The 60,131-nt window shown below is 32.8% G+C and overlaps 1 protein-coding gene across 5 annotated transcripts; it reads right to left on the reverse strand.

Annotated features, from left to right (window-relative positions):
• Window positions 1-22,031: 22,031 nt before the first annotated feature.
• Window positions 22,032-56,515, reverse strand: CycE (cyclin E). 5 transcript variants are annotated; one of them, XM_081972902.1, is made up of 10 exons: window positions 56,280-56,402; window positions 44,789-45,069; window positions 41,940-42,172; window positions 35,864-36,079; window positions 35,601-35,807; window positions 35,420-35,543; window positions 35,196-35,361; window positions 34,980-35,138; window positions 30,059-30,437; window positions 22,032-23,129 (listed from the first exon to the last, which is right to left on the reverse strand). In XM_081972902.1, the coding sequence occupies exons 1-9, from the start codon at window positions 56,378-56,380 to the stop codon at window positions 30,059-30,061; spliced, it is 1,866 nt and encodes a 621-aa protein (XP_081829028.1). In that variant the 5' UTR covers window positions 56,381-56,402; the 3' UTR covers window positions 22,032-23,129. The 5 variants fall into 5 exon arrangements, with proteins under 5 accessions (XP_081829028.1, XP_081829044.1, XP_081829052.1 ...); XM_081972918.1 differs by having other exon boundaries at window positions 22,032-30,437; window positions 56,367-56,515; XM_081972926.1 differs by lacking the exon at window positions 56,280-56,402 and adding an exon at window positions 55,812-56,082 and having other exon boundaries at window positions 22,032-30,437.
• Window positions 56,516-60,131: the final 3,616 nt, after the last annotated feature.

Raw genomic sequence — 60,131 nt, forward strand, 5'->3', positions numbered from 1 at the left:
AGAAGTGTAGTGAAAATCCGTGGAAACGATGAAATCAACAGCAAAATTTATCCGATTTTTTTATCCGCTAGCAAACTCTCTTCCTTCCTTATTAGCCGATAGCAAACCGTGTTTTGATGACGTATATATGGCATTTTTTGTACATGAGTGGAATTGTCGGGGGCAATACCACAAGAGCTCAGATTTAGCCGGATAATTTTTGTGCTTGTCTTAGAACACTTTCTTTTTGGTGTAACTGTACGAGACCTGTTGTAACTAAATCACGAGAGCGCAGCTCGAGTGATTTTGGCAAACAGGTCGAGTTTTGTACCATAAAGAAAGTATGAGAAGACAAGCGGAAAAATTATCCTGTTCAAAATCTGAGCTCGAATGGTATTTGATAAGACAATTCCATGAATATAATCAATAATATAATAAGACTGCGACTGTCTTGTACTGGCAGAAATAAATTTTTCTGGTTCTTTTGATTTTCTGCAGTAGAACTCTAGCCGAAGCGAGCCATAACCAAAACAATACGAACAAACATCAAAATTGACAGTGCCAGCAAAAATCTCAAGGTGAGACATTGCAACAATAGAAGTGTAGTGAAAATCCGTGGAAACGATGAAATCAACAGCAAAATTTATCCGATTTTTTTATCCGCTAGCAAACTCTCTTCCTTCCTTATTAGCCGATAGCAAACCGTGTTTTGATGACGTATATATGGCATTTTTTGTACATGAGTGGAATTGTCGGGGGCAATACCACAAGAGCTCAGATTTAGCCGGATAATTTTTGTGCTTGTCTTAGAACACTTTCTTTTTGGTGTAACTGCACGAGACCTGTTGTAACTAAATCACGAGAGCGCAGCTCGAGTGATTTTGCCAAACAGGTCGAGCTTTGTACCATAAAGAAAGTATGAGAAGACAAGCGGAAAAATTATCCTGTTAAAAATCTGAGCTCGAATGGTATTTGATAAGACAATTCCATGAATATAATCAATAACTACTGCCATGTACTGGCAGAAATACATTTTTCTGGTTCTTTTGATTTTCTGCAGTAAAACTCTATCCGAAGCGAGCCATAACCAAAACAATACGAACAAAAATCAAAATTGACAGTGCCAGCAAAAATCTCAAGGTGAGACATTGCAACAATAGAAGTGTAGTGAAAATCCGTGGAAACGATGAAATCAACAGCAAAATTTATCCGATTTTTTTATCCGCTAGCAAACTCTCTTCCTTCCTTATTAGCCGATAGCAAACCGTGTTTTGATGACGTATATATGGCATTTTTTGTACATGAGTGGAATTGTCGGGGGCAATACCACAAGAGCTCAGGTTTAGCCGGATAATTTTTGTGCTTGTCTTAGAACACTTTCTTTTTGGTGTAACTGCACGAGACCTGTTGTAACTAAATCACGAGAGCGTAGCTCGAGTGATTTTGCCAAACAGGTCGAGTTTTGTACCATAAAGAAAGTATGAGAAGACAAGCGGAAAAATTATCTTGTTCAAAATCTGAGCTCGAATGGTATTTGATAAGACAATTCCATGAATACAATCAATAATATAATAAGACTGCGATTTCCTTGTACTGGCAGAAATACATTCTTCTGGTTCTTTTGATTTTCTGCAGTAGAACTCTATCCGAAGCGAGCCATAACCAGAACAATAAAAACAAACATCAAAATTGACAGTGCCAGCAAAAATCTCAAGGTGAGACATTGCAACAATAGAAGTGTAGTGAAAATCCGTGGAAACGATGAAATCAACAGCAAAATTTATCCGATTTTTTTATCCGCTAGCAAACTCTCTTCCTTCCTTATTAGCCGATAGCAAACCGTGTTTTGATGCCGTATATATGGCATTTTTTGTACATGAGTGGAATTGTCGCTGTCATTTTGGTGAAAATGCACTGCTCATATGGGACATTTAACACATGAGGGAAATATTCTTGATAATTCCCTTCCCTCGTTTCAAGAATAGGCACCCTGGCTTAGAAACATACGGGACTGGTGTAATATTAGCGACGAATCGGCGCTCTGCACATTGTATGAAATTACAGACAATCGCCAACGTGCGGCGAAGCACAAGGCACAAGAAGAAGAAGTTGTGATTATTATTAATTGAGTTTACTTATTAATTATTCTAGTTATGAGAAGTGTAAAATATGATAAACAAAACGATTTTTGACGTAAAATTATTAAGTAATTGGTGTTCTTTATTTCAATTTTTCTTTTTTCAATACGATATAAATGTGATGCTAAAAATCAACTGCATTTAAATTACATAGACGTAACATGCGTCTCACAGAAATAAATAAAATAATATACCATGAAATGCTGCCAATAAAACGTAAAAGAGTAAACACCCAACAAGCAAGAGGCAGATACTTTATCATCCCTTTGAAATTACCAACAACGGATATAATAACACAGAAGCCTCATCAAAACAATACTTCATAATCTCGATCCAAGCTCGATCTACTTCGTTTTGACACGTTATTAAGGTGCAAAAACATTAATGACCACTGGTTTTGCTTTGCGTATAATTGAGATTAGAACCGACCGAGTACCTATTTTTTGTCGGAATGCAATTACGTTTAGTTCTTAATCCAAAATATAAACACTTCAAATAACCAGACGTCTCCTTGAGAACCCAATAATTACGATGTTTTTACTAGCCACATAGGAAATTACCGTAAAATTGGACATAGGTACACATATTTTTTTGTACCCTCATAAAGTAGCTAATAACTAATAACTAAAGTGTATTCCATAGAATAATGGTGGTTAAGTTGTCTCTTTTTCATTTTTCATTGTAATTCAAAAAGTTGTCTTGTCATTGTCAGATGAGTTTGATTTGTCATTCCTTCGGAATCCGTGGCTGTTAATTAAGCCCTTCAAAGGCAATCTGTTTAAAAAGCAGACGGGACGTAATTTTGTGACCATAAAATGGAAATAAGAAGCAAGAATGGTCAGCAATAGTAGATTATGATTAGGTGTCTGCCTTATAAAGTAGCTAATAACTAGTCCGGATTAAAAAGCACTAAAATCGTGAAAAAAACACTTGAAAAGCTAATTAATTTTTTTCAAAAAAGCATAAAAATCTCTAAAAAAGCACTATTTCAGAGATGCAATTTTTTTTACTTTTTTTGCTTTAGAAGCATACGGAAGATTTGAGACTGTTTTGAAAATTTCTGTTTTTAAAATTTGTTTTAACTACTAATAATAATAATAATAATAATAATATAATAATAATAAACTTTATTTGCCAACGAAATGATATACAAATCACGAAGCAACGTCAAATGGTGTCTGTAACACCTTTACAAATAATCTTAAGATCTAAACAATGGTTAAATACGTGTATAACGTTACAAAACATGCAGCAGATATACCAACCCGTATACAATAATAAAAGACACCGGCAGTAATAATAGTAAAATACACCTATAATATGAAAATAGATACATAAAATAATTAATAAAATGTTACCTAGTAAAATTAAAACAATAAAACTGCTTTTGTTTTAAAAAGTGGATGACTTTCTCTCTAAACACGGCGACGCTACCCGCGTCAGGAACAGCGGGTGGCAGCATTTGGTACGCTTTTATAGCCCTGTATGATGGACTTCTCTCAAAAAAGGTTGACCTGTGTTGCGGGATGCGGGGTTCACTTGCACCTCTAGTCTCAATTGACATTCCTAGGGCGTAATGATCACGGTTCTTAGGAAACAAATGAGGGTTCTTTCTCATAAACACTACCAGGGAGAAAAAGTACAAAGATGGGGCGGTAAGTACATCAAGCCTAGCAAAGTAAGGCCTGCAGCTTGTCCTGGGTTTAAGGTTAAAAATCACACGAATAATGCGTTTTTGTGCAACAAACACTGACGCGCTGCTACTAGAAGCACCACAGAACAAGACAGTGTAGGTGATCAATGACTGGATACAAGAAAGATAGTATGTCCGGATTGAATGGATAGTGAGAACATCTCGAAGTCTGCGTAAAAGAGCACAACCGCTGCACAATCGAGATACGAGTATCTGACAGTTGACCTCCCAACCAAGCTGTGAGTCCATCGTGGCCCCCAGAAACTTTATGCTCTCACTCACTGGGGTGGCCTTGCCATGAGAGGGGACATAAAGTGAATAATTTGGTTTACTTTTACTAAAGTTAATCAAACTAGTTTTTTGTAGGTTTAGTTTTAAGCAATTGTCTGAGCACCAGTTCTCCACATCTTGGATGGCCAACGAACACGCCGCAGACAAGGCACTCTCAGAGAGATCTGCCAAGACAACGGACGTATCGTCGGCATATTGGCAGACCATATTCCCATTTTCCCATTCAACCGCTCCGCAAGCTCGTTGACATAAACCAAAAACAGTAGCGGGCCCAAAATGGATCCCTGCGGTATTCCTTGAGAAATATCTCTTCGTTTTGAAAGAATACCAAAGGTATCAAAATATTTATATAGCCTATTATAAATTGCTCGTTCGAAGACTTTGGAAAGAGAGGGCAGAAGAGACACCGGTCTGTAATTTTTTATGTTTGAGGGATCACCCTTTTTATATACCAGGTGTCCAAGAGCACCCTGGACATAGGAGATTAACATGGGAAAACGGTTTTGATTTTTTTGCGCCTGTACGGTTGATTTGATTGAAAAATCGTATTAATGAAAGTTGTAGTACCTATCACGGACTAGTTTTCTGTATTTTTTTCGGATCTCTAACTTGAGCCCTTTCGTCGTAAAACACAAACCAAAATGAGAAAATTTAAACTTTTGGCCTGCACTGTATAGGCGGTTGTCGGGCAACGGGTAAACAGATCATTGTTGCGGGTACGGTTGCTCAGCAACCGCTTATACAGTGCAGGTTAAAAAGTTAAAAGTTTCACATTTTTGTTCGTGTTTTACGACGAAAGGGCTCAAGTTAGAGATCCGAAAAAAATACAGAAAACTAGTCCGTGATAGGTACTACAACTTTCATTAATACGATTTTTCAATCAAATCAGCCGTACAGGCGCAAAAAAATCATAACCGTTTTCTCATGTTAATCTCCTATGTCCAGGGTGCTCTTGGACACCTGGTATTGGGACTACTTTAGCATTCTTCAAGCAATCCGGAAAATGGCCCTCACAAAAAGACTCATTAATTATATCAGATAATGGTTGGGAAATGAACTGCGCTACGTACTTAAGAATCTTTACAGGAATTTCATCAAATCCGGCCGAAAACTTATTTGGCAAGTTCATCAATAGCCTGAAAATCTCTTCCTGATCTGTTGGTTCTAAAAATATTGTGGGGTATTGACGTGCATCACCCAGAGGTGAAACAAATTCTCGATCATCATCTACCTCAGTGAAGTGTATATTAAGTAGGTTGGATATCTCCTCAAGATCAGTGACCACATTATTATCAAGTTCAAGAGTTAAATTGCGTTGACACTTAATTTTATTTGTAATTTGATTAAAAATATTCCATGCTGATTTCGATTTGTTATTAGAGTTTGAGATCTGATTATCAAAAAGCGCTTTCTTTGTATTAGCTAGCAAGTTTCTGTACTGTTTCCGCTCCTGTTTATATCGATAGTATACATTTGTGTCATTAGTCTGCTTGTACCAAACATATAAGTCCTTCAGATGAACCGAGAAGTCTCTAATTTCTTTACTGATCCAGCTTTTTGGTTTGTATTTATGAATATCAACCACCAAAGGGAAGGCCGTTTCAAACCAGTAAAACAGCATTTCGAAAAAACATTCATACTTTGCCTCGACACCGACAGTCGCATAGACCTCCTGCCATGAGACAGTACTGAGACGCTCAATTGAACGAACAATATTTGCGTCTGTAAACGATCGCCTTTTCACCTTTGGAGGCTTGGGCACGATGCTTGATGGATCGCGAATCATCATTAGTTGCCCGTAATGATCCGATATATGCGATTGGAGTACAAAACAGTTCAGAACTTCAATGCCGAAACTAGAAAAAATATTATCTATCTGGGTGGATGAGGTAGCACTCACTCGAGTTGGTTCTGAAATATGGGGTGTCAAGCCGTAAGATAACATAAGTTGCAATAAGGCGTTAACCATTTCTGAATTGACAGCAAAGTCCACATTGAAATCGCCGCACACTATCACATGTCCGCCATCACTGACACATGACTCATGCAATAGTTCGTCAAGCTTAGAAAGAAAGACATCCACATCACCACTGGGGGGCCTATACACACATATTAACATACATTCTTGATTACCTAAAATAAATTTACAAGTACAAAATTCAAAAGATTTTTCAATTGTTCCAAGTTGAGTGCGAGTGGAGATTGTGTTAATGTTTCGAGCAAAAATCGCAGTACCGCCGCCTCGGTGCTCAGACCGAGAAGAGTAACTTTCGAGATTGTATCCATTTAAATAAACTTTTTCAATATCTTGGTTTTTAAGCCAGTGCTCGGAAATACATAACAGGTTGGGATTTTCTACAGATGTAAGGACTTCTAATTCTAGCATTTTATTAAATACTTTGCGCGTTTAAATGTAATATTTTTACTGATTTAATTAATTTCTTCGATTTTAATTTACCTGCCTTATCATCGGGTTCGGCGTTTGATGAGATTAATCTAAAAAATTTTTTTCTCTTGAAAAGTTGAATCGTTCGAAAGCCACTCCAGTAGGCCAAAATTGCACGTCGTAAATTGCATCCTTAAGGTCCGGTGACACCCCTATCATAAAGCATTTTTTCTTGGATTTGCCCTCCTTTGGAACGCACAGTTTGACTGAGATACAATCAGGTTTTGAATTTGTTTGCTTTGCGATATAGTCTTTTATCGTACCCTCTGCTACATCTCCGTTCACTTTCGAAATGAAAAGCCATATTTTTCTGTTGTTAGAAGTTGACATGTTGAACATTTTACAGTTGTCGGCATCATCATTGGTTCCCACCAAAAAATTCCGTTTACGCTTTGTTATCCCTTTTTCGTGTCTCCGGCGCCGAGCTCGCTGAAATTCAAATTCGGTTTGTTCCGTTGGATCGTCGAAAACATCGGATTCATCGGCATTTGATTTAACATCGGGTACCACGCTTTGGATCTCGAATGGTATTGAGATAGTCCTAGCGACGTTGGCACTGTTAACATTTTTGCTTGGGAGATTATCCTGGGCAATTGTTTGCTTCAGTCGGGGATAAGCGTTACTAGCAACAATGGTAGTTGGCAACGTTTGATTTGCCGTTTTAACTGCACTACAATCCTTATCATTATTGCAGCCTTGAATCTGGGAGTGGGTTTTTTTGTGATGATACTGATAAATCAGTCCTTTTGTTTGCTAAACTTGGTTGATTGGTTTTCTTTATTTGTTCCTCTAAGCATGTTGCTTTTTCTTTCCATAGTTTGCAGTTCTCTTCCAAGAGTGTATTTTTTCTCTTCCAAGAGTGTTATTTTTTTATTACTTGAGGAGCATTTGAAAGGTTTTGGACAGTTTAAAGAGCATATTGAAGGTCCTGGAATGATTTAGAGGCAATGGGAATTGGAAACTCTTAGACGGTTCTATAATTTTTTGAAAAATTTAGATAATTTTGAAATTTTTTGGAAGTTTCTAGACTATAGTTGAAAAGCATTTGGAATCTTTTAGAGTGTTCTAAAGGTATTTGGAAGCTTTTAGACAGTTTTGAAAAGCATCCGACGGCTTTAGAAGCATTTTGGAGTTTCTGTAGTGTTTTGAAATCTTTTTAGATTTCTTTAGGAGCATTAAAGGTTCTGGACTGCTTTTAAGGCATTTGAAACCTTGTAGAAGGTTCCAGAAACTTTTGGAACCTTCTAAACTGCTCTAAAAGCATACGGAAACATTTAGACTGTCTTAAAATGATTTGAGAGCTTCTAGACTAGATGAAGAGCATTTGGAGGCTTTTAGACTGCTCTAAAAGCTTTTGTAAAGCTTTCGACCGCTTTAGAAGCATTTTTTTTAGACTACTTTAGGAGCATTGATGGTTCTGGACTGCTTTTAAAACAAGTGAATTTGAAGTTTTGGAGGCTTTTAAACTGCTTTAGGAGCATACAAAAGCTTTTAGACTGCCTTGAAATTTTTTGAGAGCTTCTAGACTAGTTGAAGATCATTTGGAAGCCTTTAGAGCGTTCTAAAAACTTTTGGAAGGCTTTCGACTGCTTGAGAAACATTTTGGAGTTTCTGCAGTGTTTTTTTTTTAAATCTAATCGTTTTCGAGATATTTTCCAAAAACTACTTAGATGCACTTTTTACCGAAAATTAGTTCAAAAATTGAACACCCTGTACCTTGGTTATTTTTGGGAGTTCAGGGAGGTTTAACTACTCAAAGTAAACGTCTTGAATTTCTCTTTTCAGTGGGGTAGAGCAAAATTCTATCTAAAAAATTGTGTACAGGGTGAGCAAAAGTAATGACCCACTAACAATTTCGTGCACACCCTGTTTTGAGGTTCAAACTTTACGTAGTTTCGTTTAGTGGTCCATTAAGAACAATTTTCCATTCTTGTAGTTTTTTGTAAATCTAACCGTTTTCGAAATATTACGCTTTAATTAGGCGGCGGTCAGTATAGTAGGCCAGGAAAAACCTCCATTTGGACAAAATTTTAGTGCATTTTCCCAAAAAATCGCAAATAACTAATTATTTAAAACGTTCCGTATAACCACATTAAATGATCGTAAGTAGCTAATGATTGGAGCTATCACGTGACGTTGAGCGGGCACCGCTAACTTGCCCCGTCTGGCCTCTAGAGGACGTCATACTTGATTTGATGACCTTTTTTCGGAAATTTTTCTAAATATCTCGAAAACGGTTTAAGTTAGCAGTGTGAAATTTGATTTTTTATGTATGCCTCTCAAAGAGACGCAACTTTCATTAAATATAACATTTTACCGTACAACGTACCGGTCGACCTTGAAAAATAAAAAACTAGATTTTTGACATTTTAAAGGGGTCCTATAAATTTTTTTGGAAAATTTTTGAATTTTGGAAGTTGTCTTCAACTGCTTGAGTTAGTTAAGGTTAATGATAGAAATGTGGCGTAAAGTGTCATTTGTCAAAATATATTTTTTAATGGTGCCATGTCTTAAAAACTGTAAAAATATCCTAACTTCAAAGTCAGTGACAAAATGGCGACAGTTACAGCAAAACAGACACCAGATTTATGTGCTGTTGAGCATTTGAAAAGAGTTTACAGTTTAAAGAGCACTGAAGGTTCTGGACTGCTTTTAAGACATTTGAAACCTTGTAGACGGTTCTAGAAACTTTTGGAAGCTGCTAAACTGCTCTAGAAGCATACGGAAGCTTCTAGACTGACTTCAAATCGTTTGAGAGCTTCTATAGAAAAGTTGAAAAACATTTGAAAGATTTTGTAAGTTTTTGCAAGACTTTGGAGCTTGTATAGTGAATGTTATTACATTTTTTTATACTACTTTGAAGCATTTGTAAATTATTTGGTCAGTTTAAATATGTAAATTAATACTTACCCATTTTCCAACAGATAATTGGTATGTTTTTGTCTCTTAGAAGCCTTCAATATCTCAATATAGCTTGAAAAGCTTCAATTGTAAATTAACCTATACAAAATAAAACCATACAAAAAATAGCAGCAAATAAGCATAAAAAAACTAAATGAAGCACAAAAAGCAGAAAAAAGCAAAAAAAGCATGAAAAAAACCTGCCAAATGATGTGTTTTTGCGTAAATCGTTCACATTAGATGTCAAAAGTTGGCTGCTTTTAATATTTACGAAAAGCAACATTCCTAGAAATCCGGACTCTAGTAAAAAAGAAGAGTGGACAAATTTGATCGCAAACATCCATTAATGGACACACAGCAGAAGAAGAAGAAGATACCAGTGAAATTACTGATAAACAAGTTATACCAGTGGTCTAAAAAAACGGTTTGAGAAAAGATGGATGATAGTTTTTGAAAATCGAATTAGAAAGACGCTGCCGCCATTTTGTAAAGAAGAAAAGTTGCCTTCAGAATGTATTAATTGTTTTTGTTTATCTCCTTAGAGGCTCAAAATGCTATCATATTGCGGTATTTAAAAAAAAAATTAAAGTAGGTAGTCAGAATTTTCCAAATTATAAAAGGGCGTTTAGCAATTAGGGCTCGTAAAACGGACACCCTGAATAACACATACAGTTTCGTTGGAGTAAAGTATGTAAGTAATGTAAGTAATTATAACTCTGTTTGGGTTATTGATTCTGAACTGTTTCAAATATGGGTTTGGACCATTTGCACGATAATTTGAACAGTCTTATAAATCAGTACACAGCAATACTTATCCCGTCCATGCAGATGGCCCAAATCAGTTCGAAAACAGTTCCTGAACGGTTCAGAGTTATGAACCCGAAAAAAGCTAATATTTTTACAGGTTCTTCACAAAAAGAGGGTGTATTCTTTTTAACATACCCTCTTTTTGTGAACAACCTGTTCTTCAACGTGCACACAGCGTAGCAACCCCTTTGTTTGCTAATATTTTTACCGCTAGAAATGTTGTGACAACTCATATAAATAACACCCTGTACATTAAACTTTTTTTAGTAGGAATGGATACGAAAAAATACGACAAGCTTATTAAAGCCAGAAATAAGTATTGTTGGGCGCAGACGGACCAAAACAAGCGCAAGCAAAAAAGAGTGCCTTATTAGAAGAGTGACTTTTTTGCACGTTTTCTGGTTAATGCTTTGGTTTTTGTCACGAAATTAAGCTCCAAGTAGAGACATAAACTCAGGAGCTGTGACTGACTAATCAGGAAAGCGTTTTCTACTAGGAATTGCTTTTTGCTTTTACTAAAGACCAGCTGCTGTTTGCCGCCATGCATGTTAATTTCAACTGAATTCAGTACATTAATCTGAAGATTATTTTGCATGCTGTGGATTTATTCGTTTACACACTTAATAACGGGTATTGGGATATAATCAATTATACATGGAAGGTTAAAACGTAATTGTGTTTCTTTTTTGCAAATATAATGCAAATTAACTCTTATTTTTATTTTGAAAATTCGACAGGGGCAAATACGTATAAGTAACGGTTAAAAATTACAATTTGCAACCTTGAAAAACTGAATTATTGTGCGTACAATCCGTTAATTCAAAGAAATCCAAAATCTATTTTTAAAAAAACGTCAAATGACGAACTATTGTGCCTACACTACAACGACTGCGAAACATCAATTTTCCCTGGAACTCTTCGCTCGATTTCCTTCATATTTTTTATGTATTGCAGCTTGATTCTTCATGAATACATCTGCCTTATTACCATTTTTAAATGGTTTGTCTTTATGTCATATACAGGGACGTAAAGGAAGTACGGAATTTTCGGTGTTTTTTGAGACACCCTGTGGATTCAACAACTGACAATTGACCTCACTTTATAACATCAAATTCTCACTCGTTCATTTCTGAACATTTTCTTTTTTTCTTCGCTCTGAATTATTAGAAAAAATACAGGGTTTCGAAGAAAATGTGAATATTTATCTTAATTTCACCAACGTCGACACTCACTCACAATTGGATATGAAATTCATGTCGTTTCTCTCAGAACTTTTTACTTTAAGTTAAATATTGGTCACGTCACACTTTTACCTATCAGCTTTATTGTGTAAAGAATGCTTAAAAGTATACAGGGGTAATTAAAAAGTCTCATTTTTACATTGGGTTAAATGTAATTTTTAATGCTTCCTTCACACTTTATCCTGACTTAGGACTGGTCCAATTTGTGCTTTATAATAAACCGGAGGGTGTTTAAAGGTCAACTGGTCAAAAGAATTACAACAACAATAAATTAATGAACAATATGTACGAAGGTAAAAATTCGAAACACCAAGAATATAAGAACCTGTAGAGTAAAAACATTTTTCAAAATTGTTTTAGTAACGCGTGTACCCTCCACGCGCCCTTATCACGGCAGTCATCCGTCTCCTCATGCTTCTGAAGACATTATCGATCATGTCTTGAGGCAGATTGTCCCAAATCTCAACCAGAACAGCTGCTACTTGTTCGGGATTTTGAACTGCAGGAGTTATGGACCTTAATCGTCTACCTGTCCCAGACATGTTCAATCGGATTAATGTCTGGAGAACATGCTGGCCACGCAATTGTTCTTATTCCGACGACATTCAAAAAGTCGGAGACACAACGAGCCTTGTGAGAGCTGGCATTGTCGTGCATTAGCAAAACGTTTTCTCCGATATGGGGGGCGAATGGTACGGCCTGCTCTTGCAGAACATCACGAATGTATCCATCTGCATTTAAAGCTCCATTAACAACCACCAACTCTGTTCGTGCCCCTCCCCTGGGATGGAATATTCCCAGACCATCACTGAGCCTCCACCATAGGAGACAGTGGGAGTTATATTAAATCGACTCTTATCTGTGAACAAAACATTGGCCCACTGATCATTTTCCCAATTTTCGTGCTCTCTAGCAAAGCTCAGTCTGGCCACACAATGACGTCGCTGGAGTAATGGAGCTTTCTTGGTTCTATAGGTCTTCAAACCAACTTCCTTAAGCCATCTGCTAATGGTCCGAGCACTTGTTCTTCTTCCACGTACTTCTTCCAGTTCCTATTCAATGTTTCCAAGACTATGAATCTGTCATTTCTAGCCGTGGTTGACCGCTATCTTCCTTGAGCTCGCCTCCTCACATACTCTCCAGTTTGTCTTCAACGTCTTACATTACGATATATCATAGATTTTGATTTTCCTGACATGTCAGCAACATCGCTGTAACTTCTACCAATTTCAACCAACGCTACAGGCACAACAGTAGAAGTCATATCACCCATGTTGGATTTTTAAGAATCAAAATGATGAATGTTCATCAAGAACCAATGACGTATAGCAAATTTCATTAGGAAACAATGGCAATAGATTACCTCTAAAACAGGTGTGGAAAAATAAGATTAATATGCACATTTTCTTCGAAACCCTGTATTTTCTTTAATAATTGAGATATCAGAGGAAATAAAAAAGGGAAATGTTCAGAAAATAATGGGCTACAATTTGATGTTATATATAACATCATATATTATGTATAACTGTTTTCAATGTTCTCTCTACAGGGTGTCTCAAAGAGCACAGAAAATTCCTTACTTGTATCTATTAAGCTACATTGATTGAATTTAGACCTCCTCAATTAAAGCTTTATTTTTAGTTTTAGAAGAAGCTTTTTTCCATTCTTCCTCTACTCTATCTCTTCTGTAGCACAAGATATCTTTGAAAAGTGCTATGATTGTAAGAAGCGTTTTGTTCAGAATTTTTTTTATTTTTGATTATGCTGATACACAATTTGAAGATTGGAACGACACCTATATTTTGTTTTATTTTCGGTGTACCTAGTTGTTTTTGATGCAAGGAATAAAAATGTTACAAACGTGTAATAAAATATTGAAATAAAGAACATTTCTGCCATCCGTTTATTTTTAATGCGTGCGTGAATAAACTTTTTAAGTCAAGTTTGTTTCTCTTAATTATCCAATGAGTCAATTAGAGTTATTTGTTTTACAGTTAAGTATTTACAGGATTTCGCACGTAAAACCAACTAGTGCAACAAAACAAGAAAAACGGTTGACTGTGGTAGACAATTACTTTGCCATCAGTTTCTGTTATATTATAATCGTGTATACACGACAGTAAATGCGAACTTACTTAATGACCTAAGTACCGCTTGCTCCCATTGTGAAATACTTTTTTCAGTGTGGGTAATAGTTATATTTTCTAACAGTACATGTCAGTGCAAAATAAATACTGATTACCAATAGCAGTAACATTAATGCATGCCTGTTTGAGAGTAGTTCAGAAAGTTTAGTGCTCTTTTATTGTTATTTACCTACCGTCGACCGTCGGTGTACATGAGAATTCCGGAAAGACAATAATATGCAAGGTTTGACCTACTGAATGTTCCATATACAAAGCAAGTGTCTTGAACACCTTTAACAATACAGGGTGACCAAGATGATGATCCATGGGGATCTCCGAAATCGTAAGAGATACGTTTTCGGTTAAATTAGAAAAATGTTGCGCAATTAGGGAGCCATATAGATAGATAGATCTTTATTCATTACAAATGTGTACATACACACATAAAGCCCTGTCAGGCATGTAACTTGTCAAATAACCTAGGTAAAAAATCTAAAATCTATTGTTTAATGTATTATTAAAACAACAATCAAACAAGGAATTAGATTCACAATCATTTACAGTTTCCTGTAATTGTTTTCTTCACTTTTCTCAACTTTCTTGTAGATTGCTCTGACATGTGCAGTTTTTAGTGGATTAGGAAAAAAAGTGGATGCTTTAGAAAATCAAGTATTTAATTTCATTTTTGAAATATTTATTTAGGACAAGGATTTTTGATTTTATTGATTTTTGTTTGTAAGTTATTTCAAATTATATCAAAATACAAAAAATATTTTCTCATGGCACCTTTCCCAGTTTTATATAGTCTGTCCCAAATTCGATGCTCACCAATGGGATCTCAGTTATTATTGAAGTAACAAAAATGTTTAAATTAGAAAAGTTTTAAAGAATTATCTGGCTAATTCAAATCTTTTTTGAAAAATATTGTATTATTTTTTTGTTTTCAAGATATTTCGAAAAAACTGAACAGTAATGATTTCTTACATGGCCATTATTTTGCAAACTATTTATTGGACAGGCGGTAAACTTCGACATTGTTCTGAAGAATAATTTGGTTGTCCCAAAAATTTTCTATCTTAATTTATTTTTGAGGTTAGGACACTAACTTTTGTTTTACTTATGGAAGCCGTATCTAATTTTATTATCATCTAATGGGCCAAAAAATCACCATTTTATTGATGTATCGCATGGTATAAAAATATTTATTTTAGTTTAACAGTTGTCCACTAAACGATTTGCACAATAATGGCCAAAGAAAAAATATAGAATAATTTTTCAGTTTTGTTCAAATATCTCGAAAACAAAAAAATACATATCATGAACATATGGGATAATAAACATGCCATCTACTATAAGGAGCTACTAATTTAGCCCTACCCTTTTTAGCCCTGAAGATGACTTAATAAAAGTCGAAACGTTGGTCGTTTCTCGAAAAGAGAAGTTGTATTTTTTTCATTGTCCAAAATCCGCTACTCTGTTCAACTTACCCATTTTGATGTATATGGTTGTTTTTCCTAAGTCTATATCGTCCGCTAAAGCTGAAATAATTCTGGAGCCTTGATTCCCGAACCAGAAGTTCAATACCGTTACCGATCAATTTAGATCAAGAGATACCCCTACCTTTTACTTCTTTCAAAGTCATTCCTCCGATTTTAAGCATCTTGCTCGTAATTCCATTCTGTCCTGGAGTTTTTCCGGCTCTGAAACTGAGATTTTACCACAATTTCGAAGACCTTCTCGTATATTGTTCTCGTATCTGTTTCTGTATTAACGAGTCTAAAGTTGTTACATAATTTTGTACTACTGACTTTTGGAACGGACACTCCTATCATCCAGTTTTTTCACCATTCCTTCGGGAATACATCAGTTAACAATGAAGCATATCTAGGAGGCGATTACCAGTCAACAAACTTTCTTTGAGATGCCAGCCATACCAGCCCCGCAGATTTTTTAGGTTTCTTCTACACTATTTTTAATTATTTTTATCAAAAGGTGATAGAACGACGTCCTGTAAAGGATACGCCCAATATTATTCACAATTTCTTCTAAATAAGGTAATAAAATAAATTCTTCCAACGAACTTAACGGAATTTACTGTTTCGCATTTCAAGTTGCAATCAATTATGTCATGTGTAGTCAAAAAACCCGCAACAACGAGCCACAATGGTTTTACTGACAAATTTATATCAGCAACCGTGCCTACCCAATGCACCGGTTTTTTGCCATTACTTTTAAACTTGAGCACGATTAATCTTATTTTGAAAAACGTCACTTGAAAGCACCGTGCACTGTCTTACATTTTAAATCTCGATCACCGCTGTAATAACTCTAATCGAATGAAAAGCTACAATGTAGTATATGCGAGCAAAACAAATCCAATTTACGGCTCAAAGTGTAGGTTATCGATATGTAAATCAGCATCATCTACATAAGTAATAAGAGCAAGACGTTATTGCCGGCTATAACACAAGCTTAGAATGCGGAAACGGTTGCAAATAATACGTCTCTTTGGTATGGTATAAGGATACCAAAAAACAAAAAAAACAAATCGGTATGTGTAGTCGTTGCATGAAAATGTAGAAAGAAGTTTTTGGCTTTATTTTTTTCTTATTGTTTATTTATCTTACAATTTAGGCCTAAAACAAAAATGTGGTCCAATATAATTGAGATTTTACCACACTTTTGGCTGAACATGGTTTTTTGGCAGTGAATTATAGAAAATCTACTTCTTTTAAATAGATAACCGTTTGTAAGTTAAACTAAACAACTGTAACTCCCTTTTTTTACCTACAGGGTAGTTTCCACGAAAGACCCTCTGAACGGTCAGGTATGAACGGTCAGGAACGCCATCTACTGAATTATTAAGTAACAGTAGAATCACTATTGCCTTCCGCTAGCCTTTAAACAGTGGAGAAAATCATGAAAATGTTTTCCACTAAGTAAGGCAAATTATCGGTAGTAACCCACATTTTCTTTCTGTTTCAGATGGACGACCAACCAACGACCAGCCAACTAACTAAGATGAGGACAGCAACTTTCCCACAGACCTTCCCCCAGGGTGACGGGAATTTATTCTCAAAACCTGGGTAGAACCTCTCCGCACTTTAACCCAATGCTAATTGGGCTCTGACTGACTGCACTCCTGGCATTTTTCCCCGCTTTGCCGACGCAATAGGGGGAAAACCATCCCCCACTCACCAGACCCAAATTCCCCAATACTTTAGCATGTTAAAACAGACGGACGAAAGCCGACTGTTTAGACATCATATTGTTGGCCAGGAAAGATGACACTAAGAAAGAAGACAATAAGAGCGCCAGAAAAGCCCCTTCGTCATCCTTCTCTCAGGACATGGGAGGCCGCTGCAACTCTGGGAACTTCCCAAAAGGGAAAATTACTGGATTTGTAGCGACTTCCTTTTCCCTTTGGTCTACAGCGATCGGAGGGTAAGAAGCAGTAGTCTTGCTTGACCCATCTATGTGATGCCGCATTCCTGCCAAATAGTAATGGCGGTAGTAACCAATTCATATTCAGAGATTGCACAGTATGACTATCCATACGATGCCCTTGCTTACGGTTTGGAGTTTGAGGTACGTCAATTAAGAAACCGAACACTATACTACTCAAGCTCGCAATCAGACGTAAAACCATGGCTTCCGAAAGGAACTAATAAAAATGTGGAGTAAAATAAGGAGACAAAACAATCGTAATGCCCAAATGAAGCCGTTCTCTCGTTCTTTTGAAAGCTGGAACTATGAAGAGCAACCACATCCAACTTCAATGCCCTAAACCAAACAGAGTGGTGAACCAAGACTGAGAAAACCTAGCCAATGTTCATCACAAGCAAAAGCTGACTCGGAAAGCACTATCATGCTTCACCTACTGATAATAAAATAGCTCGAATCAGCAGGACAATACATACCAGTTTGACAGACAAGTTTGCGCAAGAAATTTTCAAATGTTGAATTAGTGATTCCGAAGCAAAATTTATATTGAAAACTGGGGGAGGTGAAGTATTGCCTGTTTTGGAAATCCGTGAATCAAAAGTCAAGCTTGGATAGCTTTTGCACTATGTTCCCTGCTTGTAATACTTTGATCTCCCCCAGTACCTACTGAACAATTATTGTAAAAAAGATCGGCAAACTGCGGTCACCAAATGGATATTTAAGCAGCATTGAAGCACTTACTAATCACTGATTCCCGAGTCAGTCAGCTGTGTCCTGCTCATCAAATGCTTTATTTGCTATATCTTCGGAGTACAGGTTAAAGAGGATTAGTGTACACCCTTGACGTACACCTTTTTGTATTGCCATTTCTTCTGGTGTTATGTCTTCTATTCGTATTGCTGCTTTTTGACCCTAGTACAGGTTTGAAATTATTCTCATGTCTCTGAGGTCTATCCTTCTCTTTAGTAATGTTTCGATGTGTTCTCGGAATCTATCAAACAATGATACGACCAGTAGCAACATACACCAGTGAAACATGGACACTGACAGTTCGCGACACAGAGCTCCTAAGAAGGTTTGAGAAAAAGATCCTGCGCATGATATATGGTCCCGTTCGAGACCCTGTAACCGGCCATTATAAGATGAGAAGCAATGCTGAGCTTGCCAAAATATATCAAAGCCCCGACATCATTGAGGAGATAAAGTCCGGCAGACTAAGATGGGCAGGGCACCTGCAAAGAAGCCAAAACGATCGCCTAAAAAAACGGGTATGGGAGGAGGCACCAACAGGAAAAAGACCACTGGGAAGACCCAGGCTCAGACGGAGAGATAACATCATTAAGGATCTGGTTATCATTGGTGTAGACCAGCAAGAATGGAGGGAGATGACCCACGATCGCTCCAGGTGGAGGCAGATAGTCAAGGCAGCCAAGACCCATCCTGGGTTGTAGTGCTACGGAGTAGTAGTAGTAGTAGTATTTATTTTTCAGATACTCACATGTTTGAATTCCAGATTCAGTTTTGATGAATCAGCTTAAACTATATCAAACTGAATTATCTACTCATTATGAAAATATATGATTTACAAATGCACTGCATGATTTTTTTACCAAATTATTTAGCAACAAAATGCGCAATATTGCCTCCATTTAAGTAAAGCTCTATCAATTATAGTTTCTGAGATAGCAATGCCAATGCATCGAATTTGTAACATCCTTTATGTGTAGATCTTAATTCACGCCCAAGCGCCTTTGAGAAAGAACACTGAGCGCAAACAGTGCTTTCCTTGTTTGTTAGCCTGTCCGGAATCCAAATTGTGTATCGTTGATATACCTATGATCGTATATCTAGGTTCCTAAATATTCTATTATGGGCCACTTTTAACAGGATCTTCAGTGTGTTTATGACATTAGGCTTATTGTGCGATAGTCAGAACAATGCTGGGGATTTTCCTTTTTTGAATAGTTATAAAAAGTTGATAGCAATCATTGATTCGGTATTATTCCTGTCCTGTACTTTATTAATTCTACCAAAATATGAATCTACAGCATTTACACATACAGGGTGTCCCACGACGAAAGACCTCGATTGATATTGGAAAAAGTATAAATAGGAGAGTTTTGAAAATTTGGTAGGATACTGATGTGGGCATGCCCAATCCAACTAAAATATTTTCAAGATGGTTGCACTTCCGCTTATACCGGAAGTCGATCACAACTTTCTTATTTTAAATAGAACACCCTATATATTATTACATATTTGGATTCCTCACAAAATTCTGACCAACTTTTGTATAGAATGCCCTATGCCTATCTCTAGCCGTTTTCGAAATATTTGATGTTTTTCCAAAAAAGTGACAGTTGCAACGCTCAACATATTTTTGTACTATGTTAAAACCGTATTTCATTTTGCAATGAAACTTTGGGTTATTGTAAATAAAGGATCCTTTTATTAAACTGAGGGTGCGTAACGACTCATTTGTATACAGGGTCGTCAAAAAAAATCATAAACTTGCCACTAAAAAAAATTAAAAATCTCAAGTTTTTTAAATGGAAACCCCCATTTTTTATGACGGAATCATTTTGAGCATTAAAAATTACTATAAGTTTCAATTTACTTGCCTATACCTAAATCCAACCCATTTCGTTTTATTTGAGAATAAACATTTTTTTATTAGGCTGCATGGTTGGGGTTAGCTGGTACTCTAGTTAGCCATGCTTTTGACACACGGTGATATTGGAGACCTGCAGGGCATGTTAATAACACTAGTTTTGAGTGTTTTGACAACTGCAAATATGCCGTCGCGGTTACGTTATTCAAACCAAGATTACTTAAATCTGTTTATTATTTACGGAGAATGTGATAAAGTTGTGAGTAGAACATGTGAGGTATTTGCCGCTCGTTATCCAGAAAAAACAAAGCCATCACGAAAAGCTGTCAAGCAAATAATTGAAAATTTTAAGAATACGGGATCTGTGAAGATAAAAGCTATTAAAACAAAACCAATTCTTAATAATACAAATGTAGAAATTGCAATTTCTAACCAACTTTTGTGTACAATGCCCTATTCCTATCTCTAGCCGTTTTCGAAATATTTGATGTTTTTCCAAAAAAGTGACAGTTGCAACGCTCAACATAACATGCTTTGCAGTTCTCCAATATCACCGTGTGTCAAAAGCATGGCTAACTAGAGTACCAGCTAATCCCAACCATGCAGCCTAATAAAAAAATGTTTATTCTCAAATAAAACGAAATGGGTTGGATTTAGGTATAGGCAAGTAAATTGAAACTTATAGTAATTTTTAATGCTCAAAATGATTCCGTCATAAAAAATGTGGGTTTCTATTTAAAAAACTTGAGATTTTTCATTTTTTTTTAGTGGCAAGTTTATGATTTTTTTTTGACGACCCTGTATACAAATGAGTCATTACGCACCCTCAGTTTAATAAAACGATCCTTTATTTACAATAACCCAAAGTTTCATTGCAAAATGAAATACGGTTTTAACATAGTACAAAAATATGTTGAGCGTTGCAACTGTCACTTTTTTGGAAAAACATCAAATATTTCGAAAACGGCTAGAGATAGGCATAGGGCATTCTATACAAAAGTTGGTCAGAATTTTGTGAGGAATCCAAATATGTAATAATATATAGGGTGTTCTATTTAAAATAAGAAAGTTGTGATCGACTTCCGGTATAAGCGGAAGTGCAACCATCTTGAAAATATTTTAGTTGGATTGGGCATGCCCACATCAGTATCCTACCAAATTTTCAAAACTCTCCTACTTATACTTTTTCCAATATCAATCGAGGTCTTTCGTCGTGGGACACCCTGTATAGTTTAGAAAATATCACTTGGATTTTAGAAAGTATAAGTTGGATCTCAAAATTTAAAACTTTTATATAAATTGTATTTCATAAAAGGTCTGTTAAATTTTAGAACAGTTTATTTTAATTTTAGAATTTGCCACGTGAGTTAAGTAATCATCTACCCGATAAGTCTTTTAAAAACACTTTATTACTCAACAGATTACAACAATAGGTATCACAATATGACTGCTTTTAACGAAGATCAATTGTAAAGTGAATTTAAAGCGTGATTTTTAGATAAATAATAAAAATAGGATTTCGCAAATTTTAATCTAATACCCAGCATTATCAATATTATAAGCTACATAACTCGTGTATTTTAGAAAAGGTTATTTGAAGATTTCTGAAATACAATTTGAACTTTCCAAATTACAAATAACCGTGTCAAAAATTCAACTGATCTTTTCTGAAATACAACTTGCAATTTCTAAAATCAGAGTTATTATTCTAAAATTGAAAGTGCCTTTTCTGAAATTCGTTTATGGTTACATGTGTAAATTGTGTGGCCTTAATGAGTTTAAACCAACCTACCTACCTATAGCATAATAATATCTGTATGAAAATATAGAATATTTAAAAAACAGTTTTAAAAATAAGCTACTACAGTTAGTTTCAATGAAATGACAGTCACAAAAAGGATGTTTGCCTTTAAGTTATAGAATAATTTTGATAATTATTGTCACTAAATACTTAGTCACAATAAAAATTGATAGTATGACATCCCAATAGTAACGCTCACAGTTGCTACGTCATACTACCTGCGAAATGATCACTTTTAACTTAAGGCTTTATGGAGCGTGCAGACCGATTTTATGACCTAACTTCAGAAAACCACATTATTTGGACCAACTGACAAATTACGTTATCGTGACGTCAAAATCGCTCTGCACGCTCCAAGGAGGGTCAAAACAAACGGGGCCTAAATCTAGTCAAAAAACTTAAGTTTCGTAGACACGTCAGAAAGTTTAATTTTTGGTCGAATTTGAAAAAATATATTTTTGTTCTCATACTTAAAATTCCAAATCATAGAAACTAGTTTTTTAATTTGTAGGGTAGGCCAATTGGAAAAATACAAAAAAAAAACAAAACCCAATACATATTTAATAAAAATTTTATTCAGCATTACTTTTAGTTTTACAATACAATATTATCTTGGTTGGAAAAACAATTAGTTATCTCTAACCATGTACAATATACTATTTCATGCAGTTTCTAAAACAATATTAATATGTTATGCTGCCTGCTTTTTTTATAGATTTTTTAAAATTCATTGACACTTAAAGAAAAAACTCTAATGAGTATATTTACAGGCTTACTTTTGAAAAAAAATCCGTACAATAGTAATTGAATTCATAATTACCTAGACCCTTAATACACAATGAAGAATAGAATATATTAAATCGTTTAGGAACCAATTAACTAAATCGAAAACAATTTCTTAAGTGTATTAATTTTGCGCTATTCTCACTGGCGACAGGAGAAAAACTGCCTTACTATAACAATTTACTAATAATAAAAGCTATAAGATTTTTCATAAAGTCTGTCAAAATAAATTAATAATTAGTTACAAACAGTCTTTAAGTAGTTAAGTCGTATAAGCAATTTAAAGCCATTGAAGAAAAAGAATTAATAAATGAAAAAATTACTTACTAAGGATTAATTGAGCCCGAAATTAGCATGTCGTCTAAACCTTATTTACAGGGAAACAATGAAACCGTGCCAGATTTTCCTAACTATTGAATTTACTGTATGTACAGAGGTGCACTACTGGCATAAAGACAATATTTTACGATAAATCAATATTTTAGAAGCGTATTATTGGTTCTTAACCTAGGTATGATATAATTATAGTATTCCTGCAAAAGCGCGTTGAAACACTGAACAAAAAAATCGTAGAAATAAAAATCAAATACAATAACAAAGAAACAAACACACTGTTTTAAAATTCCTTCAATAGACAGCCAAACTACACTAAACGCGATATTGCAGGAATCTGTACAAACAAAATTACTCACACAACTAAAACTCTTTTTTTTTTTTGGTTCAATATTTAGTAATTTCATTTTTTTTAACTGAACTTAAAATTCGATTTGAAACTTTAGCGGAGAGCGAATCATATAACTGATTCAAATTGCTGTCTCAGCTTCACAATGCTCCGAATTTCAGCTTGTTCAGTCAACAATATTTTCGCCTAAAAACATACGTATTTTGCTACTATTTTTTTTTTGTCTACGTCAAAACAATAATAATTAGACAATAACGAAGACGCTATTAGTAAATTTAAAATAATCGATTCACTGAGTTTTTTGTACATTTTGCAATACCTGCTACTATAACCCGTTTGCGTGCAAGTAGCATTATTTTCTATAAATGCATGTTTTTTTTTAATTGTAGTAGGAAATCGCAATAACCAAGCTATAACAACAAAATAATTTCGAAGAAAATTGATCAATTTGGAAACCATTCGAAAAAAAGGGTTTGAAGATAGCTAAATACAGGGTGTCTCTGTCAACGTTCTAGCATAGGTAGATGGTATCAAAATACGTCAATTTAGTCACTTTAATCAATAAATTGATGAAAAGGACGTTGGAAAGAGTCAAAGATTGTAAAAATACACGGGTAATATATACAGGGTGATTGTTTATATTTTACTCAATAGCAAACTCCCTTAATTTTTATCTGACAGCAGAGTTTACCATAAATTAGCAAAGTTGTAGTATGTTTCTGAATTGCCAGAATCTAATGTCAGAATTAACATATTATGTCAATCACTTGTAAAATTCCTGACATTTTATTTTAAATGAGACACACTGTATTTTATTTGTTCAATCAGAAAATCTCTTTTTTTCTGATTTTAAAAAATTTATTTTTTTTGACGTTACGTCGGTCACTTTTCAAAAAATATACGGTTTAGATTTTTTTCTCCTCTACAGGGTGCCACAAATTCGCGTGTAAGTATGAGAATCTCGAAAACGTTAAGAGATACAGAGTTAGTTAAATAATGGCAAAGTTGCGCAATTTGTAGTTTAAATAATATGCCGCTTTAAAGTTTCAAAAATACCAGTTACTTCCGGAGATATCTAAAAAAACAAAATTTTGGAACTTACATAGTTGTATTTGTAATTACATATGTGTATGTACATTTTTGAGAAGAGCTTTATTTTCTGATTACGATCATATGGTATGGTTCAGTCTTGCAATTTCGTGAAAATAACCAAAAATCTGTTGTTATTGGTGATGAGAAAATTCAGCAATTGACACATTGTCATTGTAACTTTTTTTTTCTCTAAAACATGACAACGTCACATTTGATATCCTAGATTTTTGTCTTTGTTAACCAATTAAGACTACTTTTTTATAGCAGAATCAAAAAATACAATTTGTCCTGATTTGTAACATATTGTTCTCTGTTAAATTTTAGTTTTTTTAGAATTTGCGGAATTAATTAACACATAATGATGGTTTTCTAAATAGAGAATAGCCATGCGGGTATTTTTAAAGACAGGCGCAGAAAAACGAATTTTAATAATTGACACTTGACAACTATAAAATTGCAAACCAAATAATCAAAACTTAGATGACTCTAAATATTTAAAAAAACATTTTCCTTTAAAAAAATCACTTTCTGAAAATATTTAAAATGGAAAAAATAGCGTAAAAATGGCAAAGTTAAATTCTTAATCAAATGTAAAAAATTACCGTTTTTCACAGTTTCAAAGTTAAAATCATCAATTTAGTTTTAAAAAAAAATCAATTTTTATTTGTTTCAATTTGGTACGTTCTGACGTTCTCAACTATTTTCTTTTACTATAATTTTGACAAGCGTGTTTTTGACATTTTCTTATTGTCGAATCAGGCGATTTGTTTTTCAACTTTTTGGCCTTGAAGAAAATTGACTAGAATGACTACAAATAGCCGGCTAAATTTTCGCCATTTTCGTGATTTTTGACTGATTTTTATTATTCTAAATAATGAGCATGGAAATTTTATAGCGTAGCGGACATTAATTAAGAAATAAAGTAAAAACTTGTTCTGTCTTTGAACCAGCGTTCTTTGAGTTTCCGGCGCAATGCTCTGCCAACTGAGCTACCAAGCTAGTACGCCCGACTTGTCGGGAATCAGTGTTTACCTTAACTCTCAGAAATTATCGTATGAAGGGTGTTAGATACGGAAGTCATTCGCAACCTACGAGCATTGCGCCGGGAACGCAAAAGGACGCTGGTTCAAATCCGGCTAAAGGCGGAACAAGTTGTTGATGACCGCTTCGCCATAAAATTTCCATGTTCTTGATTAATTGACAGGACGAAAATCCTCACTTGATTAAAAATTTGACACCTGTCATTCCTAGTTGTTCCACAAATCTCTCTTGCATTGTTTTGTGTAAATTATCATCAGAAACGGTTAGATGACCATGTATCCTACAGGAAATTAATGGAAATCTGCTGTTTTGACTAAAATCCTTTGTGGAACATATGTTGTTTATGCAGTAATCTTAGTTGTCCCATAGTTTCTGACCAAATTATCAGCAGAAAGGTTTTTGGTAGTTTTACACTTTAAAGCTCGTTAGAACTATATCATTTTAATGTGGCCAATAGCAAGCAGATGGTAAAAATGTAAGAAACATTATTCTACGAGGGGGACACAAAATAAAACGGAAATTACGTTGTGAATTTCGTCCGTAGAAATTTTCTTTGTAAAACAACTTTTCCTTTTTCGCCTCGTCCTGTTGCGGAAATCGACCGCGGAAACTGTTGTAATGCTTAACACTGCTTATGGGAATGCTGCCCTAAGTAAAACCAGAGTTTCCGAGTGGTTTTCACTGTTTTCACAGTGGTTCCGTTCAGGACGCCCTTCAACATCAAGAAGTAACGAAAACGTCGACAAAATTAATGGTCTCCTTCGTGAATATCATCGCCGAACCATTAATCAGCTCCGTGAGATATCTGGAATATCATGGAGTTCAATTCAAAGGGTTTTATCAGAAGATTTGCACATGAGAATAGTGGCAGCAAAATTTGTACATCGCCTTCTCAGACGAACAAAAGGAGCAGGCATGTACTGAGCTTCAAAAATTTTTTTACAAGGTTATTACGGTTGATGAATCGTGGGATTGTGGAAAACACCTGGCTCTCCTCGTCCTAAAAAAGCTCGCCAAGTAAAGTCAAGCATAAAGGCAATGCTCATTGGTCTCTTCGATTGACTTCGAACAAGCAAATTGTTAACCAGAAGTCTTACTTGAAGGAAAAGACTGAGAGTATCCGGAAGAAAAGGGTAGATCTTTGGCGCACAAGCGACTGATTATTTCATCGTGACAACGTGTCAGCCGCTCATTCTGTAAAGATGTTTTTGATGAAAAATGGCATGACACTAATTGTCCACTCAAATTCTCGCCGCTTACCAACTTACCTCAGTTCAAAAGTCGTGAATTTCGCAGATACAAAGTGTCAAAAGTTCAATTTCGTTTTAGTTTTTCCGAAATATTTGTTTTAATAAAAGGTGTATTGTCACAAAATTTGGCTTTGTGGTGTTAAAAATTCAAATCTAATGCTCTCATTCGAAATTTTTGTTGCTGATAAATCTCTTATTAGGTATCATTTTTACTAGATAATAACATTAACAAAACATTTAATGTGCTTTTTTCTACAAACATTCAATAATGATGCATTTTTCGCTTCCAAATCTGAACGAAAAGTTACCCTTTACTGAAGAGTTTACTTTATCGCGCGTTGCCAAGGGTAGCGAGCTATAAACATTTTTTCGCTTGCTGTCCAGAACAACGGCTACAATGCATGCCATTATTGGAAATGTCAGTGTCATCAGTTTGATGTCAGTATTCAATTGTGTATAGTTTTGATCCTGTTTTTGAGTACCTACGCAGTAAGTTTAGTTGTATTAGATATTTAGCGATGTTTGTAGAAAAAATATTGTATGTATTACGCGCACAATGTGACTTTAATGCTCTCGAATGATTGCTGCGCTCCACTTTGTGTCGCGCAGCAAACTTCATTCTCAGAGCATAAAAGTCATGGTTTGCGCGCTTAATACATAAATAACTATTTTCTTTGTTTCAATTTGGGGCATATAATAAAAATGTAATAGTATTTTTTTTTTTTTTTTTTTTAATAGTACTGGCTGATCCAATAAGACTGTTCCTCGCCCATATCTCAGAAACCGTACGTCGTATGACTTTGGGGTTACAAAAATTACTGGGTAAATGGGCCATGAAGAATCGCTGGAAAATATTTTCAAGTACTTAAAATGACCAACAGAGGTGCCAACTGCCATCTTAAATTTAAAAATTGCATTTTCTATAAATTTTGCATAACAAACATTCTAAGTTTTTGTTCACATTTTTAAAGAGGACCAGTTCATCTAAGATTTTCGTAAAATAAAAATTTCAGTTATTTCAAAAAGAAAGATGGTGGGCGCCTTTCAATGGTTTTTGTAATAACCTGCTCTAACTTTTTAGCGATTTGACCGATTTTTACAAATTTGGTATTGTTGAAAATAGCATTCCTTGGGCAATAAGAATCAACCAAAATATAGTTCATTTAGTTGAATCCTTTGCCGCCAGTGGGTTAGTTTTGACACCATGACACGAATTCCAAAAAAATCCAAATGGAATGATATGACTTTTTCTGTATGAAAAAGTAGCCAAATAACTTCCAAATAGGCCCGTAAAAACTGTTTTTCAAAATCTTGTTTCTAAACTAAAATATTGGGGAAGTTAAATGAATGGAATTTTGAAGGCCAATCATCGCGCGTTAAGTTTTCTAAAACCAAAAATCAATTTAGCTACAAGATGAATAAGATGTTAAGCCACTTGTGAGTCTAAATAGAATTCATTTAGGCATTTTAAAAAAATATTTATTATCATAACATTCATGTTGCTTCAAAAAAGGACTAAACGCATCCTGAACTTTATATAAAGTCACTTTAATATTATTCTTACCTTTAGTTTAAAAAGTAAGCCTAAAAACCCAAATAAGTATACTATATGCATATTCCACATTTTTCGCATTTTATTATTTTTTTTTTTAATAAAGAAACACTTTTCCCAAAATCCTAGATTTGAGGCATCAAATTTTACAAAAAATTTTTATAAATGGTTCCGAAATATGTGGAATTTGGATATAATATACCTATTTGGGTCTTACTTTTATATTAAAAGTAAGAATTGAAGTAAGAATTTTGAGAGTAATATTAAAGTGATAAGTTTATCATGCGTTTCGTCCCTTTCGAGCAACATGAATGTCCTGACGATATTTATTTGTTTTATATAAAGCTTATATGAAGTCTATTTAGACTCACAATTCCTTCTGTAACATCTTATTCATTTCGCAGCAAAATTTTTAATAGTTTTAGGACATTTACCGCGCGATTCTTGGCCTTCAAAGATCCATTAATCTGATTTTACCAATATTTGAGGTTAGGAACGAGATTTTAAAAAACGGTTTTTCCTAGCCTATTTGGATGTTACTTGGGTTCTTTTTCATAAAGAAAAGTCATATCATTCCGTTTGATTTTTTTTGATTAATTAGGAATTTGGGTCATGGTATCAAAACTAGGCCCCTGGCGGAGTAAGATTCAACTATATTATGGTTGATTCTTATGGCCCAAGGAATGCTCTTTTCAACGATACCAAATTTGTTTAAATTGGTCAAACCTCTAACAAGTTAAAGCGGGTTTTTACAAAAACAACCCGCCCAACTTTGTTTTTGAAATAACTGAAATTTTTGTTTTACGGAAATGCTAGATAAACTGGTTCTCTTTAAAAATGTGAACAAAAACCTTGTAGTTTGTTGTAGCACTTTTAAAATTTAAGATGGCAGTTGGCACCTCTCATGGTCATTTTTAGAACTTGAAAATATTTTCCGGCGATTCTTCATGGCCAATTTACCCAGTATTTTTTTTACCCCATATCATATCATACGACGAACTGTTCCCGAGATATGGCCGAGGAACAGTCTTATTGGGTCACCCGGTACATTAACTAGTATTTTTTTACTTTTTAGTGATCCATTTTAGTGTTTAGTGAGTTATTTTAATTAAACACTTACGCTTCAAATTGTGTTCAATTTATTACAATAATAATTTAGACCTGGTCATCACGAAGTACATTTACGATGTACATCTTTTTTTAGGTAAAAAACGTTGGAGAAAAAATCTTTATTAAAAAATGAAATACAGGGTTAATCAAAAAAGTTATTTGGTTTTAAATGTGTACAAGGTGTCGTAGCAATGGCCCTCTGCATTTGACAAAGGAAATGAGAGCAGATTTTTTCACACCTCCCTTAGCCAAATTTTGTGATAATACACCATTTATTAAGACAAATATTTCGGAAAAACTAAAACGAAATTGAACTTTTGACACTCTGTAGCTGTAAGTTGGGTTATATCGTCATATTTAAACCTCAGGAATTTGTGGTAGCATTTTTTCCGCACCTACCAGAGACACTTTGTATATTTAGAGGATATCATGATAAGAGTTCCTCCAATGATTGTATATCAACGAAGATAATTTACAGTTAAAGAAATGTCAAACACTTAGTACTATCAATTACGCAATTTTTTGTCCCAAATCAACCAACTCTGTAAATCTTAAAAAAATCATTTTCCACACTGAATTCTGGATTAATAAACAATGAATAATAGTTTTCACCAAGTTTAAGTGAGACAAAAATATAACCATTAATTTTTGTGTGAAGATAAACACATTTGACTAGATGATGCACTGGTTAATTACGTAAATCTGCTGCAAATATAAAAAATAACGCCATTTAAAGTCTTGCATAAAAACCCAAAATTACCTAACCACGTAAAATTAAAACTCATACGCGAAAAAGGAAAATAAACAATTCTGAGTGTGGTCACTACCACTATTCACTATACAATTTCACTTCCGCTCACAATAACAATACCATTCGCAAAGTCCTTAACAATGTTAAAATGCAATTGTTTATCACAAAAAACACTACTACCAATGAGGGCATTGGTATAAACAGATGACAATGATCGAGCACTAAACGTATAGTTGCAACTATATACAACATTGCCACACCTTTCCCACTTTTTAAACAATAAATCGACAATAACTACTATCGATAAAGAATTACATACCTAATCATCTAACCTCGTCAAAGTTTCTTCCAACAATTTTCTTGTAGGCGAGGCTTGTGTTGGGATATTTCTCTGATTGCATTTTACAATGCCGTCCAAGATTTCGTCGAACGTCAACAACGCCTTATCGTCAGCGAGAATTAAATTCGCGTCCGGAGATGAAACGTTTGAGATGCTTATGTCCGAATCGTCCAAGGCTACTGCATCGCACGAGACTTTTTCAACGTCGTACATGCAAACCAAGTCATCGTCGTCTTGCGCTTCTGGTATGTTTTCTTTGGTGTCGTCTTCTTCGAGGAGTTCCACTTGTTTTTCTGGAGAGTTTACTTTCTTCTTGTTGACGTAGGTTCGTTCTACTTTAAGACCCATTTGTTCTAATCTGGAATAATAATACAAACAGTATTAATAATATTGCATTTCAAGACTTTAAAAAGTTCAAGTAGTGTTAATTTAAAGCTTTTTTGAAATATGTAATCAACTACAAAACACACAAATCAGCTGATTTTGAATTTCTGTAATCTAATTTAATTTACTAAATACTGGAATTTTTAAAAATATAATACAAGTTTGTTACCACAAATTCTTTCAGAAAGATATCAAAACGAAATATTGTCTTCAAAATTGTAAACCTATAAACAAAAATTCAAAAATATACTTAATAAAAAAAGATCTAATGGTGGGTCCATATTTGAGCAATTTTGTCTGAACACAGCTATAGAATGTAAATTTGGTAAAGTGGGAACAATTGTCATTTGTGTATACAGACCACCCCCACTTGATAGAATAGAGCTGTTGTTAACAAACATTTTTCAGGAAAACAAATTAATATTTATTGCAGGTGATATTAATATAGAACTATTAAACGACAATACTTCAAAAACAGAGTTACTATCTATATTGAACTCATTTAATGTACATCAAACCATTTTTGATAATACCCGAATATCAAGTAATAGTCTAGTTGTATTGATAATATCTTTTCAAATGTAGAAGTTTTAAGGTCTAGTGTATTTGAGAACTTTGTGGCTGTCCATGTTGCGCAAAAAATTGAGTTTGAGATTGACGTAAGTGTAAAAGACAATCCTTTCTTTATACAAGCGATTTTTTACAGATGAAAATAGTTGCAATTTTTTTGAGCAGCTTAAATGAACAAGACTGGTTAGAAGTGCTTGAGATATAAAAAGTAACGTTAACGAACAGTGGAATGTTTTCATGAACATTGTTTTGAGCCTGCATAATCAGAATTTTCCTCGAAAACTAGCAAACGAAAAATCACGCAAAAAACCTCCCACAGACGCTAGTACTAGAATGTAAACGCAAACTAGATAACCTACTGATGCTATCCAGATTTCACCCAGACTTTAAGCAAAGATACAATGAAGAGAAATAGTCTATGACAAGGCATTAATATCCTCCAAAAGAAAAACGTTTTGTCATACATAATTAACAATTCTTTTAGCTTTAGTGTCTTCCCAGATAGTCTAAAAATTGCACTCATTAAACCATTATACACTGTGTCCATAAAGTCAGGCATAAATTCTATTAAAAATCAGGGATTTGTTTTTTGCGAAAACGCTCGGACAGGTAAATATTTATTTTTGATTACGATTTTTTTGATGATAAATTAATGTATACAGGGTGACCCAAAAGTAAGTTACCACTGTCAACTTTATTTATATTTTTTTTATTATTAAATTAGGTTAGGTTAGGTTATACTTGGAATTCGATGCAGAATCCAAAAATGAAATAAAAAATAGAGGTTTCCATTAAAAAAAATTAAGTTGACAGTCGTTAACTTGTTTTTGGGTCACACTGTATACATAAATTTATTAACAAAAAAATCGTAATAAAAAATAAATATTGACGTGTCCGAGCATTTTCCCAGAAAACAAATCCCTGATTTTTAATAAAATTTATGCGCAACTTTAGGGACACACTGTATAAAAAAGGCGATCCGGAAAGCCTAGATAGTTACAGGCCAATAAGCTTATTACCAACCTTTTCCAAAATTTTTGAGAAGGCAATGAATCAGCATTCTGATTGATTGTGACATTTTTAGTAATTGCAAGCACGGTTTTCTTAAATATAGATCTACACAAATGGCACCTTTTGAATTCATAAATTGGTATATTTCTGGATTTGTCCAAAGCTTATGACTGTCTGGATAGACAAAAACTCATTAGAAAATTAGAGTTGTATGGTATTCGGGACAACACCAAAAAATTGATAGCTAGTTATTTGGAAGATAGAAAACAATCCCTCTTCTATTTATAATATTTGCCAATGATCTGTCTGCCGTAATCAAGGAACCGTTTCAGCATATCGTAAATTACGCAGATGATACAAATATAATTACAGGAAGCATTGAAGACGCAGTCTTGAAATCAAAGATCTCTTTTGAGTTAGTTCCAGAGTGGTTTTATAAAAACAGGCTTGTTGTAAATAAGGAAAAAACCAATGCTACAGTCTTCAGCATAAAACAGTCAACGACAATCAAACAAGAAATAATCGAAATGTATAACACAAACATAACATTATCTGATAATGTCAAATTTCTAGGAGTATACAGGGTAATTCAAATTAGACACTCACCATTGGGATCTCAGAAACCATAAGAAATACGAGAAAGTTTAAATTGGGGCAAAGTTGCGCAGTTGAAAGCTCAACCAAATGCCGTTTTGAAAATTTCGATTTTCTGAGTGCTTCCGAAGAAAACTGAAAATTAGATTTTTTGTTTTTATTTATTTCTAACTTTATTTGAAGAGTTTTGTTTTTTGGCAATCATCATCAAGTTTCTTTTTTCTTATGGGCGCCAATTGGATTTTTAGCCCACCAAATAGTACGTTTTATTCTGATTTTAGTGATGTATAATAACTTATGATTTGCTTCATAAATGACCAAATAATTGAATAAAAACTAATTTTACTTTAGTTGGCTTTGAGTTAATGAGACGTTTTATGAAATGTCATTATTTGGCAATACTTGTCAAACACGATCATTATTCAAGCATAGTTAAAAATGTATCTAGAAAAGAAACCGCCGTACAGAATGTTATTATTACACAAGCATTGCTGAACTATTTAGGTTAATCAGAAGTAGAGATTTGTTAGCATTATCTCTAACTTAAACCACTCATTTATGTTTCCAAGAGAAAGATCATCATATTTCGGAACCTCATTTTTTTACAATGTTAAGTACAAGTTTAAATAATTTAATATTGGATTTTGAAACACTCCAAATTGAGCCATGTTTTGGTTAAGTTTTAACTAAATAAAGTTATGTGGGGGAGTTGCTACTGATTACAGTTGGCTTGCTCTCATATTATTAACTTAGTATCAAATTTGTGATGAAGCTTAAAATAATATTGCCTCATTTTTCCTCATTGTGACTAAGTATGTTCAGACCAATTGCGTGTGACAAGTGCTACCAAGTAATCTTCATAAAACGTCTCATTAACTGAAAGCCAACTAAGGTAAAATTAGTTTTTATTGAATTATTTTGTTATTTATGAATCAAATCATAAGTTATTATACATCACTAAAATCAGAATAAAGCGTATTATTTGGTGGGCTAATACTCCAATATGGCGCCCATAAGAAAAAGGAAAGTTGATGATGACTGCCAAAAAACGAAACCTTGTGTGGCAAATCATTGCGCAACTTTGCCCCAATTTAAACTTGCTCTTATCTCTCCCACCGAAACCGAAATCCCAATGGTGAGGGTCGAATTTGCATTACCCTGTATACCATTTTTGATTAGAAGATATTCGGGTTCCAGTTGTCACTTGGCTAACACCAGAAAAAAGTTAGGTCGATTTTAAAGTGAATTATTTGCTGTAGTGCCCCCCACTATGTGTTGGCTTAAAACTGAGTTAAGAATCAAATTTGTCATCATCAAAAACCGCCGTTTGATGTGGTTTGATCATCTTCGGTCACTGCGGATTCCATGCCATTAATTATTAGAGAAGAGCTTTAATTTGTTTACTATTTTATTAACTTCGTTGTTTTAAGTATAACGACAAGCAGTATATCACGAAAAAACATAAAAATTCTCCACAAAAGAAAAATAACTTTTCTTTATGAAGTGTATACAGTATGTCCAAGATTCGATTCTCTAGGTTAAATGGGGAAAGTTTTAGAGAATTTAATAGGCAATCCAACACCGTTTTAAAAATATTTAATTTTTGCTTCGTATTTGAATTATTTTCGAAAAAACAAAAACAACCATTTTCAAAAAAGTGCTGTATTTTCGCTAATTTTAAAATTTGGCTTTAATATTGTTAGAGCATTTTTTTAAGGACTATCTTTCTGTGTATTTCGTTTTCAATTCCGACGTTTCGGTCTCGTGATACCATCATCAACTTCTTTTTTTCTTATGGACGCCATTTTGTTTTTTTATCTAGTTAAAAAAAGCACGTTTTTTGTCTTTAAAACTTTCCCCATTTAACCTTTGCGGTAGCTCTTACGGGAAGCGAGATCCCTGTATAGAGAATCGAATCTTGGACATACTGTATATGGGACGGCTAGGAACCCGTCAAACTTTCAAATTTTAAGGTTAATTATCAAGCCATAAAAAGGCATGCAAGGTAAAATGAGAGACGTCACGCGTCACTAACTTGATCTATCAGTAGCTTTATTCAGGTTGATTGTAAGAGACGTATTATTATAACTTTAATTTTTATTGTCACAATAAAGGCTGTGCTTTAAATGTAATATCAAAGTAAATACTGATTTTAAACCTGTTGTTGTGTAGCACTTTTTTATAAATAACAACAAAAAATACACTCAATATTACTGGAAAATTTAGTACTTACCGGTTTTCTTTTAGCAGCATGATAAAATAAATCATTGACATTAAATATCATGTTCAAAAAATTGACACGTTAAACAAAGATAAAAATAAAAACATAAAAAGTACTTACCTAATAATTGCCGACTTTTCAAAGTATTCCATATTGACCACGTGCGTTTGCAAACTGTGATTTTCATTTTTGACTAAATCAGGCACTTTACGTCTTAAACTAGCTAAATGAGGATGCCCTTGGTCATCTTGCGGCGCATCAGATTTGCAACTCATCAATCTAGAAATATACAGTGTTAAAAAACGATTTTGATATAAACATTCGGTTCTAACGTACTTAGGATCTGATGTATCCCTTAAAACAAGGTAAAAAGCGGCCATATATTCAGCGCAAGACTGTAGTTGGTCCCATGTGAGACCAGAAACATCAAGTGCCACTTTTTTACCATACATAAAATACATAGCGGCAGCAGCAAGCGTGCTGTACGAAAATTTAAGAAATCCTGTAATATCACAAATAGTAGTGACAAAATAAAACATTAAAAATGTGGTGAATTGTACCTGGATCAAGACTAAAAGCATCTAAAAGTTGCGAAGCCCTGGTAAATTGATACCCAGAATATTGAGGAAATAAGAAATTTCTAGTTGTGTCTTCATTTAATTTCCTTTTAATTACATGGGGAGCCTATAAGCAAATTACCAGTAATATAGAGTTTAGGAACTTCTGCTTTACAACAAATACCTGAAAGTGTATTTGCATGTACAAATTAAGCCAATCACTGGGTGTCATTACATTCAAATCCCAGCCTAAACTATTCAATATCAAAAGTTCACAATTTAAAATATCGTCAGGAGTACATGCCCCGTCACACACATAAGAAAATTCACTCAATTTTGGTGGGTACACTTCCTCCAATTTTGAGGCTAGAAACAGGCAAGTTACACCAACCTAAAAAAAAAAGTCCAATCAACTGGTAAGCCACAAACTACAGCAGAAAATCATACCAATTGCAGTTGATTTTTAGGAACGTCAGGTCGTAGGGAGAGAAATCTGTCAAAGTAGTCCACTGTGAGGTAATACGTCACCCTCCTTAAGTGATATACTTCACATACTTCCATAACCCAGTCGAGGAGAATAGCTCTCATTCGGGGCATGAAATTGCTGAAATCCTCAAATAACCTTGGATTTCTCAGATTTAAGGAAGCCTCCTCTTTGTAAACCTACAATATAAGGCACTTTTTGATCGAAGAACCAGCATTGTAGCAAATATTTCTAATGATAACAAAGATGCCTTACTTTTATATAAACTGATTTTTTTAAAAACCTCGCCATTTCGAAACGAAAAACAGATTTTGATGCGGTTTGGACTACCATTCAGCTTGATTTATTGGCTTTTAGTTGATGGGAAAACTTTGATTTTAATGTACCGGGTGACCCAATATAAGACTGTTTCTCGGTCATATCTCGGGAACCGTTCGTCGTATGACTTTGGGGTAAAAAAAAATACTGGGTAAATTGACCATGAAGAATCGCTGGAAAATATTTTCAAGTTCTAAAAATGACCACGAGAGGTGCCAACTGCCATCTCAAATTTTAAAATTGCATATGCAAATTTTATAAAATTTGCATAACAAACTACTAAGTTTTTGTTCACATTTTTAAAGAGAACCATCTAGCATTTTCGTAAAACAAAAATTTCAGTTATTTCAAAAACAAATTTGTAATCATTGAAAAAAGCATTTCTTGGGCAATAAAAATCAACCATAATATAGTTAATATAGTTGAATCTTACTCCGCCAGGGGGCTAGTTTTGATACCATGACCCAAATTCCAAATTAATGAAAAAAATCAAACAGAATGATATGACTTTTTCTTTATGAAAAAGGACCCCTAGTGAAAACCGGTTTTTAAAATCTCGTTCCTAACCTTTCATATAGGGAAAATCAGATTAATGGATCTTTGAAGGCCAAGAATCGCGCGGTAAATGTCCTAAAACTATTAAAAATTTAGCTACGAAATAAATAAGATGTTAAAGAAGGAATTGTGAGTCTAATTAGACTTCATTTAAACTGTATTTAAAAGAAATATATATTGTCAGGATATTCATGTTGCTCGAAAGGGACGAAACGCATGATAAACTTATCATTTTAATATTACTCTCAAAATTCTTACTTTAATTATTACTTTTAATATAAAAAGCAAACCTAAAACCCAAGAAGGTATATTATATCCAAATTCCACATATTTTAGAACCAATTGTAAAAACTTTTTGTAAAATTTGATGCCTCAAATCTAACATTATGGGTAAAGTGTTTCTTTATTTTTTGCAATATGGTAGAAAAATAAAAAAATGCGAAAAAAGTGGAATATGCATATAGTATACTTATTTGGGTTTTTAGGCTTACTTTTTAAACTAAATGTAAGAATAATATTAAAGTGACTTCTATATAAAGTTCAGGATGCGTTTAGTCCTTTTTTGAAGCAACATGAGTATACATATTATATATACATATTTTTTAGACTTAGATTTTTATTTAGACTCACAAGTTGCTTAACATCTTATTCATCTTGTAGCTAAATTGATTTTTAGTTTTAGAAAACTTACCGCGCGATTGGTCTTCAAAATTCCATTCATTTAATTTTCCCAATAGTTTAGTTTAAAAAGAAGATTTTAAAAAACTGTTTTCACTGGCCTATACAGAAGTTATTTGTCTACTTTTTCATACAGAAAAAGTCATATCATTCCATTTGATTTTTTTGGAATTTGTATCATGGGTCAAAACTAACCCTCTGGTGGCAAAGAATTCAACTAAATCAACTTTGGTTGATTCTTATTGCCCAAGGAATGCTATTTTCAATGATACCAAATTTGTTAAAATCGGTCAAATCGCTAAGAAGTTACAGCACGTTATTACAAAAACAATTGAACATGGTGGGGGACCATCTTTCTTTTTGAAATAACTGAAATTTTTATTTTACGAAAATCCTAGATGAACTGGTCCTCTTTAAAAATGTGAACAAAAACTTAGTAGTTTGTTATTCAGAAATTATAGAAAATGCATTTTTTTAATTTAAGATGGCAGTTGGCACCTCTGGTGGTCGTTTTAAGAACTTGGAAAATATTTTTCAGCGATTCTTCTTGGCCAATTTACCCAGTAATTTTTGTAACCCCAAAGTCATACGACGTACGGTTTCTGAGATATGGGCGAGGAAACAGTCTTATTGGGTCACCCGGTACTATAACTGTACTATACAGGGTTGGAAAGAAGAGCGTCCAAAAAAGTTAAATTTTCAAATATTCCCCCAGTTAACCAATATATTTTTATTGGGAACAACATTGGGAGCATTGTTTACGTCTATACCTCGGGACGTTTTGGCCGTTTTTTAATTAATAACATATATCTCAAGAAATATCGATTTATCCGAAAAATGCGACATAGGCAAAGAATTTTTAACTTTTCAAAACAATACTGACAAAATAAAAAAAGATTATTTTAATTCTTGAGTTTCAAGAATGCAATAAATGTTGGGTTTATGAGACAGTTTCTGCCATGGAAACTTAAATGTAAACCAACAATTTGTAGGTAAAATTTTTTTTGTGAAAAAGTGACATCACGCCCAGTTCCCCGCCATTAATTTATTTAAGACTAGCATTGTAATTATTCATGACGTAATTTACATAAATTGGTTTGTCTTGAAATACCCTGTATATCATACTTTTTCTGAATGATTAGGGGGCCCTAAAAAGGATTTAATTTTCTCGAACCGTTAATGATAATGAAATGATGCCATCACAATTGCTAGTAAAGACTAGCAAGAAAAAAATATACGGCGATTATAATTAATATGCCTGGCTGTGAACAATTAAATACTCCTCGAAACAATGTTACAAGTTCTCAGACACTGAAAATGTAAAATTACTAGCAAATCTGTGGTTTAAACTGGCAAAAAAAAATCCGGATTCTAGTCATTTTAATTATCAATGCATATCATTGTTTATTCTGTGGAGACAAATAGAAACTACACATTCCAAAACAAAATTTCTGACAAAAACCGATATTTCATTAACATTTTCCTAAAAAACTTGAACCCTCATCTGCTTAGACAAAATAAATTGATGGCTACCCGGATTCAGACCAGCTAATTAAATTCCCCTGTTAGGTGGAAACTGTTCTCAATGAAATTTTATTAGATATGACTTTCAAAACTTCATCCACTACAAGACGGATCGGAAACAAGATAATTGGCGTAATTGTGAGAAAATTGTATAAAACGTCCATTTGTCAGTGTTGGCGTTTCCTGTAACACAATTTAGAGATGTATAGTGATTAGATTCGCAATTCTTATGAAGTAATATTTATTGCTTTTGCTAATTTTATCAAAAAAATCAAGAAAATTTGCTGCAGAAAATTTACTTTTTCTTATTTTTGTTTTGAGGCTGCTTTCGACGAACAAAAATCAAATTGACATTTGCCCGTCATATCAACGTTTTTCTGACGTTTTGTGTCAGGTCAAAGAATCTGTCATATACAAGAGGTTTCTTAATGATGTTAAGAAACCTCTTGTAAAAACATTTTATTTTCAAGGTGATTCTCTCCTTTTTACTTCATCAAAGTGTATTGCAGTGCTCCAGTAAAAGCTAAGAACATTTTTCTATAATTCTTTATTCAATTTAGAAACTTTTTTGTTTCTTGTGTTTTTTTTGTATTTTACAGTTTTTGAGCTATCTGCAAAATAATTACGCCAAATTTTATAATTTTCTCTAATTACTTTATAAATAGAATTGAAAATGCTGCACTTACTTCTGGACTAAGCCAAAAGTGGGATGTTATTTCTACTTCTTTTGCAAATAACTTCAAAACGATAAAAAATACGGAAAATTCAACAGAAAGAAAAGTTTATAAATTGAACCAGGAATTCTGATTTTGCGTAAAGGAAAATCAGGGGTAAAAAAAAACAGGACCACAGGAAAAATAACAGCCATCATGCTTAAAGATGTAGCCTGTAGAAAGTCATTTGTGCTCCAAATTTGTGTTAAATATCTGAAAACTAACAATTTTCGACCACATGTTTATGTGAACTTTGTGGCTTAATTATACAGGGTGTTTCATAATATACGCCCAGGACTTCAGGATATGGTAGCTCGTCCAAAAATATTTAAAAAAAGTTTCTAGTTAATCACTTACTGCTTCCCTATCTATTGTAATAAGCGCATTGATTTGTTTGGGCCGTAAAATAGTAAGTTTTTGTAAAACGCACCATTTGTTGACCAAGATGAACAATTTTAAGTAGGTATTTACAGTGGGAAACATACAACTTATGGGAAAAAACTCCTCTTTTCAATAGCACATAATTCAATTATCCATTACAAAAAAATTATTAGTTATTAGTTTCTCTAATTCTTCTCTCTTTCTGCAAAAAATAATGAAAAAAAGTTTAAGTGAAAGTTGTTGGTTATAAAAATAACTTCCATTTTCAGTTATGAATGTATCTTAAACCTTTTGTCATTTAGTGTGCAAAATTTTAGCCACAAAATTGTTTTTTGAGCAAATATACAGAAATGGCATTTTGGATATCACCTTGACATGCAAAGTTCTTGCCACAGAAAGTGTTCAAACAAGCTGAATAAAAAAAATCGGTAGTGCAATAGTGAATGACTAAAGTAACATTCACAACAGACTACAGTAACTAAACAGACATTCATAAACAAATACAAAAAAGCATTCTCTCAAATTTTCGAATTTTGAACAGTTAATTGACAACAAAAATATGCATGTGTCAAACGTCTGAAATGACTCTCCTTATTGGTTGCTTGTATTAAGGTGGCAAAACTTAAGAGTAAAAGCTAAAACCTCGATAGGTGTCAATTATTGTTGTCAATTAACTGTTCACAATTCGAAAATTTGAAAAATGCTTTTTTGCAGTTGTTTATGAATGTCTGTTTAGCTTGTACCTAATTGTCTTTTTTGAAACAAATAGTCGAAGTCTAGACGATGGTTACGATTATTAGTATGACGTTTATGTCTTGTATTTCTGAAATTCTAACCTGATTCCTATTTTCCAATTTTAAGTTTATAGTGAATGATGTCGTTTGTCTACTTCTTGCAGTGCATTTACCATAACAGTACAAATGCACTGCATGTTACCTCCTTAACACAATTAATTATTTTTTACAGGGTGTGTTTTGCTCAGTGTGATCTTACATTATCGACAAATCCTGTAAACAAGTTTTGTATGATATACAACAATACTTTCCTGGAAAAACTCACTTTGCAGTGCACCAAAGTGGTACAAACAAAATATTCTATTTAGGACATCAAGAAAAAATGTGTGTATAACAAAGTTTAAAAATCAAGCCACCACAGCTTGTCACATTACAAAAACTCATCCTGTACAAAATTCCAAGAAGAATTAATAACCAATTTTTAAGATATTGCAGGTGTTTCATATTTGTTGTTACACACTGAATAAATATGGCTGTTATTTTTGCTTTTACACACTTTACTGTATATCTCATTAACTAAGTTAAGAAAGTAAGCATCGTCAGATGCAGATAAAGTACTTGAACAAAAAAGATTGATTAATTTGTTGTGTCTTAAGTATTCTTTGATCTAAATTTATACCCACTAATTACGTAATTATTATAATACATAGTAACTTTTCTATGTAAAAAACATAACGAATATCTTAAAAACCATTTTTCTGTTGCAGTTGCTTAATATAAACCTGAACTAATAATGAAGCTGAAGTAATGCACTCATTCATATCGACATCAAAACAACACAAAGACGTAAACTCATTGGTTTTACAGATTACGTTGACCTATAAAACAGCTGGCGCCGATTTTAATTTGTAATTCAACAATATTTAGTGACATTATTGAATTCACTTGAATTGCAAACTTTGCGTAACCGCTATAGTTATTTAGTATATCTCGAGGAAGATAAGACGGGATAACTTGAGTTCTCACGTTCCAATGTTTACATAAACATTAAAAGCACGATACAGGACATTTAAAAATTAAAAGTCCTTGACGGTTTGAGCACTTTAAACGCTTTTACTACGGGAATTGAAACTTACCATGTACATCCAAACTTCCTTGCTGTCCGCCCAATTCATTAATGGAATAGGAACACGACGAGTTTTTCGCGGAGAACCAAAATCCTGGTGTTTGGCGCTGTTTTTCCTTTTGCTAGTCCTACTTCTTGTACCGCGTCCTTCCTTTACAGAATGTGGTGTTTTGTGGTCTTTTTCCGTGGTACAAACTTTAGAGGTTGATGGTCCCGCTTCTGTTTCACTTGTGTCTTTTTTAACTGTACAAAAACAAGAATCGAATTAGTTCTAACCGGGAGTTGCACTAATCGTAAAGCGCATCAAGCAATTAACAACCTAAAGTAAAGTTGTTACAGTGAAGAGCGGCCAGTAATAAAGAAAATGAATATTTAAATATGATAATTATCTAGTGCAGTTTTTATCGTCTGCCGGTGAAGAAAAACCAGCCAGGCGAGTCACTCATTCCGGGTTTTGATTATTAAAAATATGAATGACGGCATTAGTCTGTATTAACAGCTTGCCTAAAGTTCAAAAATATGGCCCAAATAAGCGTCATAAGGACATAAATTCAAAAACACTTTGTTACTAAAGTAGACAGGATGAGCAAACTAAGACATGTAGTCCGCTGTATTTAGGAAACTAAAAATGTTACAAGTGTGAAACAAACAATTATTTCAATAAATATTCAATCAATCAAGTAGTGAATATAGCCACATAGAATGCATCTAAAATATTGTTATGTACGACTCGACTTAGTGATTACAGGACCTGTTTTCAACGCGGAAATGATTACTTCGAGTTCATCGTTACCAGGGCTAAAAAACCGGGAAGCTAGTACCTGCTTTACCGCTCAGCTGAACGGGAAGTAAAATACAGAATAACTGGAAATGTTTTAAAATATTTTCAATTTAATAGATAATTGGGATGATTTACACGACGTCATACAAAAAAGTGTAAACATCATAGACAGTAACAGTTCAGATTAGACCAAACTTTGTCGCTAATTCAGTAAAGCATCCTTAATTTTCTTGATACTTAATATACTATGTGTTGTTTCTCAACTACATGAAATCGGTGGCAATAACGGATTTTTGGCCAAAACCTAAGCTGTTTTCAGATTCTGCCACTTTATCCAGATATTTTTTGTTCTGACCAGTTTCTCTCTAAAAGTTGTCGTTTACGATTATCTGTTGAACAGTTGATGTTTGGTTTCTGGAGTTAAATCATCAATGTTTTGAAATAAAACTCTACAGTAAAGCCAACGTTTTGCAATAGGTTTTTCATATCAGGGTAAGCTGTTGTTTTTGATTTTGTGTGCTCGTTTTTTTTGTTATACTGGGACACATTTGGGGTTGTTACTTTTTCTGTTCTGTTACTTCTCATTCAAACGCGTCCAATTTGGCCCACCCTGTACATACAGTAGACGTCCCCTTTTAATAGTAATATACAGGGAGTTTGATGTTTTAATACGCAAACTTAAACAGGGTATTCTACGTCTTAAAGTTTTATTTTATTTTTTTTTAGATTTACCCCCTTAGATTTAACTTTTTTTTTTCTTAAAAATTTAAAATCCTTATTGAATTTAGAAACTTTTTTCATATCGGTAATCAGAAAAAAGAAAATTTCAGAAAAAAGTCTCAACTTCATACTGCACATTGGTAGAGAAATTGCGTGACTTTTCCTGATAAATTTCTAATTTTCTTGAAAACTGTGACAGGTACAGAAAAAAATTAAAGAGACCAAAAAGTTTCTAAATTGAACAAAATTTTTTTATATAAGGAAATTTTTGGCGCACCAGAAAAGAGAAGTTTGGAAAGAAAAAAGAGAACCCAAACCCCAAAAAATAACAACTTATCAAAAAATTGCTCCACCCAATGATATTGTGAGCATGATAAGATACATACAGTGCGTTTTTTTTAACGCGCAACATAGGATTTTACGTGTTAAATTTTTAAGCCCATGTTAGACCATTTTATTTTGGAACTGCAAGTCTATAACTTGACGGGTGTGTCTTTAGTACCCTGAAGCTTAAGTAAGTCTACCAATTTGGTCTAAAAAGTGATTAAAAACTGGAAAAAAATCATTTTTTTTCGAAAAGATTTTATCGTTCCATACTCCCTGTATGCATTGTTGTTCCTTGTTGTTTTTATACTGGCAGGTCAGGTAGCAGGTAAAGTGACATATTTTGACTGCATCACGACCCGACATCTTTTGAACGTGAAAAGGGCATTTTATGATTGTTTGGAATACTGTTTGGCTTCAAACGGAGGTCACTTTGAACCATTCACTTATAAAAATACTTCTTTTGTTCTTAACTTTCTTGATATAAAGTTAATGATCACCCTGTTTTAACTTTCTACGCCAAATTTTACCTGCTACCTGCCGTGCCAGTATCAAAAAATCAAAAACAACAAAGAACAACAATGCATACAGGGAGTATGAAACGATAAAACCTTTTCGAAAAAAGATGATTTTTTGCAAGCTTTTTAACACTTTTTAGGCCGAATTGGTAAACTTACTTAAGCTTCAGGGTAAGAAACAGCCACCCGTCAAGTTTTATACTTGTAGTTCCAAAATAACATGGTCTAACATGGGCTTAAAAATTTAACACGTGAAATCCTATGTTGCGCGTTAAAAAAAACGCACTGTATAGTCCAAATTTGAGCTAAATCCCTTGAGCTAGTCCCTCTATCTATCTATCTATCTATTTTCTGCTCAAAACAAGCTCAACAAATTTTTTAATGGCTCAAGTTTGTTTATATGCACTTTTTGAACTATTTTTGCACGTTAAGCTATTGTAGCAAGCTACAATAAGCAAGTCTAATCTAGAACACATTGTATACAACAAACTACAAAAAATAAATAAATTTGCTTACCATTGCAGCTTTCTGATTCACTTTCCCGTCTCTTTTCGCTACTTTCCTGAAGGGTTTTATCCCGAGCCATAGCATTTTCTCTAACGTTTTGGCCATACTTAAAACCCCACACCGAGAGTTTTGGATGTACCCTAAGCAGTTCAGGGAATGAAAGTTTCGTACTTTCACTGTAAGTTTCCTCTTCAAATTGGTTTAGTAAGTCATTGCTTTCACTGTCACTCAAATTGTTTGATTCCAGGCGTTGTGATGATTTCAAAGATGATTCTGAACTCATTTTCAATCTGAAACAAAATTATATCCTCATTTTAAATTGGACTAAGCCTGTTAGCACCCAGTATAAAAACATTTAAAATATCTAAATAAAAATAATGGTGCGGCTATCAACTGGTAACCCACTTTTGCAGGTTTAAAAAACATGTAACAATAATATTTTACTACCTTTGCATAAACAAGATCATACGGCCAATCAAGTGGGGCATGCTAGTAAAGTTATGAACAGTCTACATGTAAATAATTGTTTTATATTCAAGGAACTGGTTGTTAAAGGTATTAACGAGTTTACTATTTTATGTGAGGTGAGAATTCTTACTCATTTGCACTTTCTTAAAAAAGCCTTAAATAAAGACCAACACAGTACGTTTTAAATTAACTCCCGTCTCATAGACCATAAAAAATAATAAGCAGTTTACTTGTTTTCTTTCAACTAACCTTAATACAGTGCCGTAATGAGATGCCAAGCAAAGCAAATTGCAATGACGTGGTCTATAGAACTTTAAAATTTAAAGTGCCTACTATTAAAAGGAACAACAAAAACAGAATGACGTCGATTTTACAGGTGGTTTGGGTTTTAGAAAAGTCGCTGCTACTAAAGGAATCCGGAATTTTGACATGTTTTTTACAAAACTGTTTTATATTTAGAACTTCGTTTTGATAAAAATATATTGTGTACGTCCTTTAAAATTGTATATTAATAGTCTTTAACAAAACATGCAGTGCGGTATTTTATACCAGGATTTACTACGATTTTAGAAGTTAGATGTTTATATTATGTCTTGGTTTGGTACAAATCTGTTCACTTTTTAACCAAAACAATATAAAGTTTAAATAACTAAAGCTTCTGAACAATAACATATCTGGAAATGGATATTAAACGATATATAAATTAGTAAAAGCCCCAGTATTTGACATTTGGAATCTTTATAAGTTTTTAATAATGTTTGATTAAGCTACTCTTAGTTCTTCTATCTATACCTAAATAAGTCACTAATTATTATACAAGGTGGTTAGGGTTGTAAATTGATTATCTTCAGGTGCCATACCAAAATCTTCCATGTATATTCGTTTAGTTTATTTGATGTTTGAATCTGAAACCGTTCCCGATCTGATTGTGCTTCTTTTACTGTTGAGAAGTTGTAAGTACATAACTAATAACTATCAAACGTCAGATAAAAGCAGTTTTACTGGCTTTTCGTTTTTAGGTTAATCTTCAGGATAGTGTTTCCAAAAAATGAGTTCGACTAATTTAGTGAAGGCTGCCAAAACAATTCTTTCATTTTTTCATCATTCTTCATTATTTAATTTTCAACCTTGGTGTGTAAAAAAGAGTGAAGTATTTTCTGTTGAAGAACTTGCTAAATCTGAAAACCCAACGTATATTTCAAATTTCTGGTGTGGAAGCACGGACTGACAAATATCTAGTACGTAATCAAAGGACGTCTCAATAATGGTGTAGGCAAACATTAGGTAGAAACTCATTGTGGTTGCAGAAACCCAAAAATATAGAGGATTATTTTAGGGAAGCTGAATGCCGTAAATCCCAAAATGTTCAAGTGTGTCTTAACTATGACCACTGTATGGTATCTTATTTTGTATTTGCATGTATCTTTGGGTAAATCTATTGAAAAGATTGCCAACAAGAACAACAGAAAAAAACTTTCTAGAATTTTTTTTTATTATCTTAAACAACTTTTTTTTGAGCAATAATAAATTGATTGAATTGAATTACCAGATTTTTACCAGAAATCACTTTTAATCTGTTTCTTGTGAACGTCTATCCTATCATATCCTGCAGACGTCTTGTATATGCTCACTTATTACTAAGGCGACAAACAACATTATGCATATTAGTAGTTTTCTGAACTTCATACTCAACTTTCGAACAACCTACAATGTCTTAAATACGAATTTATAGGCTTTATTGAGATTTAACCTGAATATATGAAACCTGAAATTTTCTTACAAAGCTGTCCATTTGAACCAGCATTTTTCAAAGCAAGTCTCAGAAAAGTCAGTGAGTATTCTAAAAAATGTTAAAACCAAGAAATTACATCTAAATGTTGAGTAGTTTACATAAGAATTAAAAATCCACTTATGTTGCTAAAGCTAATTTGTAAATTGGCTCTAAAATTTGAAATATCTATTCAGACATTCAATGATATTCGTGTAAAGATTCAATTTCAAAATTTCAAAATGTTTTTCGTCCAAAGACAGAAAAAAATCCATTTTTTCCGTGATGGAAGGCAACTTTAACAGCAATTATTCATTATAATGGAAGAAAGATTTCCATGAATGTTATAAATAAGTGTTTTTTCTGTTATTTGTTTGTGAAACAGCAGAAACACGTGTCGTCGGGTTATCATCCTTCTTCTCTTCTCTTACACCTTATTATGTTACAAATTACAGATATTTTCAAACAGTTGCCGCTTCTACTAGTTAATTTGATGTTTGAAGCCAAGCCAGAAAGAAAGTTTGGCCAAATTGGGTTATGATGAAATTAAGGAATTACAGATATAATTTTCATTACAAATCTGGGATAAACCTGTTCCACGACAGTACCACCAGCAAATAATATTGCCTGTCATATCTTATTGTCAGTTTTATAAAAGATTGAAATTTATATAAAAATATGAATAGTAGTCATAAAATATTATTAATAACATCTGTGAAAGTAAAGCAAAAAATTTTGTTTTCACTAAGTTTTGAATAAAAAAAAATCGATTACCCTATACTACACTAAAGTAATATTTTAAAAATATTTTGAAGTAGTTTATATCAAGTTAAGTATTATAAATAAAATTGATCATAAAAAACGACAAAAATAGGGGAGACAAAAGTTACAGCAGCTTTATTTAAATAAAAACCATCGAAGAACAACAAAAGTTTTATATTAATAATTAATTGCCTATTATTAATTACTTGTTGACAAAGATGCAACTTTTGAATGTCTGTGGAAGATTGGTATAAACTTCAATAATTTTTTTTATCATCAATTGTTTATTTGAAAACAAATATTTTCAATAGGGTTTTGATATGGAGATTGTGCAGGAAACTTAAAAACTCCCACAGTATTTTCTACAAAGCACTGTTGTACAATTTGTGAAAAATGTGATTATTGTTGGAAAATAGTATACAGAGACCTTTCCCATTTCTGTATAAAGAGGCATATAATTTTGCATACAACTCCGTTTCTTCCCGAAGTTAATGATTTCGTAGCTGGCAGACTACTAAATTGCATTTCTTCTCCCACTCTTCTATGGAACTCTTAACCAACTGTAATTTATGAATATTCACCTTCAATCAACACTACGGTTTTCTTTAGACTTCATTGTTTTGGTAAATCTTCTAAATGTTCTCTTTTATTGTATTTTAATTAAACACTGTTCTGGGGTAACATAAACTGTCTGGGAATATCCGCTTATTTATCATCTTTCATGAAAGCATTTAAGTACAACTTTTTGCAGTAAGCAGTAATAATTATTTCATTTTCTTCACACAACATTGGGCTCTCCACCAAAGCTTATCATTCATAAATTTAGTTGTAAACTGTCTTATTCCAAAAATGTAGACAATTTCCCAGACTTTCCAGTAATTAGCAAAAAATCGAACCAAAAAAAACAAAAATAATGGTAACTACATTTAATTCTGGAAATACATCAAAAGAAAGTTCTATTACTTTTGGAAGCCGCTCAATTTGCAAACAATCTAAATGATTGGCGGCGGTAAAAGGTTTATTATAAACGAAACAGTTGTGGAAAAATTACCTATGAGACTGTAGAAAACGTATCTTGAAAATTAGTTTATAGATATACTTCATTAGAGAATTTTAAAAAAATACTATAATTCAAACTGTGTTGTATGTAATGTTGTTATACATACAATACTCGAATTAAAATTAGGCTTCAACATCATTTTAACAAGTTTTTAAGATTGTTTGATGTTTTGTTAGTTCAAATACAAACATTCCTTTTTCTTGAATAAAAAATCGTAAAAAAATCATGCGCAAAGTTGCTAGCTAAGCACAAAACACGTACTTTACGCTCGACTTTACGCCTCTACTCTTAAGTTCAATAATAAATAAAATATTTCTTTGTCAAATCCATTCATACTAAAAACTAATATTGAATAACTATCAAAATTTAAATAGTAAACTTGCACTTAAGTAACTGTAGTGAAAACTATTTTTAAATACCCATTACAGTGTCATTCAACTAAAACCTGACCTTCCCTTGATCTTGAGAACAGGTATTCCAAAAAAAAATTAAAAAGCTTTATTTACTTTATCTTGTCAAGAGCAAAATTATCTAAAACTTTCGTATTTGTCTAGAACTTAATTATATTTTTTCCGACTGTATTTATTATTTAATATAGGATCAGGTAAAATCTGAGAAGTGGTCAGGCTTTAAACGAATGACAGTAGGTATAGATTATGTAAGACAATTCATTTAGAAAAAAAAACCGTTAATTGATGATAAAGTAGATGGTTCACAGTTCAAAACTTGGTTCATAAAAAAAGAGGAAATTAAAACTAGTGTTAATACCAATAATTATATTATTGTAATACCATTATGTTATTTTTTTAAAGAGCTGTTTTCTTCAAATATTCTTTTATGGTAATTTACAATTCATTTTAAAACCATAAATATACCTAAACAATCAAGAAACTAAAATTACTCTATTATAATTTGATAAGATAATTTAATCTTATAAATTTTATTAGTAATCTTGAGCTACTTAGCCCATTTATGGCGTTAGATACATGATGTTAAAATCCATTGATAAACACAAGACCATTTTAGACACTAACTTGTTTTGAAACTTGTGTTACATATGCTGTAAACCAATGACTTAAAGTTTGCTGAAAATAGCTTAGCAATAAAGTAGCAACAGATATTTTTATATTATTTAAGAGTTCCTTATGTGTAAATATTGATTTTCTAAAGTACTTAAGCTTTATTCAGACTGCAAAAACTAGTTTCAATATTACACACGGATATGCGTCAATTTTTATGTATAAAGTACTGTTTCAGACAATTTTTGACAAAACATAAAACAGTCAGGTCCTAAATGTGTGTATGTATTGGAATTTATCTAGTTCTGTTAATCAAAATTTTAAGGTAAATGGATCATCAGATCACCTACAAACACAGACATAAATTGATATAAAAAAAGCAAAAAATCGCTCGCCAAAACATCCTGTATGTTTAATCTCCTTAAATAAATGACTCAACGTCTTAACTGAGTCATTACTTATCTACCCATGATACATGATACATCCAGAAAATAATTTCAACCCACTGCAGATTTCCATCTAAGCTTTGCTAAGTAAAAAACCAATCAAATATCAGCAGCGCTAAATTATGATAATTTGATACACAATTTTTAATTATACTATTCCTAATGCTGTCTAGTCGTAATTTTCATTATACTTCATACATTATATTCAATATTTAACAGCAATATATGAAAAAATACTGTACCTGAGTGGTAGAAAGTAGAAACTAACAAAAATTTACAAAAATGGATAAACATTTCCTGAAAAATTCATTTAAGTTCCATGTTTTCACACTACCTACCTCTTTACCATTCAAAATTCCCAGCGGTATCTTAGTAATTTGATTGCAATTTGCATACTAAAATTAAAAAGCTTTAAATATTCTTTTAATGGGTTTAAAAGGAAATTGATTAATCAGACATTTTCCTAACAAACCTCAAAGGCTTTCTTATATGGCAAAAATTAGAATCTTAATTAAAATAAGTAAAGGTTCAGTATATGACAGATTGTATATTACTTTCAAATCGTATTGTTATGTCAACACATTTTACTTTTATTTTTGCCATAGATAAGGGTAGTTCAAAACATTTAAGTAATTATTATTATGTGCATAATGCACATTTATACAATCAACTTTTCAAATTCAAATTTAAAACTGTATTGGTATAATTTTAAGTTCATCAGCAACCCTTAAACAACTACTTATTCATAAATTAAGGGTAGTCGAAAGTTTCTGAATAAGTAGTAAATCCTACAAATAATGCAAGACTGTACAATTACAACTGTTTAGTAGTGTTAATACCACATGCATTTTCAATTCTACTTTAATTCTTTCCATTTTTAATATGATACTTATTAAGCCATATCATCATGAGGTTGAAAATCCTATCCTGGCTACAGATTGAAGCATACATTTCTAAAGAACTTATTTTGCAGGAACTAAACTTGTTTTAATTGTTTAATTTATCATAAGATGAATAATTTCGTTCCAAATTAAGTGTTTCCATGAAAATTAAAAGGCAACCACAATGAGTTGTTAAATAGGTACCTCTAAAGCACAATTGTAGAAAAAATAACCATTAAAACTTCCTAGTAAGGGTACTGCCAGTATAGAATAAATTTATTCCAAAGATAGTTTCTATAGAAATGTTGAAATCAGATGGTGCTATTGATCAATTCTGTCATTTCTAAAGAAATTATCTTGAGAACAAATTTATACACAGGTGCTTGTACTGGTTCTAAACTAGATAATTTTTTTAAATAAATTGCATAATCACAACCATATTACTGATCAGTGACTTTGTATTTACTTCTAGACACAGAAAATGGAGAATATCTCTTAAATCAGTGTCTGGAAGGATCTGAGAACCCTTAGCATCAATTGAAGATAAATTATAATAAATCAGCAAAAACTACCACCAAAAAAGATGATTATTATTGAAAATCAAGTTTGAAAATGTGTTGGTATCCTTGCAAATGTTTTATAAAAATTAATTCCTTCGTAAATTTCTAAATTAAGCTTATTAATAGGAAAGAAAAGAAAACTTCAAAACACTTACATGATACCCTCAATGATAGCAAAACTAAATAATTTGAAAAAGTATGCAGTGATGAGGTAATGATTAAAAGATCAAACAAACAGCTGTTTGTATGATCTTTTAATGAGTAAACCAGTTTTTAATAAGTACCAGTGTAACCAAAGTTACTTATTTCTATTAAAATGCAAGTATTTGCATTAAGGGCAAAGAGGCAATAGTAAATAACAATATCAAATTTATGATAAACATTTTTTCTTTTTCTTTCATTTACTTTCAACATATTTTATTTTTATACTGATTGTACTTATTTCAGCAAAAATAAGATTGTGATTCCCGAACTAAAGACTGAAGTAAAAATTCCTACAGAAATACTCTGCAACAAACAATGAAATCTATTTTAATAATTTTTTTAATTATTATAAAATGAATAATGCATTTGTTCCAAAATCAAAACACTAAGCTTTTCATACTACTTACAGGATATCTTCTCAAAATACATAATTTGTACTTTGCAGTCTCTTCAGCCCAATTTCATAAAACTGATACATTACAATTTCCATGGCTAAATTGATCTAAATTTCATGCATAAACTGGAATGTACTGTACTGTAATACTTTATAGTTTAAAATGTATTAAGGATAATATTTTACCAGTGACATTTACCAATCAAGAATGTCTTTCAAGTAGCTACCCCGAGAACTTTTAGCAGCAACTGAAGAACACCACCAAATATACAAAAATTATTATTCTGTTATACAATCAACTTATTGGAAATCAAGATTGGAAAATAAATGTATTCATATATTAAAAGAAAACCCTTTACGAACCATCACTGAATCTGTCCTTATTACCTAATAGGAAAAAGCTATTTGAAGAAAATTTGATACCTATTACAGATTAGAAATTGAAACAAAAAATGAAAAATTATGTGATAAGTTGCTAAATAACTGTATTGTTTTAAATCCGCAACTAAAAATATAAATAATATTTAATTATTTTGACTAGATGTTTGATACTAAAGTTTTATCAATTTTAAAAATACACCTAACTTTCTTTGAATCAAAACCGTTGCATTTTTGCAATTCCTGCTAGTTTTACTCAAACACAAAATTAACTTATTGATAAATCCCTCCAGTGCAATATATTCATAAAAAAACTGAAAGATTTTAAAGAAAATAAATAAAATAAAAATACATGTAATATTTTTGCCTGCAAGTGTAGATTAAGTAACAATTTTTCTAAATTGAATATGACAATTTTCCTCCTAATTGGGGGTTGAAATCTCCTTAAATAGGTATCTCCTCTCTCTTGACCTCTCTTCATCAAATACACACACACTTTTTACTCTAATTATACGACAATTGTCATACTATCAATCAATCACACTTAATTAGTACAAAAATTTATGAATTACAATTTTTCAAGCATTTTAAAGAGAATACATTTCTACGAAAAAATTGTTTTGCCCTGCAATTTCACTGTTCACAACAATTTGTACTTACTACTTTGTACTAAAATTAAAAACCATGCCTTAACATGTGTTGAAAAAGAAATTTTACCAGTGATGATAACATATTTTATTATCAAGGAATTTTGGCATTAAATTTAGACATTTAATTTATTGTTGGTTTCACTTTAAAAACTTTAAAAAATAAACACAAACAACAAAATTAGAGTGTGTGTTGTTACATTAGGGTGCAGCAAAAACCACTACTGGCAATAAAAATATAATCTCTAATGCAATTAACTTAAAAACTAAATTTAAAAATGTAGTTGTATCTTTTTATATATCTGTAATGTTAATTTCTTGATTAATTTATACCTAAGTAAAATAAGGGTAGTTTGACCACTAAAGTTAAGATTTAAGTTTGTTTACCATTTATGGTATTTATGTAATAATATTATTAAGAATTAAACTTGAAAATGCATTGCTATTCTTTTAAATTGAAACCAACTGCCCTTATATATGCTTCATTCATTTTAAATAATCAAGGGGTAGCTAAAACTGCTAAAAGTACTTAGGTATTTATAAAATACAAAAGGGGGTGAGGAACACAACAAAAATCCTCCATTTATAAAATACATCATACAAAAAAGTGAAACATTATCACAAATAGATTAAAATCAAAGCAGTAATTTGCTAAAGTATCATGAAAAAACTATAGGATTCAGTAAACCTGTGATTTAAAATTTAATAGAACTTGCTTATTTAAATGTAAATGTTTAGATGGAAGGTAAAGTAGAGCAACAGTAAATAACAAGTCAAAATCTCTTTAATAGTATAGCTGAATACATAAAAGCATTTTTTAAAGTAAAATTTTGTGCCAACCTAATTTCAACTAAAGACCTATAAATTTGAGATAACATGAATACCTAATGTATTTATTTTAAATTCCAAACTTTATACATACACTCTAACTCTTTCCAAACCAATTGGGTAATGAGTAACAGCCATGATTTGCTACCCCTTCGAATTCACATTTACCTACTTATTGAGAATACCTCTTGAAGTTTTGGACTTTTGGACTCAGTTTTAAAGCCCTTAACATCAAGTGAGTGCAATATACATAAGTTAATAACAAACTATCGAAATAATTAAAAAACAAACATAAATTTGATACAGACATATTATTGGAGAATAAATTAAAAATGCATTGGAATCCCTGTAAAATAAAACAAACCCTTTGCATGGACAACCCGAAACTACCCCCTTTTGTATGACTGAGAATATAAGTTAAAAACATTTATAAAGATATATTATAAAACCAATAAGTTGTTAAATCTCTATTAAAAACCTATAGATATGAATGAGTTTTAAAATTTAAAAGGACTAGATTATTTCAATGTAAATATTGACATTGTGAATAAAGTAACAACAGTAAATAGCTCAAGTCTCTTTAAAAACTGTATACCACACTTTTGAACTAAACCTTCTGTTACTTTCGGGATTTTATTTTCGATTATGCTCTGGGTTGTTGAAAGTCACCCCTTAATTAGGGGCTCGATTAGGGGTTAAATAAATCTAAAAATGTATAACCTAAGTATTAAACCAGAATTTTAAAACTATTACTAATTAAACATCAGTTGAATAAGTGTTAAAGTGTTATAACCAATCAGTGCATCAACCCTTTCAAAACTACTTACAGGGTAACTACCCTTATTAGACACCCCTTTCGAACACACCAACTAGTGGAAAACTTACAACTTAACTATGTAAGTATCAAAAAACATTCTGATTTGATCTTTTAAAAACCTTTAATACACCTAGAGCTAGATCAAATTTCTAAAATAAACTGCTTACCTCAGCAATGTTATTGACCTCAATCTGAACTTTAAAATTTAAAAGGACACTTTAAACATTTTAAAGATTATTTACATTGTTATCCCCCTTTAGGGCTTTATCCTAGGAAGTTAACTTGTTACTCAAAGTAATCCAAATGTTTGTATGACTAGTGAAAGGGGTGAGAGCATGATTTGCACTTCATTTTCAAATGGAATATTTTGAAATTTAATGTAAAATTAAAATATTTAGGGCAGGTAGTGTGTTTCTATGACAAAAATTGACTTACTTAGGGTTTAAGTTGTTTGAAACTTCAGTGGGAAGTGCAGATCAGGTGGCAGATAAGCCCTACAAAAAGCACATTTTTCTAATTAATATAATTAGTGGGAGTAAATCCAACTTACGGCTCGATAGTGGATACTATTCTTCAATAGTTTAGGAACAACACCCACCGAAAAAAATTATGAAAACAGTTAGGTTTAAGGGCATTAAGGGTAAAAGAAACTGAATACCACACCTCACTAAGCATGCACATAACCCCCAAATTAAAAGCTCCTATTTCGAGTAAATTACCCCTCCAAACGCGAAAATAACTAGTCTATAGTGACGATCGATATTTTTACCCCCCAAAATCGAAAGTTTCAAGGTACTTACCTCGAAAAGCAACCCCCAATAAATCTTCAAGTGCGACCACACTGCTTTTTGGTTAGATACGAATTGTGCTGACAATATGGACAAAAGCACTTTACTTTTTGGGATCAAATCAACTTTAAACACTTGGCTGTACTTCCAAATAAAGTTGGAAGATCAGAGATGAAATTGTACTACGTGGAGCTTGTGATTAACCGACTGAAAATGCCTGGGCACCCTCTTATTATCCCGCCAAGTTAAGGAAAATGGTTAAATTTTACGCGGGCTAAACTAAAGTCGCTGTGCGCAGCCAACTTCACACAGGATACGTTTTAAGGTTTTTTAAAGGTTTGAAAGGGTCTGGAAGGGTTTTTTAGAGTATTCGTTTCATTTACCTAAAGAGTTTAGCCGGTATAACTGTTAATTTGTTAAAAATTCCAAGTAAAAGCATTGTTTTTAAGGAGATTTACAGAAGTACGTCTGGCTGCCTACCTTCTGGAACCCACCAAAGTCGGATTACAACAAACATTAGACGCTAAAAACACAGGGAAATCCTTAATAGTTTTCCGGTTTTTATACCTGAAATTGTACATCCAGGCTTTGTCACCACTTTTACACCAATAAACCCGCTTGGTTCATTTAATTTTCCACTTTAAACAGCAAAATCCCGACACAATATTTGTAAGCCAAATCACCTGTTCATACAGCTGACAGTCAAAACAGTTACGAAGTTAGCAACGTTAACATCTGACATTGTGACATTTGATTTCCTCGGAACTTCGTGCGGGTTATTCGGGTTCGTCCGTCGTTTGTCGATCGAGCGGGAATCTCTTGTGACGTAATGTGTGATATCAGCAGGGGACATTTAAACCGCATTCCGGAATGTTTTTGCTTAGCTGGCATACTTGAGTTTATTTTTAGAACGGAGCGCCTGTGAGAAAGAATTTGACGATAAGGCCTTTTAGGCCTCCTATCGTACCTATACAAGCGTAGTCTTGCATATTTTGCTATTTTTACTTGCGTATCATTTCGTGTTTATTATTTTTGCATATCAACACCTGTTTTGATAAGGTGGTTGTCCCTGCCAGTGTTGTCAGTTTTAATTATTTGAACATATGAGCAGAGAGACTGACCCCCATTTGTACCGTCGTACTTTAAGCCTATAGCTTAAATTAAGTTTGGTTCAGACTGTGACAAATACAGATGAAAAAAGTCATAGTCTGGACTACACTTATCTTAAGCTAGGCAAGTACCACTAAATTGTTGAGGTTTGAATGCCACAGATCAGGTGCAAAATAACACAGTATAAACTAAGCTTATCTAAACAGTTAAACTCAAATTAGCTAATGTTGGGGAAACAGACAGAGGATAATTAACGTGAGGCACTATAAAAGTGACAATATTTTTTGAACCCAATACAAGAGGCACATTTTGCAAAAATGTATGAGTCCAGGTTAGAAAAATATTGATCTGTGATCTATTTCAAATTGAGGCCAAAAGTCTATCCAAATAAGTTCAACACAGTTTCTTCATCACATTATCAAGAAAAAATAAATAACAATGAAAACTGAACATCAAACAAGATGTTTGTATCTAACTTTTTCTATGTAACTTTCTTTACTTTTACAACTCTACCAGTGTACTCAACTAAATAAAACCAAAAATAAACAAAATACAGGAGGCGAACTCCGTAACGATGTATAGGAAATAGAAAAACGCATAGAAATAGATAAGAAAGAAAATTTCTTTCTACTAACTGTTGGTACTCTCTAAGCTATTTTCTATCACATTCGACTGACACTCTGGAGAACTGTTAGAAATACTTTAAGCGGTATTTAATAATAGTTGGTCATTCAAATACTTTTACCAAGTATTTTGACAAGCTCTGATTATATGCCATTGAAAAATTCTGTACTCAATATACCAATAGAAAACGACAACTTTTGATACTTTTTGTTCTATCGGACTAGCCAGCAAAGCATGATTCATCCTGATTTGTTGTATTGAAATATTACTAACAATTGTTTAGTTTAGTTAGTACAACAAAATGCCTATACACGCTCTTTACTACAACGTACCCACATTATATTGCATAGGAATTTTCTATTCACCATCTGTCAAGAACATGTGTAGTAGTCTGGCTACAGTGTATCCAAGATAAGGAAGGCCACTATGGAAATCTTGAAAATAATAATAATTGCCTTAATAAAATTACATTTAAAAAAAGTCAAAACGTTTTATGATTTTTGAGGTATTTTGAAAAAAGTTAATTTTTTGTGACGTTGTTAATATTGGACCTAGACCAAAACTAATCACACTTCTCCACAGCAACTTTTAAAGCTCTTTAAAACTGGGAAAAAGTGGCAATGTTAATGTGCTTTCAGTTTTGGAATATATGGTATCTTCAAATAATATTAAAAATCAATTAATAAAAAAACCAAAATTTCAGTTTCTTTCGAATATCTTCGAAACATCAAAACTATTATAACAAATAACACTAGCCGACAAAAAAAATAACACAAAGCTGAATAGCATAGTATCCTAAAATGAACCCATATGAATTGGAAAGTACCAAGAAAAAACTTGTAGCACGTAAGGTATTCTTGTTACATTAAACAAACCAGAAGCGAAACGTGGTATTATAATACATATAGTATGTATTACAAAATATATTTTACCACTGATTTAAATCTGTTGTTAATATTAAGTTGAATTCTGATAACAAAGCAAAGATTAAAAAAAGATATTTGAGACATACTAAATAGTTCTAGTTTTTTCTTTTTATGTGGGGTCTATTTAAAAACTAGCAAACGCCACCTATCATGGCTAAATTCCATCGCCTTTGTTACCTAGTTTCCATTGTCCTGATGTGTGAACCACCTTTAACTTAAACTTGGCTTAAAATATGACAGTGCAAATGGGGGTTTGTCATATTTGCTCTGCTCGCTCATGCGGGGCTTAAACTAACTCAAACATGGGTATTACAAGCCAATGTACAGGGGTGGGCATAAGTCACCTGGCAGCCTTGAAAACAGTTCATGCGTCAGACCCACCACTCTCGCTCGGATTTCAGGTGAATTTTTGCAAATTTGCCAGGTGACTTATGCTATATTTTTATAAAAAAGTGGACGTTCTAGAGCTTTATGGGCATTTTTTCTATTACTAGAAAGGCATATGTACTGTAAAATTAATGGTCTGAATGGTGTTACAAAAATTGTGTCGGCCAGTGTAATCAAAGTTTTTGAAAACGGCATTTGGTTCAGCTTTATTATTTTAATTGTGCAACTTTGGCTCATTTTAAACTTTTTCTCTTTAGTTTCCGAGATTCCAATGAATCGGATTCAAATGTGAATTACCCTGTATATATTTTATTGATATTAAGTTGGTGACTTTTCAAACATTCAAGGGTTTCCGTAAAAATCGAAAACAAAAAATAGTTAAAATATTAATGGCAATAACTAGATTTCAACTCCAAACGTCACACACTAGATGTTTCACGATTATGTTATTGCAATTGTCAAATATAACAATGTTGATAGCAATTACTGATCTCTATTGTTTTTACTTGTTTCGTGGTATTCAGGGTTAATGACAAGTCGGTTTCAATGACAATAATTTGAATAACTCTACGTTTTTTACTTTCTTTCTCAGTAATTAATCGTAGATTTCAAAGTTTGCAATATAAAATAATCCGTTTCGTTGCTAATATTGTTGTTGGTTATATTTTTTGTTATAGTTGTCTCTTCAGTTTTAAGTTTCTTATTTTCTTGTTAGACCATTAATACTAAGTATTAAACAAGAAAATAAGTTATATATTTAACTAATAGTTAAAATATTAGTGGAAATAACTAGATTTCAACTCCAAACGTCACACACTAGATGTTTCACGATTATGTTATTGCAATTGTCAAACATAACAATGTTGATAGCAATTGATACTAAAATAATTGAATTATTTGATTGATATTGCCATTTATTTTTGTTAGAAATTTAGAGGACTTAAAATGGGATATTCGGCGAAATAAAAAATTAATATTATGTCAATTTTCATAAAAAAACAATAAATACAATAGTTGATAGAGCTTTAGTTAAATGGAGACAAAGTTGCTTAATAATTTGGTAAAAAAAAAATTAAATTTTTTCCTTATTAAATCCGGAGATATCCGACCAAAACCAAAAAAGTAAAATTTCTATTTCATTTTTTTAGCACTTTATTATTGATTATTTTGGAAAATCAAAGACACCTTTTGCAGGCACTTTTTTATGCTCCTCAAGAATCTAGTTTTGGTTTTCAGCTCCAACGTTTCGTTTTATTTTTATCATCAACTTCTTTTTTTCAAATAC

Source organism: Ips typographus, linkage group LG1, assembly GCF_016097725.1.
Source record: "Ips typographus isolate SLU linkage group LG1, UJ_Ityp_2.0, whole genome shotgun sequence".
NCBI lineage: Eukaryota > Metazoa > Arthropoda > Insecta > Coleoptera > Curculionidae > Ips > Ips typographus.

Excerpts from the sequence above, each read along its gene's own strand:
- CycE (XM_081972902.1), bottom strand. The coding sequence starts at position 56,380 with ATGTACAATTTCAGGTATAAAAACCGGAAAACTATTAAGGATTTCCCT. Across the intron at positions 45,070-56,279 it reads ACTTTGGTGGGTTCCAGAAG|ATTGAAAATGAGTTCAGAAT; the intron begins GTAGGCAGCCAG and ends ATTTTGTTTCAG. Across the intron at positions 30,438-34,979 it reads GAAAAGTCGGCAATTATTAG|ATTAGAACAAATGGGTCTTA; the intron begins GTAAGTACTTTT and ends TTATTATTCCAG.